This window comes from Taudactylus pleione, unplaced genomic scaffold (genome assembly GCF_031769625.1).
Source record: "Taudactylus pleione unplaced genomic scaffold, aTauple2 ptg000627l, whole genome shotgun sequence".
In the NCBI taxonomy this organism is placed as follows: Eukaryota; Metazoa; Chordata; class Amphibia; order Anura; family Myobatrachidae; genus Taudactylus; species Taudactylus pleione.
In genome coordinates this window covers 4,503,123-4,575,211 of record NW_028285029.1, presented here as the reverse complement: position 1 = coordinate 4,575,211, position 72,089 = coordinate 4,503,123, and positions in this window count along the sequence as shown.

Genomic DNA, 72,089 nt, shown 5'->3' with positions numbered 1-72,089 from the left:
TCCTATCTGGCCTCCCCAAATCCCATCTCTCTCCTCTCCAGTCTATCCTTAATGCTGCTGCTCGGCTCATCTTCCTCTCCAAACATTCTGCATCTGCCTCCCCTCTCCTACAAGCCCTACACTGGCTCCCCTTCCCTTTCAGAGTCCAATTTAAGGTTCTCACGCTCGCTCACAAAGCCCTCACCCAATCTTCTCCAATATACATCTCTGATCTCATCTCCCTTCATGCTCCTTTCTGCCCTCTTCGCTCAACTAATGCATGCCGCCTTTCATGCCAGCTGATTACTTCCTCCCACTCCCGCCTCCAAGATTTTGCCCGCACTGCTCCCCACCTCTGGAACTCTCTCCCACTCCGCATCAGACTCTCCACCTGTTTGCAATCCTTCAAACGGGCTCTCAAGACCCACTACTTCATCAAAGCCTTCCAGCTATCATTCTAACTCCTTGCTACATGCTCCTTCGTCCCCATCTGTGTCAACCCAGTTTGTCTTCCCCCACCTTTTTAGAATGTAAGCTCTCACGAGCAGGGCCATCTACCCTCTTGTGCTTCTCCTTACTATAGTGTAATTTACTTCTTACTTACCACTAGGGCACCTAACACTTGGTTGCTTATGCTCTGTTACTTATCTGGGTGATATGGTCACTAATGTAGCAATATATATTATCCATGTCCAGTATTGTATTGTTCTGTAAGTCACTTCTATACAATTTGTTTTTGTACTTTGTAAGGCGCTGCGGAACACTTGTGGCACCATATAAATAAATGATAATAATAATAATAAATAATAACTGCAAATAGAAAGTATGGTGGTCAATAACATTAGCTTAATGATATTGCCCAGGTGCTTGTAAATGGCGGGGTTTACACTGAACATAGAAAAAAGGGATATTCCCTCCAGCACACTGCAGCAGTATTAGCAAAAATACTTGAATCTTACATGATAATAGAATAGAGCAAATGCAAGATTTAAGATCTAAGGTTTAAGTCATACATTGTGTCTTTTTACTCCCAATAGACACAGATCTGAAGAGATGCGAACAGCTGTTGGTAAGTTCAAGTGGCATGTGATGCAGCGATGGCTTCTTCTTCAGTTTCTCCAGCAAGTGCATCTGCCGAGAAAAAAATGAACTATCCCAAAAGACCCAATGGTGATAAAGATGAGTCAACACAACCAAGTTTTGACATCTGGTCAGGTCTAAAAGAATTCAGAAAAAAGGGATATTCCCTCCAGCACACTGCAGCAATATTAGCAAAAATAGTTGAATACTACATGATAATAGAAATTCAGAGGTATTAGTTGCATACATATGCAAATATTTGATTAACAGCCGGGCCAGCGTCAAGGCTCCTCTATACCGGCATCCCTAACATTAAAGGGTTCACTTCCAAGGGACAGGGCACCCCAAAAGAATCTAGCCAAGGATCATCCCCAGGGCATCACATGAAAAAGGGTAGAAATGTGATAGTGAAGTGTAAAGTATAGATGTGTAAAGATAATCAATGATTGTTAATAAAATGAGAAAGAATTAAAATTACATAAATAATGAACAACAAATACAAAGGTGATGAAAAAATATCTATGTGAATTAAGTGGTGATGCCCTCAAAAAGTCCCAGCCGGAGCAACTCTTGGGGCCCCATGCCCAAATGCTCACCCCAAAATAATTATTGCTACCAAATAGTAGCACCCACTCTGGGTCATATCATTACAATTAATGTATTGCATGATAACAGCACATGTATAAGCTGAGAGCTGACTCACCTAGGAGGTACCCCAGAAACCTCCAAATGGCACTATAAAGACCAGCACATCCTCCCAATGCTGGCTCCCTTAATGCCTCTCAGAACTGTAGGTGTTCCCCAAGGTTCTGTTCTTGCTCCTCTCCTATTCTCCCTCTATACTTCCTCTCTAGGTGAACTCATCAGCTCTTTTGACCTCCATTATCATCTCTATGCTGATGATACTCAAATCTACCTTTCCTCCCCTGATCTCTCCTCCTCTCTTCTGACTCGTATCTCCAACTGTCTCTCTGCTGTCTCTTCCTGGATGTCCCAGCGATTTCTTAAACTTAATATGTCTAAGACAGAGCTAATCATCTTCCCACCCTCCCACATCACCTCACTTCCCACTATTTCTTTATCAATTGATGGAATAACTATCTCATCTAGTCCTAAGGTGCGCTGTCTTGGAGTTATCCTGGACTCATCCCTCTCCTTCAAACCACATATCCAGAACCTTTCACAGTCCAGTCGTTTCCATCTAAAAATATTTCTAAGATCAGACCCTATCTCACCCAGGATGCTACTAAATCCCTCATACACTCACTGGTCATCTCCAGATTGGACTATTGTAACCTCCTCCTATCTGGCCTCCCCAAATCCCATCTCTCTCCTCTCCAGTCTATCCTTAATGCTGCTGCTCGGCTCATCTTCCTCTCCAAACATTCTGCATCTGCCTCCCCTCTCCTACAAGCCCTACACTGGCTCCCCTTCCCTTTCAGAGTCCAATTTAAGGTTCTCACGCTCGCTCACAAAGCCCTCACCCAATCTTCTCCAATATACATCTCTGATCTCATCTCCCTTCATGCTCCTTTCTGCCCTCTTCGCTCAACTAATGCATGCCGCCTTTCATGCCAGCTGATTACTTCCTCCCACTCCCGCCTCCAAGATTTTGCCCGCACTGCTCCCCACCTCTGGAACTCTCTCCCACTCCGCATCAGACTCTCCACCTGTTTGCAATCCTTCAAACGGGCTCTCAAGACCCACTACTTCATCAAAGCCTTCCAGCTATCATTCTAACTCCTTGCTACATGCTCCTTCGTCCCCATCTGTGTCAACCCAGTTTGTCTTCCCCCACCTTTTTAGAATGTAAGCTCTCACGAGCAGGGCCATCTACCCTCTTGTGCTTCTCCTTACTATAGTGTAATTTACTTCTTACTTACCACTAGGGCACCTAACACTTGGTTGCTTATGCTCTGTTACTTATCTGGGTGATATGGTCACTAATGTAGCAATATATATTATCCATGTCCAGTATTGTATTGTTCTGTAAGTCACTTCTATACAATTTGTTTTTGTACTTTGTAAGGCGCTGCGGAACACTTGTGGCACCATATAAATAAATGATAATAATAATAATAAATAATAACTGCAAATAGAAAGTATGGTGGTCAATAACATTAGCTTAATGATATTGCCCAGGTGCTTGTAAATGGCGGGGTTTACACTGAACATAGAAAAAAGGGATATTCCCTCCAGCACACTGCAGCAGTATTAGCAAAAATACTTGAATCTTACATGATAATAGAATAGAGCAAATGCAAGATTTAAGATCTAAGGTTTAAGTCATACATTGTGTCTTTTTACTCCCAATAGACACAGATCTGAAGAGATGCGAACAGCTGTTGGTAAGTTCAAGTGGCATGTGATGCAGCGATGGCTTCTTCTTCAGTTTCTCCAGCAAGTGCATCTGCCGAGAAAAAAATGAACTATCCCAAAAGACCCAATGGTGATAAAGATGAGTCAACACAACCAAGTTTTGACATCTGGTCAGGTCTAAAAGAATTCAGAAAAAAGGGATATTCCCTCCAGCACACTGCAGCAATATTAGCAAAAATAGTTGAATACTACATGATAATAGAAATTCAGAGGTATTAGTTGCATACATATGCAAATATTTGATTAACAGCCGGGCCAGCGTCAAGGCTCCTCTATACCGGCATCCCTAACATTAAAGGGTTCACTTCCAAGGGACAGGGCACCCCAAAAGAATCTAGCCAAGGATCATCCCCAGGGCATCACATGAAAAAGGGTAGAAATGTGATAGTGAAGTGTAAAGTATAGATGTGTAAAGATAATCAATGATTGTTAATAAAATGAGAAAGAATTAAAATTACATAAATAATGAACAACAAATACAAAGGTGATGAAAAAATATCTATGTGAATTAAGTGGTGATGCCCTCAAAAAGTCCCAGCCGGAGCAACTCTTGGGGCCCCATGCCCAAATGCTCACCCCAAAATAATTATTGCTACCAAATAGTAGCACCCACTCTGGGTCATATCATTACAATTAATGTATTGCATGATAACAGCACATGTATAAGCTGAGAGCTGACTCACCTAGGAGGTACCCCAGAAACCTCCAAATGGCACTATAAAGACCAGCACATCCTCCCAATGCTGGCTCCCTTAATGCCTCTCAGAACTGTAGGTGTTCCCCAAGGTTCTGTTCTTGCTCCTCTCCTATTCTCCCTCTATACTTCCTCTCTAGGTGAACTCATCAGCTCTTTTGACCTCCATTATCATCTCTATGCTGATGATACTCAAATCTACCTTTCCTCCCCTGATCTCTCCTCCTCTCTTCTGACTCGTATCTCCAACTGTCTCTCTGCTGTCTCTTCCTGGATGTCCCAGCGATTTCTTAAACTTAATATGTCTAAGACAGAGCTAATCATCTTCCCACCCTCCCACATCACCTCACTTCCCACTATTTCTTTATCAATTGATGGAATAACTATCTCATCTAGTCCTAAGGTGCGCTGTCTTGGAGTTATCCTGGACTCATCCCTCTCCTTCAAACCACATATCCAGAACCTTTCACAGTCCAGTCGTTTCCATCTAAAAATATTTCTAAGATCAGACCCTATCTCACCCAGGATGCTACTAAATCCCTCATACACTCACTGGTCATCTCCAGATTGGACTATTGTAACCTCCTCCTATCTGGCCTCCCCAAATCCCATCTCTCTCCTCTCCAGTCTATCCTTAATGCTGCTGCTCGGCTCATCTTCCTCTCCAAACATTCTGCATCTGCCTCCCCTCTCCTACAAGCCCTACACTGGCTCCCCTTCCCTTTCAGAGTCCAATTTAAGGTTCTCACGCTCGCTCACAAAGCCCTCACCCAATCTTCTCCAATATACATCTCTGATCTCATCTCCCTTCATGCTCCTTTCTGCCCTCTTCGCTCAACTAATGCATGCCGCCTTTCATGCCAGCTGATTACTTCCTCCCACTCCCGCCTCCAAGATTTTGCCCGCACTGCTCCCCACCTCTGGAACTCTCTCCCACTCCGCATCAGACTCTCCACCTGTTTGCAATCCTTCAAACGGGCTCTCAAGACCCACTACTTCATCAAAGCCTTCCAGCTATCATTCTAACTCCTTGCTACATGCTCCTTCGTCCCCATCTGTGTCAACCCAGTTTGTCTTCCCCCACCTTTTTAGAATGTAAGCTCTCACGAGCAGGGCCATCTACCCTCTTGTGCTTCTCCTTACTATAGTGTAATTTACTTCTTACTTACCACTAGGGCACCTAACACTTGGTTGCTTATGCTCTGTTACTTATCTGGGTGATATGGTCACTAATGTAGCAATATATATTATCCATGTCCAGTATTGTATTGTTCTGTAAGTCACTTCTATACAATTTGTTTTTGTACTTTGTAAGGCGCTGCGGAACACTTGTGGCACCATATAAATAAATGATAATAATAATAATAAATAATAACTGCAAATAGAAAGTATGGTGGTCAATAACATTAGCTTAATGATATTGCCCAGGTGCTTGTAAATGGCGGGGTTTACACTGAACATAGAAAAAAGGGATATTCCCTCCAGCACACTGCAGCAGTATTAGCAAAAATACTTGAATCTTACATGATAATAGAATAGAGCAAATGCAAGATTTAAGATCTAAGGTTTAAGTCATACATTGTGTCTTTTTACTCCCAATAGACACAGATCTGAAGAGATGCGAACAGCTGTTGGTAAGTTCAAGTGGCATGTGATGCAGCGATGGCTTCTTCTTCAGTTTCTCCAGCAAGTGCATCTGCCGAGAAAAAAATGAACTATCCCAAAAGACCCAATGGTGATAAAGATGAGTCAACACAACCAAGTTTTGACATCTGGTCAGGTCTAAAAGAATTCAGAAAAAAGGGATATTCCCTCCAGCACACTGCAGCAATATTAGCAAAAATAGTTGAATACTACATGATAATAGAAATTCAGAGGTATTAGTTGCATACATATGCAAATATTTGATTAACAGCCGGGCCAGCGTCAAGGCTCCTCTATACCGGCATCCCTAACATTAAAGAGTTCACTTCCAAGGGACAGGGCACCCCAAAATAATCTAGCCAAGGACCATCCCCAGTGCATCACATGAAAAAGGGTAGAAATGTGATAGTGAAGTGAAAAGTATAGATGTGTAAAGATAATCAATGATTTTTAATAAAATGAGAAAGAATTACAATTACAAAAATAATGAACAAACAAATAGAAAGGTGATGAATAAATATCTATGTGAATTAAGTGGTGATGCCCTCAAAAAGACCCAGCCAGAGCAACTCCGGGGGCCCCATGCCAAAATGCTCACCCCAAAATAATTAATGCTACCAAATAGTACCACCCACTCTGGGTCATATCATTACAATTAATGTACTGCATAATAAAAGCACATGTATAAGCTGAGAGCTGACTCACCTAGGAGGCACCCCAGAAACCTCCAAATGGCACTATACAGATCAGCACATCCTCAAAATGCTGGTTCCCTTAATGCCTCTCAGAACTGCAAATAGAAAGTATGGTGGTCACTCACATTAGCTTAATGATTTTGCCCCGGTGCTTGTAAAGGGTGGGGTTTACACTGAACATAGAAAAAAGGGATATTCCCTCCAGCACACTGCAGCAGTATTAGCAAAAATACTTGAATCTTATATTATAATAGAATAGAGCAAATGCAAGATTTAAGATCTAAGGTTTAAGTCATACATTGTGTCTTTATTCCCAATAGACACAGATCTGAAGAGATGCAAACAGCTGTTGGTAAGTTTAAGTGGCATGTGATGCAGCGATGGCTTCTCCTTCAGTTTCTCCAGCAAGTGCATCTGCCGAGAAAAAAATGAACTATCCCAAAAGACCCAATGGTGATACAGATGAGTCAACACAACCAGGTTTTGACATCTGGTCAGGTCTAAAAGAATTCAGAAAAAAGGGATATTCCCTCCAGCACACTGCAGCAATATTAGCAAAAATAGTTGAACACTACATGATAATAGAAATTTAGAGGTATTAGTTGCATACATTTGCAAATATATGATTAAGCTCCAGGCCAGCATCAAGGCTCCTCTTTACTGGCGTCCCTAACATTAAAGGGTTCACACCCGAGGTGCTGGGCACCCCATAAGAATTCAGCCAAGGATCATCCCCAGGGCATCACACAAAAAAGGGAAGAAAGGTGATAGTGAAGTGTAGAGTATAGATGTGTAAAGATAATCTATTAGTGTTAATATAATGGACTATATTTTTTAATGATAGCATCCAAATAGCCATGTCAGACCATCTGTTTGACTACAGGCAGGAAAAAAAGGCAATTTGGAGGTCCTTGCACACACTGGCTTTGCTTTACTTGAGCTGTTCACCCTCCAGTGTGTACTCAGAAAGCATTTTCAGCACAGTCAGGAACATTGTCAGCGATCAGCATAGAAGGCTACTTCCTCAAAGTGTGGAAAAGTTGATATCCATCAAAATGAACTACAAATTCTATGTAATTACATCCACAGTTACAGAGGCACCTGTAATGTAGGATTCAAGCGAGGGTGAGGAATTGGATGATGATGCCAACAACATATTGCCTCTGTAAAGAGAATCAGTATGATTTACCAACAGCCGCAGTGGAAGCCCGGAAGGGGTGAAGATCCCGAAGCTACAAAAGGTAAATATTAACTAACTTTTTTTTACCCCCTAACCTTCTTTTATGGGTGCCTAACCAAATGTCTAACCCTAACCTCCCTCTAAGTGCCTAAACCTAACCCCCTCTTCCCCGCAGGTTAACACTATATCTCCTAGGGGGTGACTAACCCTAACCTTCCCCAAGGGGGTGACTAACCCTAACCCCCCCTTCCCCTAGCCTAACCTTAAACTCCCAGGGGGGTGTCTAACCCTAAGTCTCCCCCAGGAGTCCCTTACCTAACCCTCCCCTGCACAGCTGTCTGCGCAGGACTTACCTTCAATTGGTAAGCCGGGTGTCGGGCTACCGGCATAGGTCTAATGAGAAGCATTGGGATTTCGATGCCCGTTTCTACCTTGCCAGGATTAGACAGTAGGGAAGCCGGCAGTCAGGATTCTGTCCATCGGTTTCCTGACTGCTTCCCCTGTAAAGCCAGTTTGTGCACATAGAGACCATTGCCATCAATGTCAGCTGCCAAGTGGTAGCTTGTTTTGTGGGGACCCAAACAAACCAATCACTTCATGATTGATATTGTTGATGAAGGTGTTGGTGGTAAAAATGACATATGCTTGGATCTAGCAGAGAGAAGGGAGCTAGGTGACACTGGACTGCTTGTTGGAACTTTTTTAGTCAAAGTTTCTGAATTTTGAAAAATCTCTTTGGATGGATGCGCTGATGCAACAGGGAGGGTATTCCTAGATTGTTAAGGTTCCTAACTCTACTTACTCTGGCTTTACAAAGGGTAGAGATGGCTTGATAATTGTCCAGATTTAGGTAGAAATAATTCCACACATGAGAAGTGTTTTTTTTTGTCTTATGCCCAGACCTGACAATGGAATTTTCCTTATCATGGGCAACAACTGTTTCTTCAACTTTTGCCTGATTTACACAAAAAACATCCTCCTCAACAACATCCTTATTAGCATCAGCAACACAAATAGTCTGCTCATCTTGGTGCACTTCCACAGAAGCTTCCTCAATTTCTATGTCAGCATGTTCACTTGTGCTTACATCATCATAAGTGGAATAAGAATCATTAATAATGGCCAAGTCCTTAGCCTTTCCTTGCCACTTCATTTGGTAAAAGGCATATTGCTAATTTTATGTCATTCTGTCATACTTTCCCTTTGATGTTTTTTTCATTAGCACTGTAAAAGATTGCTTCTTGATTTTAGATGCCCTGACTAAAGCCCTGTATGCCCTATGGCATCAGCTTTAGTAGATGATGAAGATGGACTAGTTTCACTATGAATTGAGGAACTGGCAGCAGCTCCAGCACTAGTATTTGGTTCCAGATCTCCACTCAACTGATCGTTCCCCATATCAACCAACACAACTGAAGTGGGGTACAGCACACACATCAATTTGTACCTATTTTAAATATTTAACTACTGTATCAATGACCTACAGTGTCACACTATTTTGTATGAATAAGAATAGAATAACACACTGCGCTACCACTTACAGTGTCACAAGATTTATTATGAATAAGAAAAGAATAATATATTACGCTAACACAGTGTGACAAGAGTTTTTATGAGTATATAGAAAAGGGGGCCATAGACTGCACACCCTTTTTCTTCTTAAGATTTTTTATGACTCAGAAAAGAATAACACACTGCGCTACCACTTACAGTGTCACAAGATTTTCTATGACTAAGAAAATAACACCCTGCACTACCAATTACAGGGTCACAAGAATTTTTTATGAATATAAAATGAATAAAACACTCTGCTGCCACTTTAATTTATATATAACACATGTTATTTAATAGATTAGATGATGTAGAAGTACTAGTATCATCATGACTGGTTGCACTGACAGCAGCTCCAGCACTAGGATGTGGTTCCTGCTCTTTTCTCAATTGACGCTCTCCCTATCAACAAATACAAATGAAGTGGGGTACAGCACACATGTTAATTTGTACCAATGTCAAATATTACACTGCAGTATCAATGACTTACAGTGTCAAAATATTTTCTAAGAATAAGAATAGAATAACACACTGCACTACCACTTAATGTGTTACAAGATTTTTTATGAGTAAAATACTGCGCTGCAACTTAGATTGTCACAGAATTTTTTTATAAATATGAAAAGAATAACACTCTGCTGTAACTTACAGTGATGTTATTATGTTCTAAATATAATGCGTATTATTTAGCACCTTGTTGTGGTGTTGTAGTCGGCATGTAGACTACTCATTTATTCATGATTGAGAAAAGAAGTGAAAAGTTGAATATTACACTGTGCTACCACATACAGTATCACATGTTTTTAATGAGTTAAACACTGCGCTACCACTTTCAGTGTCACAATATTTTTTATGAATAAGAATAAGACACTGCACTATGACTTGTAGTATACCTATACGTGGACAATAAACTGTGGTCTGGCTAGCAGTGTCATCAAGCAATAACAGCACAGCTAAGTTGCTAATGCACACAAAAATAATATATATCTCTTTTTATTTTTTGTGGATTGATGCAATTTATTTTATTTCACTTTTATTTTTTTTCATACTGGGGAAGAGCACCCCTGAATGAGGCAGCAGTCCCTTGATGAACAACACAGACAGCACCCCTTCTTTATGGCCAACAAAGCCACCATGCTGAGTGTGGACTGACCACCTTCAGAGTCACAAATACGTGGAAAAAAAAACTGAGCTCTGGCCGGCAGTGACACTAAACAATAATAGCGCTGCTAAGTCGCTAACACACACACACAGAAATAAAAAACTTTATTTACACTGAGAAAGAGCACCCCTAATTGACAAAGCACCCCCCTTGAACAACATAGCACCCCTTTATGGACTGAAGTCCTAGTCTCTTCATGGACAGGACAACAACACAGCAGCAGCTCCTTGATTGACAGTACAAGTGAAACAGCAGCTGCAGCACCCTCTGAAGCTCTCCTTTATACACTGCAGCCCCAGCCCTTTATGAACAACACAACAGCAGCCTTCAACCCCCGACAGTACAAGTTGGACAACACACTGACATAGACAGTGACAGCAACATGTCTGTTCAGTTCACCATCCACATTTGGAGTGAAAAAGGCGCCAATCACCGGGACCATTATGGAATCCAAAAAATTGCAAGAATCCAACAGTGGGAGGGTGATGTTTTGCCTTGTTTTGAGATCTGAGTCAGGCGGGGAAAACCTGAGCTGAGCTTGGTTCTCGCCTCGGATCTGGAAGTTTGGATGGGTCTGGTTCTCTGAGAACCGGACCCCCTCATCTTTAGTATTAAGTTAAATGAAACTAAAACATAAGCTATATTTTATTACTTTTTTATATCAGTTTATTTTGGATCCATTATATATCCAATATTAGTTCAAGTCTTTTAGATTTGATTATACTGTACTATAAAAATACATGAACTAACTTATATGTATAGTTGCCCCTTGTGTTGTCTCTATTTCCTTTTTTAGTTATTTCTTACAGTTCTATTTACATTTTTCTATTATTTCTGTTCATGACAAAAGAGTAATTTACACTGCATATAAAGCTCCCACTAACTCCTCATTTACTGTATCTACAGCCTGAATATTCCATAATTCCATAATACTCCTGTGCAGCTGTCAGTGCTGAGCTTGGACACAGAGGACAAACCATTTCACATACACCTGATTTTCTGTAACAATGGGTCCAATCTTATATTTATTTTCTTTTGGATGTTGGTCCTGTGTGTGACACTCTGCAGAACAGTGATACAGAATTCCACACCTGGATGTCACCATGTAACAAAGGAATTTACATTTAAGCATAAATACTCTGAGGAAGAAAATCATTATTGATGAAATATTTACTCTTTATTCGAGAAAATTTTATAGGAGGTATGTACGGAATACATTAATCTGCATAATGTAAGTATAGTAGATGCTACAAAAACTTTATGGTGACATTTAAACACACACAGAGATGGTTTATCACTATTTTGGGTATTTCTCAATGTAATACCTGGCAATATTGCTCTGTCATCTTACTACAAAGTCATTGTTTCTCTTTTGTGGTTTCTCACTTGCACAGGGTCCAGATATTTCAGATAAATATTTGCAATGAAAGATGCATATTCCTAATTTACAGTGATTCTCACAATCATTAATACTGTGATCTACCCTCATATTTATTAATACTGTTAACTATTATCATATTTATTAAAGCTGAAATCTTTTCCTTACCAGAAAATCTGTTGTTACAAGAACTATTTTACATTATATAATTTTATGCAGATCAGAATAATATCAAAGCTTTATTTTTATTGAAGCAAACATCAGATATATAATATTTTCAGAATAAACAAAACTAATAAGTAAATAAGCAAATGCTAAAAAGTGACCTTTACATTTATTGGGTACCAGTAATGTGATATTTTTCCATTCCTTACTAAATAGTTGCACAGTGATTAGTGTTGCTGACTCTTAGTGCTGGGTAACCCTGATGACAACTGATCAGTCCACAATATGTGTGTAATATAATCCCCCCTGACTCTTTGTTTATTTCTTTCTGGTTCCAAATACATATTATTAGGTTACATGACTCCTGACAAAATGTGCTGTATTGTGATCATGTGCCTCTGGTTTTGAAATTATTTTTGTAGCTAGAGAAATTTTATAAAAGTAAATGCACCAAATATATCCAATAATCTGAGTGCTCAACAGTCTCCTTGCTAAACATGTGATCAAGGATAAAAAAGACCCCTTATCCTTAATAAAAAATATTTATATGGGGTAACCGGGTGATATTAGGTATATATATACTAAGTGGTTTGTAAATAAACATATACTAAAAAGCTGCAATCCAATAAATAGCTCTAATATTACTATTTGGCCGTCAACAGATAATATATGAGGTGAATCCTAGAATAATTCACCTCAGGTATGCTCATACGAACATCAGAAACATTATAATACATTAATATTTTTTTATTTCAAATTAAATGAATTAAAAAACATATAAGAAATGTTGTTAGTATATCAGCAAGATTGGTATATAGGACAATTGGCTCATATGCAACAAAATTTATATCCTTAGTATTATATATAAGCAATCAAATGCACAAGTCAAATCTGTATGGAGCCTTTTCAATCCAGTTAAGAATTGGGGATTTTTAACCCTTGTTGGGACTAGAGACTCTTTTTTTTGTTTCCCCTGGATAAATGTATCATTAGAAGGAGATAATTTAACCATCTGCACAAATGAAAATTTTGATTGCTTATATATAATACTAAGGAAATAAATTGTGTTGCATATGAGCCAATTGTCCTATATACTAATCTTGCTGATATACTAACAACATTTCTTATATGTTTTTTAATGCATTTAATTTTATTTTAAATAAAAAAATATTAATGTATTATATTGTTTCTGATGTTCGTATGAGCGCACCCTGAGGTGAATTATTCTAGGATTCACCTCATATATCATCTTAATAAAAATAAGATGTTTAAATGATTGTGTGTGTTATGATTTCTTATAACTACTTACTATTATGTTCAGTTTAATTTCCTTCTGAGTCATATGTTCCTCTGTAGGAAACTGCCTTGAACACCACCTTTTTACTTAATAATTTTTCACAATAATCGTTCCTAGAGGAAATGAAGTGATATAGCGCTTTTCTAAACAGGAATCACACTAACAACATTTTCAGATAACCTGTTATTTTGTTTTAGGGCTTGGTTCAGAGGTGCACAGAAACTGCACACAATTCTGATGTCAACACAGTTGAGCAATTATTTGCTATCATTCAATACCCTTAGTGTATGCACAAAGGTGCTGCTAGGTTAGCCCCATGTGAGACCAGTACTGGAGCAACAAAGTGGTGGGTGTTCCTGGGTGGTGACTGGCAGGTGGCTTGAAGTGAACATTAAAAAGTTCCATCTTACGGGCGTGTTATTGGAGGTGTTATTGTAGGTGTTTTAGTGAACACGGCTGCATTCACAAACACATAGGGGAGAATTTATGAAGCAGTGGCTTCTGTAAGCCACTGTTTCCCGGCAGGTTGCAAGTGAGTATTTTAAATGGCACCCAGAGTCAGTGTTAAGCATGCCGGGCTTCACACTGACTGTGGGTGCCATTTTAAATATAGACCCGTAACCCGTGAGAAATCAGCAGCTAACAAAAGCCACTGCTTTGTAAATTCTCCATATCCCATAGCCTCTTCCACATAGTGCATGGGCACTGAGAGTGGACGTCTTATGGCTTGAACATTCAGGTGCATGCTAGTACACATAATATTGCACCAAAGACTTTGGCAACTGACACTTTACCAGATGAAGCATTGTATGACCCATGAAAAGCAGCATGAAATAGCATGTGAGGTTGTTGTATCTCCTGCTAAAACATGAGAATAGGATCAGTTTGCTTCTGTCAGTAACAATAACAGCGAATCCCATCATCTCATGCATTAAATAAAATTTATATTGCATTTTTCTATGTTGTTTATGTCTCTGGTTCTATTGCTGGGTACACACTTAATGATGTGTACTGACCACAATGTCATCCACAGAGGGTCCATGTACACACTAAGCACTTGCTGATGCTGGCGTTGTTGGAACAACAGCAGGGGCCATGCTGTATTGGGCAGCCAAACAAATTTGAAATGTTTTAGAGCAATAACCAATAAAAATGTTTGTCTATGCAAAAAAGTCCATCACCAATGCCCCCAAACAGTCCATAATGAAAAAAATCAGTCCAAGATGGAATTGTCTATGGGCCCTCCAACCACACTTATGTTGTATATTAAAAAGGACACGCACAGTTTTACAAACCAATCAGTTCAAAGACAGGGGCTGCCACTTTTGTGGATGGTGTGCTTGGTTTGTTTGGGTTCCAACAAAACAAGCTACTAAGGGGCTTAAGGAGGCTCAACAGCATTGTTAAACATATCTACACTGGGATGATGTTATTATCATCCTTATACTCCTCACCCTCATCAGAGTTAACTTCACCATCACACAATATTAGCACATCCCAACTGAAATACACCATTATAGAAGTCTCTGTCCTTTGGTGCAATTGGCAGCAGTGGCATAGCTACCACTGGTGTAGGGGTGTAACAGTTATGTGGCCCAACTGCATCACCGGGGTATCTCTCCTACAATAAAGTGCTACATTTCTATCACAAAGCATTGTTTTCTGGATGCTTAAAAGGACTGTCACCTCACACTCCCAGAAGCCCTGTACCTGGCTAGCACCCACCCACATTCAGTGAAACCACTACTGAAAGTTATCCTAACATACTAGGAGGGATGCTGACATCATGCCACCACCCAGTATCTCTGCGCCAAGCCATTTCTACCTGCATTAAGTGGCAAGCACAATGAGTGAAAGTTATGCAAAACTCCTGGGAGGAGTGATAATTTCACACCTCCTGTCAGCATTCCCACACACATCTGTCTCTCCATGCATCCAGTGCCACCTGCACATTGTTCTTTTACCATACTGAGAGGGGTGATGATGTCATGCATTCTTTTAAGCCTGACTAAATTTCTAAATGTTTTTTCACTTTGGTCTACTAAGTTGATTTATCATCCACACCAACACTCATCATTTACTCTCCAAATAAGTATATAGAAAAAGGTCATTGTTCTCCTGGCAGCAACAGTTTAGGAGAAACTACAGCAGGAGACAATTTAATTTCATGTGTCGTTTGAGCTTACAACTTGCTGGCAAGAAACTCTTTGCATCTCTTAGGGCTGCATTGGTAATGCAGATCGTAGTGTGATATTACCGACTGAACTCGCATTGTGAATTCAGGCAATATCACAGGGTTATACTACAAATCCCTTGCAAGCCAGAGCTTGAGAGAAAGCTCTGTCCCTGTGAATCCCCTCTGCACACTAGTCACAGTATTTTCGCAAAAAAATACCGTGACCAGTGCCCCGCGCATGCTCCGACCCGCCATCGCTGCTATCACCCCGGCACTAAGCCCTGTCCCTGTCATTAAACCCAGCCCCCCCATGATTGGGCCCCCCCGTGATCCCCCCTCTCCCTTAATTACACTTACCTGCATGATCCGGGCTCCGTTGATGTCTTCAATGTCCTCCGGTCAGGTGATATCCCGTACTGCACTGGGACCCGATCACCTGATGACTGGGCCACAGTGCACCATGGGAGACTAGCTGACAAGAGGAAGAACATCACCCTGAGCCCCGACCACTGGTCCATGGAGTCAATTAAGTAATTTTTTTTTTCTTTTTTTTCTTTTCTTTACAGTGAATCAGCATGTGGTCTGTTTAGACCACACAGCTGATTAATGGGGCTGACTCCCAGCTCTGCTCTCCCCATTAGAGCAGGGCAGGAGTCTTGTAACTGGGGGAGACCCTGGATAATGCCACCTCCAGGTAGCGTTATTATCACAGGGCTTTCCCCTATATTTTTTTACAATTTATTTTTAGTAACTCTGGTCAGATCACATTTCTCATTACTAAAAATAAGTGATACTTGTGGGTTGGAGTAAAATTTTACAAATTCTACTCCAATTGCCCAACATTAATTATAGGTGATACTAAAATAATGTGAAAAGGATGGAAAAACAACCCTTTTTCACTTTATTTTAGTAAAAATAATGTTAATAAATAGAGCCCTTAGGATCTGTATCAGTTGGAAAGAAAGTTGACTTAAACTTAGGATCAAGCATGGTTGCCACAATAGGATTTGGTACACGATTCTGGTGCACACAAAGTTGGCAGTCAGAATGTTAGTGCCAGAATCCTAATGGTAGAAATCCTGATACATGCAGGTAAGTAATTTAACCCTAACTCACCTTTCCAGCAGTCTAACCCTAACCCTCCCCTCCCGCAACTTAACCATAATAACTAACCCTAACCCTAACTCCTGGTGAAGCACATAAAGAATTTAATATACAAGTCCTACATACTTAGCAGAATCACTTTTATTTATCTCATCCTTCAGTTTCTCCAGCTGCTTTTTTAGTAGTTTTATTAAGGGAATTAACTGACTGAAGCTGGAAGTATCTGAACTTACTTGCTACTTCAAATAGTTTCAGTAGCTTGCATAAAACACAGAGTATTCTCTACTGTGCTGGATTAAGGTACATACCCCCCTCTCTTTACAGTATGTCATGGCTTGTTGTGTAGGTTTGGATGGCTTGTTGCTGAAAATCCATTCGCTAAAGCACATACAGGGTAGAATTCCACCTGCTCACTACATCTTGCTTTAGTTAATGACATGGCAAATTGAACTGTTTATACAATTCATGTGATTTCTGAATGCTAAAATGTCCAGAAATTATTTTGGCCACAGAAAAATTCTCTTGCCCGCCCCTTTAATTTTTTATACATTTTTTGAACCACCAAGTTTATTGTATGGTCAAAATAAAATGTTCTCAAATTCACCCAGTTGTAATGTTCTCAAAATGTTACAAGCATTATGGAAAATTACAAATCATGAGGAGAGTTCTACCGGGGTTAGCCATTTTGCTATGAAATCTCTGGGTTTTCCTCTCTTAATGAAGCTGGTAAGACAGAGAGTAGACTGCCTGTGAAAGAAGCAGGCGTGGGTTGGATTCTGCTGCTGCTAAAGGTTTCTGCTGGTGCTAAAGGTGATACACCCACCCAGTGGGCTGCCAGTCATATAATCTTTAGTTTGATCAGTTCTGCTTGTCCACATGTTTGTGAGTGATAGTGAGTATAATGGCATTTTCTAGGCCAATAACTAGTTTCTTTTTAATGTCTTGCTAACATCTCGGTATAGGTGAGGAATTGCTGTTCTTGTAAAATGTAATTGAGATGGAATTCAGACACAGAACCTCACTTAACTGTCTAAAACCACATGCATTGATGGTGGATATTGTATGCAGATCAAACACAAGCATAGCTATCATAGGCAACTACATGGCTTCTTTCATACTTGCTTCCTCTTGCAAAGTATAATTTCACACTCAATTGTTATTTGAAATTAATCTTCTAGGTCCACTTCTGGGATGAAAATTCACCCCCGGTAGCAAGAGCAGCCTTAGGGTCTGATTCAGACTTGGGAATAGAGTGAGATATCTCTCTCAACTGTGAACCTGAACAAACCATATTGCAATGCAAGGGGTGTAAATACATACATTTTTTACATGTGGGGTAAATACTGGCTGCTTTTGCATGTAGCCCACAAATACTGCACAACTTAATTATTACCCTACAATTTAGATGTCAGTTTGGAAACACTCCTCCCAAAATCTGCCCCACCTGCAGTGCAGCATGGTTTCACTAAGATGATCAGTTGAGAGAGATAACTCTCTCTTTTCCCAAGTCTGAATCAGGCCCTTAGTGTGCAAGGATTCTTCTGGGAAATCCTGTATAGGAGACGAGTCAATTAGCTTTTGCAATTTGAATGCATGAGGACTACCTCCAAATTTAATTAGTAGATTGATGATGAAGGTGTTTGCAGTAGAGATTGCATGTGCTAGGATCAAGCTGAAACATGGGAACAAGCTGATGCCGAACTTGTTGCTATTATTTTACCAGATTATTTAGTTTTTACCATAAACTTTGCATAAACCCACTGAAAATGACGTATCAAGGAGGAGATATCTAAATTGTTGATATCCCTACCACAATGATGCCCATAGGTATGAAGGTCCCATAGCAAAACTTCCTTGGGGCACTCATAGGTCTATCTATACAGTGCCCTTGTAGTTGTGCTCATTATGCAATACCACTTGTAGTTGCGACCCTTATACGGTGACCATTATACAATGTCCCCTGTAGTTGTGCCCATTATGCTTTGCCCCTGTACTAGAGCCCCTAATGCAATTCCCCTGTATTAAAGCACTTTAAGCAGCTCCCCCAGTAGTGCACATTATGTAGTGCTCCCAGTAATGCCTCTAGTAGTGACCCTTATGCTATGCCCTTAGTAATGCCCCAAGTATTGCCCCTTATGCTACGGCCCACTCCCCTGTGCAGTACTTCACTCTCATGCTGGTCACTGGGCAATGCTCCAGTCTACACCAACCGCTGTCATCCTACATAGATGCTGCCACTTACTGGTTCTAACTAGATCCAGCAGCAGGCAAAGGCTCCTCTCTTTGCGGGTGCACGGGTGATGTAATGATGTCACCTGTGCACTGCATTACTGGGAATGCTGGCCTCTGAAGTGATCAGAGGTGTATTTAGTCTCTGTTTGCTTCAGAGACCATCATTACCAGTTGCACCAGCAACTTGGCCGGCCATGCTACTGAGGGTGCATGGGGGATGCTTGCTGGCCCCCTTAACTGCCAGCCCCCATAGCAGCTGCACCCCCTGCACCCTCTATAGTTATGCTACTACTACAGAGTGCCTACATATGCACCTTTGAGCACAAAGGAGTTTCTAGTGGACAATTCTAAAAACTTTGATGACACAGAGAGTGAATTGAACTAGGCAAAACACGCTAAGGATTGCATCTGGGACATTAATTCCAAATAACACCTGGGACAACATGATTACTGATAGTACCTATACTGAGTGGCCCTGGAGTGGTGAGTGTCTGTGCGGGACACTGCCAATATGACGTAATACCCAGAGTCGTAACTAGACTTTTTGGTGCCCTGTGCCAGAAAGAGCATTGGCGCTCCCCTCATTTTTCAAAGGGACATAATGCACCCAAAAAAGGGCCATGGCTTCATGGGAAAGGGCCAGAGAAGGGATAGGGGAGTCCAGGAGATTGTGGGAATAAAATAAGAGGAAGCAAGAATCATAATAAACAGAAATTAGACAGGCCCAAACAGTGCCCCCTGACCTGTGATGCCCTGTGCAATGTCACCAGCCGCACTACCCTAGCTATGGCCCTGGTAATACCCACCCCCCTTCTGACCTTCACTGATGGCTACACAGCAGTTTCCCTGGGGGACGTATAATAGATGCCGAGAGCACAAATTATATGGAGGGCTATCCCTGAAGGAGAAGCTGACACCCCACAGTGAATTACCACACACAACTTTCTTATGTCCTCCTACCATCTATACTCACTGATGGCTGCACAGCAGTATCCCTGGAGAACATATAGTTGTTGCCAAGAGCACAAACCATACAGAGTGTTATCCCTGAAGGATAAAGTTACCCCCTGCCTTGAACAGGGGAATAAGGAGAGTATTAAATTCATCATACTTAACTGGCAACAGGTGTCCAAAGGCCATCTGACCATTTTTATGTATAAATAAAAGTGCATATTTCTTTTACAGTACACTTAGCCTGAGAATATTATTTCTGACTATACAGTATAAAACTCAATCAGTTGAGCGCACTTTTCTCTCTTTAATTATTTACAAACAACAGAGGTGGACCCTCTTTTTTAAGTGCCACAACAGAATGTGGAATTAGTTTAGATCTTCAGAGTGCAGTATATCTAAATATCATTATAGTTATGCCACTGCCAACCTCTACTTACTTTGACTTCACAAATGTTGTCAGTATTTGGGTAAAAATAATTCCACACAAAAGAGAAGGCTTTTTTTGGTCTTTTGCCCAAGGATTACAATGGCATTATTTTTATCATGGGCAATAACTACTACCACTGATAACTGACTTACTTTGACAAAAATAACATCCTCATCAGCATCAGCTACACAAATATCACCCTTAGCCTGTTGCACCTCCACAGTAGAATTCTTAATTTCTATGTCACCATCTTTTCTTGTGATGCTCATCCCCACATTTGCATAGGGTGCAAACATTTTGTTAGGAGACTTTTCTAAGAGTATAGTGTCAAAAATGCAAGACTTACACATATAATTATAACCTGAAGTCTCCTTAGAACTCAACCAACCATACCAAGTAGTCATAAAAGCTGAGGAGGGTGATTTCAAATAAGTGGTTATATCTTCCATATATATATATATATATATATATATGTATATATATATATATATATATATATATTGGACTACTCTCTTGAAAGACTGAGAGATAAGAATGCAGGTTGTGGACCTCCAGGATTATGGCACAGATGCCCTCGCAGCTTTTATCAGGTATCAAAGCAAGAACTTTTTTATAAGCCAAAATGAAATTGCCCATTAAATTGAGCAGCCAAAACTTAGGCATATTAGGTAAGGGGAGACAATGTTCTGCCCCATTAACCACCAAACTGTCTTCCAGAAGTCAGCCAGCACTGGACAGTGCCACAAAAAATGGAGAGAAAAACCCAAAACATGGCCACATCTTCAGCATAAAGTAGGTACATTTGGGAACATCTGACATTTGTGTATAGGATACCTGTACCACCTAGCTGGAATCTTATATTGAGGGGTAAATTTAAAAATAATCAAGTTTGGTCGAGATTGCATTCTTAGTTGTTTTTGCCCATTATTTAATAATTGGAAATTTACTAAAGGGAAACATAGATGTGAAATCATGATTATCTCTGCAAAACATGGTTGAAAATACTAATAAAAATAAATACACCATCAACTCTATAAAAAAAGTGATAATGCCAATGTATAGGTAATTGGTATAGGCTCATCTAGAATACTGTGTTCAGTTCTGGAGACCTTATCTCCAGAATGATATAAATACATTAGAGATGGTACAATGAAGGGCAGCTAAAATAGTGCATGGCTACAGTACATAACATACACAGAAAGACTAAAAGATCTTAATATGTATAGTTTGGAAAGGGGGGACATTATAGAAACTTTGAAATACATCAAGTTTTTTAAAAAGGTACAGAAGGGAAGCATTTTTCAAAAGAAGATAAGTGCAAGAACACAAAAACATACACTGAAACTGGAGGGAGGTAGGCTCAGTGGAAATTTGACTAAAAACTACACAGAAAGGGTATCTAAAAAAAAGTTTAATCGCCTCCCATCAGAGGTGGTTGAAGCTATGACAGTTGAAAAATGTAAACATGCTTGGGATAGGCAAAAGAATATCATTAAGAGTGACCTAAGGAGCAAATGTGGTTGTAGTTGCCAAAAGGATAATATGAAAAGGGGAAGTCTAGATGGACCAAGTGGTATCCTGACAGTCAGAATCCTGATACACATACTGTAGGTAAGTATGCTAGCACTATCCCTGACCCCTCCATCCTGGTTGCCTAAACCTAACCGCCACCCTAGTGTCTAAGCCTAACCTCCCCTTCCCCTCACCATACCTTAAAACTATCCCTCCTTCCCTGTTGCCCAACCCTACCCTCCCCCTAATGCCTAACTCTAACCCCACACCCTAACCCTCCCCTAACTCATGATACTTTCCTTCGGTATGCCGGCGGTCAGGATACTGGTGCCGGGATACCAATGCTGTTAGAATTTCAGCCCCACTATTTAGACCATCGGCATTCCACACACCAGGATGCAGACTACATCCTTTTATTCCACGTGCAAAAAAATAATAAATGTATGTGCAACCCTTCCATTGCAACATGGTTTGCCCAGGTACACAGGTACATGCTTTTTCTTATTCTTTTTCTATATACCCCTGCTTAGTACATTGGAGATTAACATTTATAGAAGCTATATTATCCAGTGTAAAGCATGCCGGCTTTACACTCAATGTTAGCACTGCTTTAAATATTCAGCTTCAACCTGCTAAGAAGTTGCAGCTTAAAAACATTGTTTTGTAAAATATAGCCCAAGATCTAATTGGCCAATGTGGTGGAAAACAGAGACAATTAATATATGGGTCTAAAGTTTGTGAAGACAAGAAAGAACACAGATTTAGCTCACTCCACTCCTCCTTTCCTTCCTTTATTTCTCCTCTCTTCTCTGCTGCACTCAATTTCCATAATTTACTCTCCCCGCCAACTGGAGAGCAGATCAACTTTTTTAATAAATGTTTTTGGTGGGAATTGTTTATACAAGTGCAAGTGTAGGTGATAAAATGGGGTTTGTGGGGTATTATATGATATGTTGGTGTATTAATATTATGTTGGGTTGGTGAGGAGAATTAGTGTAATGTGGGGTTGGAGAGTTTTATTTGTACAATTTTGGTTCTCCATGGGACTATTAACTTAATGTGATGGCCCGTTGTGTGAATTTTTACATTTATAAGCATGATATTTGTAGTTATGTGAAATTTGCCTATTAATGAAATAGTAATGCTTTTCATTTAATGTTTGGGTTACAGCTGGAGATATGCCTGTTAATTAAATGGTATTATTTTAATGTCAGGACATGTAAAGGGAAAAAGGTCTAACTATAACATGATAATGCAATTGCCTGGAAGTAATAGATACTTTTAACTAGATATGTGTGGTTCAGTTCTACAGTAATCCGAATCCACCCAAATTTCATAAATCCAGACAGATTTGAGTCGCAGTTCTGATCTTCCTGCCAATCGGAATTCGTATTTTAAATCTGAAATTCAGGTTTTAGATAATTTAGCTTGTTTTAAAAACTTTTGTTTAAAAACCCAGACCCAAAACCGAAAAAGAGGATTGTTTTGAAAAACCAAAACATGAAGATGAATTCAGGTCCAAAATCAAAACTAAAGCAAAACAAATTTTATCTCAATATTTGCACTTGTGCATCATCAAGGGTATTTTATGTAGGAAAAATTAATTGTTCTACAACAGTAAATGAGATCATAATGTGTTTTTTACAAATGTTTATCTCTCTTTACTTTTCCTGTGTATTAAATATATTATTAGGACTATGATTCTGTCAGTGAGGAGATATGAAGAAGAGCAGAAATTCAATAATTGTTTTCGATCTTTTGAAAATGTATTTAATATTTTCCACCAAATAATGTGGCTGTGCATTCTGAGCATTGCACTCTGTAGATCGGAAACACAGAAACCGGAGCCTGGATGTCGTTTAACTCAAAATCCTCAATATATATTTGAATATTAATATTCCCAAGAAGGAGATTTTATTATAGGTGGAATATTCACAGTTAATGAATTTGTCATACCACATAAATATACATTTGGAATACAAAGACTGCTTTGTGGAAGGTAAGTAACATGCTGAAAATGTACATTCTATTTCTCAGTCACAGATTGCGAGTATAATCATTGGCCATTACAAGAAGGCTGACAGAAGGATATTTGTCATAACATGGGTTAAACATTGAGATAATGAGGTCTATTTAAGAATAAAACAGATGTATTGCCAAAAATTAGATGTTCCTGTTTTTAAAGAATAAGGTCCAAAGTGAGATAAGCAGTTTATTCAAATCTGCCTGAAAAATGTTTCACAATAGTCAAACATTAAGTGCTACAATTGTATGATAATGATGTAAGCATTGGATATTTGTCTACAGTAAGTTAGGTATAAAATTAAAAGCAATGACTATTTTGTTTAGACCAAGTTCTACCTGTATGTTAGTGGCCAAATTCTTTATCTAATTTCAATTGCTCCTGTATTTTACTCACAGTAATGGATGCTCTTAAACATAATTATAAAATACTAGCAATGCCTATCCTCCCCAGGTACTCCTGATTGCTCCCCATGTGTCCGCTACTCTTTGCACTGTCTGATGTTCTGAGCAAAAATTCACAGGTAAGTTTTGGATACAGAAGTCACCCTGGAGTTGCTGGGCAAGTAGATCCCAGAGTGGGTCATGTGCCCGGTGCTCAGAGCGGCTCACCCCTCCAAACAACAGATGGGGAATCAGCAGGAGTGGTGACCAAAGGGACTCATGGTCAGAAGAAGGGAACAACAGTGCATATGTGTGGGGGCTGGGCAAAAACAGCAGTGGTCTGTAAACATCCAGAGGGAAGAGGCTGCATGGCTGGTGCCAGGAAACAAACAGGCATAAGAGACACAATAAAAGTGCTGAGCTTCTGGCAGCCCCTCCTCTGTCTTCCAGGCACAGAACATCAGAGCCAGGCAGTGCAAACCCATTGTGGAAACTTCTCCCAGCACATAATGCATCCAGCACCATATGCTTGGTGCTAGGTGTGACAGTGCTTGCACTCCAGGTCTTGGCAGAGACTGTCAGTTGGAAGCAGCTGAGTGAGATCCTCCACTCATGGGACACACATATGTCTCAGTTTGCCCTTGTCTCTCCACAACTGGTTACATTAATATGCAGTTTTACACACTTCCAGCTAACCATGGCCTGGCCTTGCCCCAGATGTACTAGGCAATGTGTGTTACAGCCAATTGCCAAACCACTGTACCAATGTGGTGCCATGATGTTGGTAGATAAGCCAGTTGTCACGTTTCTCTTGTTGTTCTAGGGGAAGCATTATACCCAGGCTGCATGGTGCTACAGCCAGCCAATGAAGTGGGATGGGTGTTGCCATCTGGCAACAGAGAAGGAATAGCAGGAGACAAAGCAATAGCTGCCTGGCTGCTGTCATTCAAAGTAATGTGGGTCCAAGAGGCTTCACCCCCCAGTTTTCATGAGGAGCTGCTGCTGGAAGAAGCCCAGTAAGTTTTCTCTGTAAAAGCTTCCTGATGCGAAGAAAGGATTGGTGTGATTGAGTGTGTGTATAATTCTAAAGATCTCAAAGAACATTTCAGTGAAAACCAAATCAATATCGGGTAGTTTTTGAGTTCATTATGGCCGTATATGAGGCTCTTCCTGGCTCATCGAAGATTTTTCTAAAAGTTCTAATGAACTTGGAGTAATTGGAGAGCAACATATTGGATCTCTCCCACAAAGATGACACTCAATCCAGGGCCAAACCAGAAAAAAGGGAGACAACATATGCCACTTGGGTCTTATCACTCGGAAAGCTGGTAGGTTGGAGTGCAAAATGGATGTCCTACTGATTTAGAAAAACCCTACACAACTTTGGGGAACCATCAAATTTATTTGGAGAAGAGAGCTGCACATGAGTAGTTGGCATAGCCATAGAAGGAAGCACTGGAGAAGGATTCACTTGTTCCTGATGAGGAGGTCATGCAGAAGAAGAAAGTGAAGCTTGAAACATATTTTGATAATGCAACATATCTTGGAAACATTGAGCCAGCTGTCTCTGTTAGGTTTCCAAATTTTCCAGGCAATTAGGGATACCCAAAAGGATATATGCACTGATATCTAGACTCATTGCCAAATCCATCAAGCCAGAGCCAACTGTCATGGACTTGGGTTTATGTGAATCCACACTTGGGTCTTGACATGACAAGGAGTCTGTTGATGATGAAGTGAAGGTTGTTGGCCAAATATAATTCCTGCTCATATGTGAGATAGGAGTACTAAAACTAGCATTGAGTGTTGATGGAGACCCAGACCAGGGGCACAGTATAACCTGCCAGCGGTTTTCACCAGGGACCCTCCACAAGGACCTTTGGATATCTTGGCATCTGACAAGTGGGTCAAGGCCCCCTGGATAGGTCTCTCAGTATTAGAACTGGAAAAAAGACAGGAACTGGAGGACTGTGATTATTGGTAGGATCCAATGGGCTGTGATTTTCAGCTTGAACCAATGGTCTATGGTTATTGGCTGGAACCAAAGATCTGTGGTGAAAACTGATGGACTGTAATTGTCATCTGGAACTGATGGTCTGTGGTTTTTGCCTGAAACTGTTGTAGCCAAATGTGCAAGATGAAACAGCACATAAATCACACTGAGGACATAAAACAGAAGCACTCTCTCATCATGCAGCAAGGGCTGTGAATACAGACTTCCTATACTGCACTTTTTATCCCCCCAAATAAGTGGGCATTGACTGCAGAAACCAGCTGTCTCAGTGTCAGCTCTGGATTGACAGTGATCCAGTCAGCTCAACCTAGGCAAGATGGCAGTGCCCTGTCTCCAGAGCACATGGTGAATGCCGAACACTGTCACCTAAGGGAAGACTTTGCTCCCTTTGACAATGCTGCACACTAAACCCCTGATGAGACTGCAGCTTCTGGGAGACTTCAGACCCACTGAATAGAGAGACATGGTGCATTGAGTGGTGAGTAGCGGAGTCACCACTTAGCCCACCTGCTGCTTGTGACAACTGTCAACCTCTTAGAAAAACTCAGGGAAGTCATTGCAAAATGGATTAACCCACTTAGACTTTCCTTAGGATTTGTCATTTCTGACAATGCCACCAATATTGTGAGAGCATTATAGCTTGGGGAATTCCAACATGTCCCATGTTTTGCTTACACAATAAACTTGATGGTGCTACATTTTTAAAAACATAACAGGGCTGTGCAGGAAATCCCATTTTTGCAATTCACCAGGTGCATGTAGAAGATTGCAGCACCTGCAAGTACTGTTGAATTTGCCCTGCCACTGGCTGAAGCAAGAGGTAGTAACAAGGTGGAACCCCACCTCTTATATGCTTCAGTGGATGGAGGAACAGCAGAAAACAATCCAAAGCCATCCTATGACATAGGGAGCGGAGGGGGAATGTACTTTTCAAGCACAGTAAATAATACTTTTCATGTTTTGCAAGGTGCGAAAACCTTTTGAAGTAGTCACCTGTGAAGTGAGTTCAGACACTGCCAGCTTGAGTCAGGTAATTTACCTAATTAGACTGTTGGAAAAGCAGCTCAAGAAACTGAAGGTGGAGCTGAAATGAAGCAATTTTACTAAGTATGTTGGATTCCTATATTAAGTCCTTTATTTGCTTTGCCAGGACTAAATGGTTATCAGGATCTTCATATCGGATCAATACATTTGGGCGACCATGCTCAAACTAGGTTTAAGTCATATGTCTTGTGTCTCTTCCCAATGGACACAGATCTGAAGAGATACAAAGAGCTGTTGGCAAACCAATTGTTAGCTCAAGCAGCATGGGATACAGTGATGGCTCCTCCTTCAGTTTCTCCAGCAAGTGCAGCTGCCATGAAAAAAAAACTAAACTGTCCCAATAGACCCACTGGTGATGCAGATGCATCAACACAAACTTTTGACATCTGGTCAGGTCTAAAAGAAATGCCTACAATTAATGATACCACTACTGTGACTCCATCTGATATGGTCACCATTCAAAAAATGTTTGAGGATTATTTTAATAATAGAATTTAAGACAGTCCTTTTCAGTACTGGAAGGAAAAAAAGGCAATTTAAAGGCCCTTGTACAAACTGGCTTTACTATTCTGAGCAGCTCACCCTTGTGTACTCATAAAGAATTTTCAGCACAGCTGGGAACTTTGTCAGCGATCGGCATAGGAGGCTACTTCCTCAAAATGTGGAAAAGATGATATTCATCAAAATAAACTGGAAATCCTATAAGGAAGATCTTTACCACCAATTTCATAAAAATAGAGATATATCTGTAATGGTGGATTCCAGTGTGGTTGAATTATTATTGTGTGAGGTAGATATACATGCTGATGAGGGTGAGGAATCAGATAATGATGGAGAGAACATTCTGCCTATGTAGAGCCAGTTTGTGTATGTAGAGATCATTGCCAGCAATGTCAGCTGCCCATTGGTAACTTGTTTTGTGGAGTCCCAAACAAAAAAATCACTTCAGCCACAAGTGGCACTCCCTGTCACTGAATGATTGGCTAGTTAAACTGTGCATGTTCTGTTTAATATATACAACAGAAGGTGAGTGGGAGGGCCCAAGGACAATTCCATCTTCCACCTCTTTTCTTTCCATTATGCTCTGTTGGGGCATTGCTGACTGACAATTTTAAAATTTTATTAAATTGCTATTCTGCCTGCCACTTCTGTGTGGCAGATATGTCATATATAGATGTCCTACATTTTTTTTAAACTGCAGTGCCTTTGTGCCACTGCTCTGTTGCTTTAATTTGTTGTTTCATACTGTATTTATTTCAATTAAAATCACAAAAAGGTATACTTGCAAAATAATCTAATTATATTTTCAAACTTGATTTGTACAGTAGATACCAACCTGGTGAGCTTGGCTTTCCTTGATTATAAGAGCCATGTTTTGTCACATGCAACTCAAGCACCAAAATTAGAGACTCTTTTCTGATGGTATCTGAAGATGTTCTCCTTTCTTCCATCCTAGCCTTCCCATACTGTACATAACCCCAGAAGCACATTGATAAGAGATGTTTGCTACCAGACTTTAATAATCCACCTTCCTGTTTAGAGTTTCTATTTTGTGTACTGCCACATTAATAGTTCTTCCATCTGTTGAAGAATCAACACTATGGCATTACTCAAGGAGGGCCCAAGGACAATTCAACCATGCACCTCTTTTCTTTGCCTTATGCACTGTTTAGGGCATTGCTGACTGTCTATTTTGTAGATGCCAGACATTCTTTGTTTATTAAACTGCCATCCTGTGTGCCATTGCAGTGCCATTCTCTTTCCTAGATTTGCCATGTTGGTAATCAAACTATCACAGCCGCTAAAATATTCTACATGCGGTTGGTGAATGCTGAAAATATCCTGAAATGTTTATGGCCAGCATCTTCTGCATGCCCTTTTCATTAAAAAAAATTTTCCAAACCACCAAGTTGATTTTGTGTTTAAAACATGGGACATGATGTACACTCATGCTCTACCCTCTTCTCCCTCATAAATTTGCTACAGAATGAAAAAATTAAACTAAATTTACTACAAATCAACTGTTCCTTTCGCTGCCTTCAATTACATACATACTTCATCTCCCTAAGGCCTCTTGAATGATGAAAATATTTGTTTCCTTATGTGCAATGTTGGAAGTTGGACTGCACATGTTTGTGCCACCCACTCTGCTGCTGCTTAGTTTAGTCAGCCAGCTACAGTAGCTTGGTACAGCCTTTTGTCCTAAACTGGATAAAAACATTACCGTACTTTCTGCACTATAAGGCGCACCGGATTATAAGGCGCAGTCTCAATTATGGTGTCTATTTCTGTACTCGACCCATACATAAGGCGCACCGTATTATAAGACGCATGCTAAAATGGTAAAAAAAGGTAACGGAAGCAAAACATCGAATTTGGTGGAACTTTATTCTACTAGGTATTTAACAATACACTCAAATTATTTTTTAATCAATCTTCTCCCACAAATCCATCAAACTCCTCATCTTCTGTGTCTGAATTGAAAAGCTGGGCAATTTCTCGTAAGCATGTCTCTTCACTGGTGCCATTTTCTGGGGTCATCGCAGTGTAAGTAATACGTAGTGTACGTATTACGTCCCAGTGTCAGCAGGAAATGGTCCGACAGTCAATCAAGCGAAGCGCTTACCAAAGTCGCACAACAACATTCTTACAGATTTTGGAACTCAGTGCACACATAAGGCGCACCGGATAATAAGGCGCATGGCCTATTTTTGCGAAAATTTAAGGCTATTAGGTGCGCCTTATAGTCCGAAAAATACGGTACTTCAAAAAAGGAGAGAAGGGAAGATTCCCTATATATGAGTGCACTATTACTTATAATAAAAAAAAATAACCTTTATTGTAATTCTTAAAATACACCCTTGGGTGAAAAAACACAGCAAAATATAAAACTTACAATATTACATATAACAGAACATATTAATATATGTGTGCTCAGTCATATATATTTGTCACATATGCACTTGATAGTGTCCCTTTGTGTACCTATTAAATTTATAATGCTTATTTCTCTGTTTGTAATTGTGTTTCCACAACACAATGCTGAAACACAAAAACACACAGAGAAATGGTCTATAAGGTGTTACATCATAATATAACACCCTAGTAAGGGGATTAATTTGGTTGATATATTAGATTTGTAAGCACACATGATTATAACTGGATCTTCTCAAATGAGACATACACACGTGGGTTAAACTAATTGCTGATACTATCTATTAAGCAGCCAATAATTTGAGAACATCTCAAACTGTCATTGAATTTAGGAGCATTATAAATTTAATAGGTACACAAAGGGACACTATCAAGTTTATATGTGACAAATATATAGGACTGAGCACACATATTTTAATATGTTCTGTTATATGTAATATTGTATGTTTTGTATTTTGCTGTGTTTGTTCACCCAAGGGTGTATTTTAAGAATTATAATAAAGGTTATATTTAATTATATTAATTTTTTTATTATAAGTAATAGTGCACTCATATAGGGATTCTTCCTTTCTCTCCTTTTTTGAAATAATGTATAATGTCCCTGAGTAGCACCCCTTACCTGATCATTAATTTATAATAGCAATAGGAATTTAAAGGTTATTTGAGAATTTGTGATGTTTGAATATCAGTCCTTGGTGTGACCTTTCTTCCATTCCCCCGTAACCTTATTTGTGGATAAAACATTATTGTGAGCTGTGCGGCTGTCAAAATTGACTGGAAATTAGTGGAAATTTATGTTATTGAGATTAATAATACTATAGGAACAAAGAAAAAGCCCAAATTACCTGATTTTAGCAGTTTTTATCAATTTAAAAAAAAATACAGAACCAAAACCTGTAAAGGTGGTTTTGCAAAACCAAATCCAAAACACTAAATATAATCCAGAACTAAAACCAAAACACAGGGGTCGACGCACATTTGAGAGTAAATTTACTAAGAATCGTGTTTGGTCGAGATTGCAATCTCAGATGAGTTTGACCTTTCTCACCAACTCGGAAATTTACTAAAGGCAAACTCAGGAGAGATTTATCAATCGAGTAGCAAAATCTCAGGTGAGAATGGTTAACATCGATTCAATACACCATCGGCAAAACAAGAAAGTGGAATAAATACAACTCGGAAATTTACCTAGATTTGAGTTTAAAAAACTTGCTCGAGAACAAACCAAACTCAGATGTGAAATCTCAAAAAACAGATAGACCTGCCAGACAGCTACGTGTTCTGAATTAGCTATTATAAACTCGGGCGTTATAGTAAATTCTCTCAAATTACAATCATGTTCACAATGAGTTTGCATATGTTTGAAGTTAAGGATAATTAGAGCAATCTCAGGAGGCCTATAAAAGGGCATAATTCACCTGCAGTATGTTGTGTGAGCAATAATGGCAGACTTTGTGAGCACTGCTGTGACATGCATATAGCTGGAAAACCAGAGGCTCTAACACCAGACTGGAAGGACCCAGGAGCAAGAAACTGAGAAGACTCAAGAGGTTATGCATGTAACTCAGATGCTGCATAGGCCAAATTTTTAAGGGGGTTTGAACCTGAATGCATTGGTCAATGGTGAGGTCATACATATGTTCCGGCTCAATTGTTCCAACATATTCCATCTGTATGACCCTTTGAGTCAGTTGCATTTTTTTGCCACTGGAAACTTCAAGTCTGTAACTGGCAGAGTTGTCAGGATATTCCAGTCAACCTTTGCAAGATACCTGACTCAGGTTATGGCAGCATTTGAGCCTCTGTTAAACACCTCAATCTGATTCCCTTTCCAGGAGTCACAATGGCAGTGCTGCCATCAGAAATCTTGGGGCCCAGGACTGACAAAATAGGCAGGGCTCCCCAACCCACCTAACTCTTGTTTCTCTTCCAACCAGCAACCCCTTCTGTCTCCCAAGTCAGCACCCGCTTTTGTCTCCCCAGCCAGCATCCCTTTTATGTCACCAGCCAGTCTGCTTCTGTATCTCCAGTCAGCCCCCATTTTATGTCATTAGCCTGCCCCCTCCTGTGTCTCCAGTCTGCCCCCTGCTGATCACCGCATTAGAAAAAAATTAATTGCATTGTAAATGCCCCTGATATATGCCTGACATGAGGAAGCCAGGGGCTGTGGGCCTTGCAAGCCATGGATTGGAGCTCTTGGAACTAGCCCAAGCTCCTGGTGGCCCTGGGTGGTATGGAGCCCCCTTTCTGTCTGGGCCCAGGATACCAATCCCAGCAGTTCCCCCCTTGATGGTGACCCTGCACACTGGCATGCAGACAAGATAGCTTTTTATGGCATTGCAGGCATGCCAAATGTCCTTGGTGCTATAGAATGCACAAACATTGGACTGAGACCACCTAGGGCAAGGGTGCATGTTTATTTAAATCTGCATCATGCCCATTCCACAAATGTGCAGGTGGTATGTGATGCAAAACACAAAATCATGAGTGTTGTAGTCAGTTACCATGGAACATGTCACAATGCCTTTGACCTCAGCCAGCCATCCCTCCATGACAAATTTGAGGCCAGACAAATGCCGGAGGGTTTGTTGTTAATCCCTATGTGTTATTGTTTATTCTTTTTCTAACCTATAGGTGACTCTGGGTATGGGTGTTGCTCATGGTTACTGACTCAACTATCACTTTCAAATACTCCAGCTGAGCGCATGTATAATGATACACATAAGTCCACTAGATCTGTGATAGAATGTGCATTAGAGCTATTGTTGTATTCGCCAAATTTCAAATATTGTTCTCAGCTGCTGTCTTTTGCATAAAATGTGTTTGCAGCAGCCTTTAAACACTGATTATGCCCTAGACCAGCAGTGGCCAACCCATGGCTCTCAAGCTGCATGAGGCTCTTCTGAGCTTCTAATGTGGCTCACGGTTCAGCAAACCCCCATTGTTACTGGGAACGCTGGTCTCAAAAGCCATCAGAGGCTAAAGAAGCCTCTGATCACTTCAGAGTCCAGCATTCCCAGTAATGCAGTGCGCAGGGGGCATTGCAGAAGGGGCACATCTACAGGGGGCATTGCAGAAGGGGCACAACTACTGGGGGCATTGCAGAAGGGGCACATTTACAGGGGGCATTGCAGAAGGGGCACAACTACTGGGGTATTGCATAATGGGCACAGCTACAGGGGGCATTGCATAAGGACCACAACTACTGGGTGCATTGATTAATGGGCACAACTACATGGGGCATTGCAGAAGGGGCACAACTACTGGGGGCCTTGCATACTGGGGACAGTTACAGGGGGCATTGCATAAGGGACACAACTACTGGGGGTATTGATTAATTGGCACAACTACAGGGGGCATTGCAGAAGGGGCATAACTACTGGGGGCATTGCATAATGGGCACAGCTACAGGGGGCATTGCATAAGGGTCACAACTACTGGGGCATTGATTAATGGGCACAACTACAGAGGGCATTACATTATGGGCACAGCTACAGTGGTCATTGCATAAGGGCCACAACTACTGGGGGCATTGCATATGGGGCACAACTACAGGGGGCACAGCATAATGGGCACTGACATTCTCAATGTATTTTATGTGGTTCTAGATTTCAATATGTACTTTATGTGAACGTCGCTATTTTAATGGTTTCTATGTTGCTCTAGCTTTTTCTTTCACTTCAACAGTGAAAATTGTATATTGCAAAGATTATATAAAATGTTTATATTTAATGTCCTGTGCTCACCCCCAGCGTTACTAAAAAAAGAGGGTGTGACACAAGGTCATGCTCCAGCCAATGTCATACCAAAGGTGTGCGCACATAAATGGGGTGTGGCATTGTGACAGATAGACCGTGGCATTGTGACAGAGAGGCCCCGCCCCTTTTTTGCCCGCTATCAGCTCTTTCAATTGACTACATATATTTTTGGGCTCTTTGCCTCCGACTGGTTGGCCACCCCTTCCCTAGAGAGTGAGCTAGCTGGAGATTATTGGCATCAGGCGACAGTTGGATGACAGAAAGTGGAAGACAGGTGAGGCATCAGTTTATCAAAGAGCATTTCTCTGGTAAGTATCATTAATAACATTTCTAATGGAGAGTATTTTTCACCTATGTACTAATTTTTAGACATCATTTTGTGCAAATTAGGAGCCTGTCCTTTAGCTCTGAATCTTTTTAATTAAGGGAAATTGCCAAATTGCTTCTAAGTGGCATGGAAATATGTGTTGCATCATTTGTCATTAAGGAATAGAGAAAGAGTAGAGCTTGTTGTTTGGGAACTCTTAGCAGAGATTCATATAGACTCTAGAATAAAATATAACTTTTATTATATATGATTAAAATTAGGTGACACCAAAATTACACATAAATATCAAACAAGTTAAATGATTACATTAAAATATTAAAGTTCCAGGTGTAAAATAATATGCTATTATTCTTATTTATTGACTGCTTGAGAACAGATTATACCAATTCTGTGTTGTGTAACACACTGTCCCAAATTTTTCCCACGTGTTTAGACATACAGCACCTGGTGTTACCAGGTGGTTTCGAATCCAAGTACTAACCAGGCCCAATACTGCATAGCTTCCAAGATCAGACGAGATTGGGGGTATCCAGTATCGTATGGCTGTAGAAATATGTTAGGGAGGTATAATGGTCCAGGTGCACAGACAGAGCAATGATAATTGTAGGACTGTCTCATCTGAGTAGTCCAATTTATGAAATAAAACACAATTCACAAAAAGTAATGCATAAGCATACTTTATTTCTTACACTTATGAATCGTCACCGCATTAATCAAGCCATAAATATCAGATTTTTAATTGCTGGTATATGGCATATCAAAGAATTATACATGGTATTTTAATATATAGCAGAGCTAACTTCTAACATTTGACACCCTAATGGTGACAGCATAGAAAACATAATTTCACACACTGATGGTGACAGCATAAATATGGTAATTTGAAAGCAGAATTCAAATGGCCTTAGATAAATGTGACACAATGGTAAAGAATATCATACTGTACAAAATGCATTTGCCTCTGCTAATCATTGATCACACTGGATAAGCAGGTACTTCACACTTAAGTTCATGTTTAACTGTTGTAATGAACAAAACTTTTCCATATATAACATACTGATGGAAAATAAGTAGATACAATGCAGTATTACCTATGCAATCAGTGATCAGATGGCACTAGGATGTTATATATTAGAGATGAGCAGGTTCAGTTCCCTGAGAACCGAACCCACCCGAACTTAGCAGATATGAGGCAAATGCGAGTCAGCTCGGGGTTTCCTGCCTGACTTGGATCTCAAAACGAGGCAAAACACCGCCATTTTTCATTCCGGCTGTGGAGAGTGAAGAGGGTGGGAGCTGGGAGCTGTGCTGTGCTGTTGTACATAATTGTGCATAATTATGATATGTGAGTTTGTGCTGGGAGCTATGCTGCAATGCTGTTGTGCATAATAGGTTTTTCTATCCAGGGATGAAACTAGGATATCTGTCACCCAGTGCAAGGCAGTTATTTTGCACCCCCTCCCATCCCGTACCTGTTTTTTATCCATGCTCATCCATAAGACAGTGCACTAGTCAGACGTCCCTGGTATAGTGACTTACATTATTCCACAAACCGTAATGCCCATTACACATTATGCAACACACTGTAATGCCTATTACAAAAGTGCAACTTACATATTTGCCCCTGACACCTTTTTAAGCCCCACAGTAAGGCTTCTAATTATTTTAAAATTACCTGCTCATTGTCAGAGGTTTTATGCTCATTACCAGGGGTTCCATTCTTGTTTTCGGGGATTTCATGCTCATTGCCATGGGGATTTATGCTCGTCGCCAAGGGGTTTCATGCTCATTGCCAAGGGGTTTTATGCTCGTTGACAAGGGGTTTCATGCTCATTGCCAAGGGGTTTCATGCTCGTTGCCAAGGGGTTTCATGCTCGTTGCCAGGGGGTTTCATGCTCATAGCCAGGGGGTTTCATGCTCATAGCCAGGGGGCTTCATGTTCATTGCCAGGGGGTTTCAAGCTCATTGCCAGGGATTTCATTCTCGTTGCCAAGGGGTTTCATGCTCATTGAAAGGGGGTTTCATGCTCATTGCCAGGGGGTTTCATGCTCATTGCCAGGGGTTTCATGCTCATTGCCAGAAGGTTTCATGCTCGTTGCCAGGGGGTTTATGCTCATTGCCAGGGGGTTTCACAGGAGAATATGCAGCTTTCTGCATTTTCACCCAGCAGTGCCAGCGTTCCCGCCACTTCCGGGAATGCTTTGGCACAATATAGAAGTTTTTTTGTAAAATATAACCTTTATTTCACAATTCAGAATTGTGTAGCATCCCAGTGAAATATTAAAGCAATAATTCATATTAAAGATAACATGAAATAAAAAATGTGCAAATTGTGAAATAAACAGATATTCATTTCTGGCGTCATTTCAGTCTCAATTTTATTTGCTATAATATTGTAGGTAAATGATTCAGAAAAAAGTTTAGAAAAGACATGTGCCTAATAGTGAACAGGTATTTAGTATTTAGTGGTAAATTTAAAGCGGTCTATTGAATTGTGTGTACCAAAAGTAAAATATTTAGGGCTTAACTGAATTCCAATGAGGAGATTCCCATATAATTGTAGTAGGTTCTGGATTCCGTCATCTGGAAACCTTAAAGAGGGGGCTCATATACAAGTAGGACCATGAGAATAAAATAATACATAGTGTAGTATGCAAAGTGTGGAATTAATAATCAAAATGTGTTTACCAGATAGCACTTAAACAGTAGCATGTAATCATATATTCCTGGTACTTACTTCAGGATCATCTAATAATCTCCATAGTGTATGTAGGTGGGTGGGTATATGTGATTCAAATCAAATAGAAATAATCCCCCATCAGAAATAATTGTTACAGGGTTTACATGGGGAACAATATTAGGGAGAAGAGGAACATAGGAAAATTAACAAGTTTAAAAAAAGTTAAAGTGCTTATATTAAAGGCAGCCAAAGTCCTTATTATAGAGTCCGCACTTTGGAGAGCCTGTGTAAACTGGTCAAACGCATTTTGTCCTGTTGTACTTCCTAAGGGTATAGCAAGAAATAATTAATATTAAGGATAACATGAAGTAATAAAATTTGCAAAGTTGTGAAATAAACAGATATTAATTTCTGGTGTCGCCATGCTTTCAATTTTTTATGCTTTAATACTGTAGGTAAATATTGCCTTATATTATGAGATAAGGGTGTTCCCTCTTATTGATGAAGGCACTTTCACACACTAAAAGGATGTGTCAATTACTTGTTACCAGAATCATATCTCAATTAAGAAACCACTTATATTATTATCAGTATACTGCACAAATTATCAGGTTGCCATATGAATATGATATTGAGAATGAAGTAACTGACCCTCTTTATTATGGACCAAGGCAATTGGCACTCACTTATATCATTTAGATTATTCTGGTTTATTATTCAACCTTATTCTTAAATAATGTTCCTTTAGATAATAAGATTCTAATCTAAATTATTAAAACCATTAACTGCCTTACAGTGTTATGCAGAGATTGGCATTATCATTGGTATTATTAATATATCATAGTGTATTGCAGAACTCTGAGGCAGGCACAACCATACAGCACATTACACAAGTTAGTGCTCACATCTGACAAGTGTTTGTTAGGATGAAGTTAGGGGATTCCATGTGGTTTATATCAATGAAATACAGCCAATATATCCAGACTGGCAAAAAGTGTTTTATTAAATATCATCTGCATGTGCTGATCCAGACAGAGTGACTAATTCATTATGGATCGCAACTGCGATTACGCATGCAATTGGATGATTGTTACATACTGTGCATGGTGGACTTTCATGAACTATCCACTGCAATCGGGACTACGATTGCAGAGACTATGCAGACCTATCACAGAGTGATTGACAGGAAGTGCCGCATGTGGATATGATGGGGTGGATGGCAAAACGCAGGCGTGCCAGTGCGTTTGAATGCCATTGCAGGGGCATGCATAAATTATCCACTGCAATGCCATACGAGCCTGAGTACACAGTGTATGCGATGAAGTTAGCAATTTCTGAGTAAGGTCTGACCTTGTGCAAGTGTGCGTGAGGCTGCGATGGTATTCAATGTTTCCAATGGTTTTACATTCTTGCTAAACAATACAGAGGTGTGTAAGGTAAATTGGGTATCCGTAAGTAGTGCTGCGATGGCATAGCGATCGCAATGGATTAGCATATCATCGCAGCCAGACTGCGATTGTAACCGCAGCAGCGATCGCACTTGTGATCCATGATGAAGCAGGCCCAGAGATCTTTCTGACCCCATATGATATTACACAAGAGTGTGAGAAGGTTGGTATTGCTGAGCCTTCTAGTCCAGATACTAATTAATGTTTTGATTGATTTAAATGTAAATGTTCAGTTGGAAAAAAGTGTTACATTTTTATTAAGTCATTTTAACTGGAGGAAATAATACTGAATGTTGAAAAATATTACTATTTACAAAAAATTGTTTTTATTTTAAACAGTGTACATCGCAGAGAATACAGACATATCAGAGCTTTTATCTTTGCAATTAATCAGATTAACCAGAACCCGGACATTCTGCCCAATATTACTCTGGGTTATCATCTCTATGATTTTTGTGGAAGTGAGAACAAAGCTGTGGAAGATGTATTACAGATATTGTCTGGACCCAAAAAGATGGTGCCCAATTATATGTGTGCGGAACATGGTAAAGTAGTAGGGTTTATTGGAGACCTCAACTCTCACACCACCCTTACAATGGCATGGTTGCTGAATGTATATGGGTATTCACAGGTAAGTACTATCACATCTGCTTAAAATTAATATAGAAATTGTGATGACTTTAATGTTTATATGAATGTGGCTGGTTCAAGGAACCACATTTTTTGGACCAGACTGAGAATTAAATTTACCAACATGAATGAAATAATTACAATATATATATATATATATATATATATATATATATATATATATATATAATGTAAACACTCTCAAGAGCACTCCAGTACAGTACTTGGCATTCAGTACTTATATGTCTTGAAAAGATGCAGAACACTCTTTAAATGTGTACAGTATAGCCTTGGGGGTAAAGTTACTGAGAATCATGTCTGGCTGAGTTTCAACATGCTCAGCATCACATGGACATGGGAGAGTTTTGTCTCATATTTACCAATATAGTAATGTTTTGCTGAATACCATGCATAACCAGCACTGCACTTTTCAAGCTGGCCCTGGTTCAGAAAATACAATGGTAAAAAAGTGTTGGGGTGCCAGTATTTCAATGAACAGCCACTGGGCTCCTGAGCCAGTCCTGGTTGAGGAAAGGCAAGGAAAAAATGCATAGGGTTCCCCTGTATTGCCATCAAACAGCACAAGGATCTTGCTAGCAAGGTTGAAATGCCACAGTCGGGGAACATGCTTCATGGGGACCCCCTGCACAAAGCATTCATCACACCACTCTAGTCAACCCAGGCTGAGGATCACTGGGGAATTGGTGACCCCCCAATAAAGGGTACGTCAGGCCGGGGCTGATGACTGGGCTACCCCCATCCCTGGCTTGTGGAAGCGAGATTGACAATGTTATAAAAGAGGAAACAACAAATATTGACTTTTTCATAGGTACTATACACAAGTACCAGCATGTGTAGCATTAAAGGTCAAATGGTAGCTCTAGTCCCTCTGCAAAAGAAATATGAAAATAATGATGTGACACACACACAGTAGGTTATTTTATTACACATACACTCAACCGCACCAACACTAAATACTTACCTTGTCCTTTGTGCTGGTCTGTCCCCATGTCTAGTAGCATCCCCGATTGCTGTAAAAAAAATCCATACTCACACACCCCTATGTTCAGGTCTTCTTTGGTCCATGTAGCCTTCAAAAGATGGAAACTGAGGGGTTATTCAAAACTTGTCTTGGCATCCCCATACTCTAGTACTTAGACCTAAATTCATCAAGCTCTGAAAATATGATGTTTTTGGAGCTTGACTGAAGGAGCATTCACCATCTTCAAATGGTGTTTGCTTCCGCACCCCAGCAGTGAAAGGGATTGAGGAGATTGTCTCTGCACCATAGCAATGTTGAATTACTCCAGTGAATATGTTTACACTGCTCCTACTTGCAGAGAGTTGAATACTTTATTATCTGGGGCCGTACATCCCCAGAAAATTAAAATGATGAATGGACCCCATAGTGAGCAAAGAAAAAAGGATGAAAACCAAGTATCAAGAACTGTCCTAACCCTTGGGGTTGTGCTGCTCTGTCTAGGTGGGGGTCCCAGCCTGGCGGCTCTCGGAGTGCACTGTGATGGGTTCCCAGCATGTTGGAGTTCTCTAGGGCCAGGAGCTCTGGTGGCATTCCCTTTAGCTCCAGACATTGGGCACTGCCATAGTGGTCCTGGCCAGCCAAGTGCATTGCTGAGAGGCTCCCTGCATGGTCCTGGTCTTATGGGGCTAAGAGCTCCAGTGGCATTTCAGCCTGCTCTGGACACTGGGTGCCACCATATTCATCCCAGTAAGCTGACCGATAATCTCCATTGGCAGCCGGGCTGGTTCCTGACTAACTGCATCAGTCAATTCCTGTGGGACCCAAGTTTTAAATTCCATTCCGTGACAGCAATCAGTGCCTAAGCTTTGTAGCTGATAAATGTGCTAAGCTCTAGTTCCCTGGCTTGTTATGATAGACTCATTGATGATTCCCACTCCAACTCCAGTGTGAGTTCAAAGTCCGGTCCCACTCCGGCTCCAGTCTGTGCTCCAGTTCCAGAACCACTATATCCTCAGTGTCACGGCCAGGATATTTCAGCATGGCACTAGGCGAGTTTTACCTGTGAGGTCATTGTGGTGCAGGCTGTCTGGTGGCAGAGCTGGTGTCTGGCGGGGGGGCTTTGGCTGCACGCATTGTTGTGCAGGCCTGTTGTCACTCTGCGCTGGTAAGGCCTGGCGGCGTCTCCATTCCGTTTGGCATGGACGCCACCATCTTGCCTTCTGGCCATGTGATGCGGCTGGCCAATCCTGGTGAGTCACATGTTCCCTCTGGCCAGTAACAGTACGGCATTGGCAATTTAGGAAGGGTCAGTGCCTTCCTTCTTTGCCAGTGCAATGTGTATCTCAGCCTAGCTGATAGGGAGTTCTCTGTGCTTTCCTGTTCCTGTGAATTTGGTGTCTGCCTGTCAGCTCCTAGCTCCCACTGGACTACCCCGCTTCCTCCATTACCCTTGCCCATACCTGAGTGCCTGAGCCTGCTGACATCCTGCACTTCAGTTCACTACCTGTATACCTGGTTTGATTATTTTCAGTTCACTACCTGCATACCTGGTTTGATTATTTTCAGTTTCACTACCTGCACACCTGGACAGCTCTAATTGTCTCTATTTGGATATTAACCCTTTTACTCCCACCACAGAACTCTTGTGCACATTTATATATTCCTGGACTTTTATTTACTGCCATTATATGTCTACTCAAGCACTTATTAAAAATCCTAGTTTTACTTTCAAATCTGCTTCTGTGATCACTCCTGCTACCACCCCGGGTCCACAAACAACCCAGAACATCACAGTTTGCAAGGGCCCCATGGAGCCGGCCATGGATCAGGAGTCATGAGTGGATTTGTTCCGGTGCATTTCTGGTCGTTTAGAAAATCTGGAAAACATGCAGCATCAGATGGCTCAATTTCTGCAAGAGATGTCCAAGCGACAGGATAGTTTGCAAACTGCATTTTCTACCCCTGAAGTACCAGCATCTACATCCGCATCAGTGTCTGGGAATACAGGAGGCAGATCATCTCCCCGCTTACATCTTCCTTTACCAAATAAATTTGACGGCAATCCTAAACTCTGCCGAGGATTCCTAAATCAGTGTGACATACATTTTACCCTGCAGCCTTACAACTTTCTAACTGCAAGAACTAAAGTGGCTTATATAGTCTCTCTGTTATCCGGCCAGGCCTTAGAATGGGCTTCCCCACTCTGGGAGCGCTCAGATCCACTGCTGGATAATTATGCAGGCTTTGTGTAATCCTTCAGGAGGATTTTCAATGAACCCGGGCGTACTGTATCAGCATCATCAAACATCATGACACTGAGACAAGGGGTCCGTCCTGTCAGTCAATATGCTGTGCAATTTCAAAGTTTAGCATCAGAGCTCAAATGGAATGAGGAAGCCCTCACCTAGACCTTCTGGCATGGGTTGTAAGACTGACTAAAGGATGATCTAGTCACTCGAGAGCTTCCTACCAATCTGAATGACATGATTTTGTTGTGTATCAAAGTTGACCTACGCTTCAGGGAACGTCAGGCTGAAAAAAACAGAACTGACCGGCAAAGGTCATTTACCCCCTCCATTTCTACCTGTCCCATTCCTTCTCCTACTGAAGAGGAGCCTATGCAGGTGAATCATACACATCTATCCAAAGAAGAACGTCAGAAAAGAATGCAAAAGAACCTCTGTCTGTACTGCGGAGAGTCCGGTCACCTGCTGATCTGCTGCCCCCGTAAACCGTGAAATGCCAAATCCTAACTGACCCTGGAGACATCAAGTTAGGAGTTATGAACCCGTCTCCAAAAATTCAAGATTTCACGATAACCCTAGCCTTGGATCTTAAACCCAAACGTGTCTTGCTACTGCTCTACTCGACTCGGGAGCAGCCTGAAATTTCATAACGTCTAGTTTCATAGATAAATTTCAGATTCCTTGTTTGTCTCTCAACCATGCCATCTCTCTGACCTCTATAGACGGACACCCTCTAACTAACGGGATAGTCACCAAAGAGACTCAACCAGTATTGGTCCGAATTGAGGCACTTCATTCTGAGTCCTTAAAATTCCTGGTGATATCAGAGGCCTCTCAAGAAATTGTTCTTGGTCTACCCTGGTTACGTCAACATAATCCCAGGATTGATTGGAGTCCTATGCAGATTCTGTCATGGGGTATGGACTGTCAGAAATCCTGTCTTCCAAAAATTCGACCTGTGAGAAAGACAGTTCCATTAGTTTCTTCTGCCATTCCCAAGGAATATCAGATGTTTGCCGACATTTTCTCTGAACAACAAGCAAATATCTTACCCCCTCATAGGGAATGGGACTGTCCAATTGAATTGATACCTGATAAGATACCACCTCATGGTCGTACCTATCCGCTGTCCTTGCCTGAGACTCAAGCCATGACCGGGTACATCCAGGACAACCTGGCAAAGGGGTTCATTCGCCCCTCTACTTCACCTGCCGGAGCTGGGTTTTTCTTCGTTGGCAAGAAGGACAGTGGTCTAAGACCATGGATCGATTATCGAGGCCTTAATGACATTATTGTAAAAAATCGATACCCTCTTCCCCTGATTACTGAGTTGTTTGATAGGGTCAAGGGCTCTGTAATTTTTTCTAAATTAGATCTAAGAGGGGCTTACAACCTCATTCGTATCCGAGCTGGCGATGAATGGAAGACCGCTTTTAATACCAGAGATGGACATTTCGAGTATTTAGTAATGCCTTTTGGATTGTGTAACGGCCCTGCTGTCTTTCAAAGTTTCGTTAATGAGATTTTCCGGGATCTGTTATATGTTTCAGTTGTTGTCTATCTGGAAGACATACTGATTTTTTCACCCTCTGTGGCTAAACATCAAGAACATGTTAAAGAAGTTCTGACCCATTTGAGAGAAAACTACCTTTACTGCAAACTGGAGAAGTGCATCTTTGGAGTGCCCAGTGTACCTTTTCTCAGCTATGTAATATCTGGCTCCAGTTTAGAAATGGACCCCAAGAAGGTACAAGCAATTCTGGATTGGACCCGACCTCAGACACTGAAGGCCATCCAGAGATTGTTGGGCTTCACCAATTATTATAGACGCTTCATTAAGGGATTTTCTACACTGCTGGCTCCCATTACAGCCTTGACCCGCAAAGGTGCTAATCCTGCCCAATGGTCACCTGAGGCAGAGTCTGCCTTTCATCTTCTAAAAACGGCCATTATCTCAGCACCAGTTCTTTGACAACCCGATCTGGACAGGCCTATTTTGTTGGAAGTAGATGCATCATCTGAAGCTGTGGGAGCAGTCTTGCCTCAACGTTATGAGGACAACCGAGTCCATCCGTGTGGGTTCTTTTCTAAAAAATTCTCACCTGCTGAAAGAAACTACGCCATTGGTGAGCAAGAACTACTAGCTGTAAAGTTGGCATTGAAGGAATGGAGATATTTGCTAGAAGGTGCCAAGTTTCCATTTACTGTTTTTACGGACCATAGAAATCTCCTATTTCGCAGAAACCTCCAATGTGTGAGTCCTCGTTTGGCCCACTGGGCAGTATTCTTTGCCAGGTTTCTGTTCACCCTGACCTTCTGGTCTGGAGCACTTAATCAGAAGGCTGATGCCCTATCGAGATCTCTCCTCTGTGATGATCCATCTGAAAATCAAAGCAATACCCCTGTCTTGGAATCAAGAGTTTTCACCGCATTACAACTTCAGCCTCCTATGGGAAAATCATTTGTGGCCCCGGAATAAAGGAAGCAGCTTCTCACTTGGGCACATTCCTCTCGCTTCGCAGGGCACTCAGGCACTCAGAAGACCTTGGAGTTCCTGAAAAGACACTATTGGTGGCCTTCTATGAAGGCAGATATAATGGAGTTTATCTCTTCCTGCTCCTCCTGTGCCCAGCATAAATCATCACGACAAGCTCCAGCTGGGGAATTGCTTCCATTACCTACTCCATCATGTCCATGGACGCATCTCTCCATGGATTTGGTCACAGACCTGCCAGTCTCTCAAGGTTTCAACACTATCTTGGTTGTAATAGACCAATTTTCTAAGATGGTCCACTATATACCGTTGAAGAAGTTACCTTCTGCCCTTGACCTGGCACAGTTGATTGTCCAACACATATTTCGTCTACATGGCCTTCCTGCTGAAATTGTCTCTGACCGTGGTGTGCAGTTTACTGCAAAATTCTGGAGGGCTTTGTGTTCTGTTCTTCAAGTGAAGTTAAACTTTTCCACGGCCTACCATCCGCAAAGCAATGGCTCCACCAAGAGAGTTAATCAAGATCTTGAGACTTTCTTAAGAATTTTTATGTCCATCTTCCCAGGACAATTGGGCTGCCTTGCTGCCGTGGGCTGAGTTTGCACATAGTGCTTCCTACCACTCATCAACTAACCAAATGCCATTTCAGGTTGTATATGGCCTTCATCCTCGTGTTCCCGAATTCCGAAGCCTGCCTGTTTTCGATGTTCAGGCCATGGAGGACACGGTGCAGAATTTTGCTGCCATCTGGACTTAAGTACAGTCTGATTTGTTGAAGGCATCCTCTCGCTATAAGACCCAGGCCGATAAGAAGCGTAGAATAGTTCCACGCATGCAAGTTGGAAGCCATGTCTGGTTATCCACCCGGAATCTTCATCTGAGGGTTCCTTCTATGAAATTTGCACCACGCTTCATCGGTCCCTTCTCCATAACAGAAGTCATTAATCCAGTGTGTCTATCGTCTACAGTTACCCCCATACCTAAAAATCCCTAATTCCTTCCATATTTCCTTATTGAAGCCCCTGGTCCTGAATAAATTCCATAGTGCTCTACCTGCTTCTCCTCAAGTCCAGACGGAGAGAGGAGTTGAGTTTGAGGTCGCCCAGATCTTGGACTCTCATCTACGCAGAGGTCATCTACAGTATTTGCTGGACTGGAAAGGTTACGGTCCAGAGGAACATTGCTGGACTGATGCTCGTGATGTCCACGCTCCCATGCTCATCAGGAGATTCCATTCTGCCCCATACAGAGAAGCCTGGTGAGTGTCCTGAGGCCACCCCAAAAGGGGGGGTACTGTCATGGCCAGGGTATTTCAGCATGGCGCTAGGCAAGTGTTACCTGTGACGTCATTGTGGTGCGGGCTGTCTGGTGGCGGAGGTGGTGTCTGGCGGGGTGCTTTGGCTGCGCGCGTTGTTGTGCGAGCCTGTTGTCACTCTGCGCTGGTAAGGCCTGGCGGCATCTCCATTCCGTTTGGCATGGGCGCCGCCATCTTGCCTTCTGGCCATGTGATGCGGCTGGCCATTCCTGGTGAGTCACATGTTCCCTCCGGCCAGTAACAACACGGCATGGGGTATTTAGGAAGGGTCAGTGCCTTCCTTCTTTGCCAGTGCAATGTGTATCTCAGCCTAGCTGAGAGGGAGTTCTCTGTTCTTTTCTTTCCTTTGAATTCACTGTCTGCCAGTCTGCCTGTCAGCTCCTAGCTCCCACTGGACTACTCTGCTTCCTCCATCACCCTTGCCCATACCTGAGTGCCTGAGCCTGCTGACATCCTGTGCTTCAGTTCACTACCTGTATACCTGGCTTGTTATTTTCAGTTCACTACCTGCATACCTGGTTTGATTATTTTCAGTTTCACTACCTGCACACCTGGACAGCTCTAATTGTTTCTATTTGGACATGAACCCTTTTACTCCCACCACAGAACTCTTGTGCACATTTATATATTCCTGGACTTTTATTTACTGCCATTATATGTCTACTCAAGCACTTATTAAAAATCCTAGTTTTATTTTCAAATCTGCTTCTGTGATCGCTCCTGCTACCACCCCAGGTCCACAAACAACCCAGAACATCACACTCAGTGTCTGTTTTAGTCTGGTCCTGATCTGGTTCTAGTGTCTGTTCTAATCTGGTCCCAGTCTGACTCCAGTATTTACTCAGTCCTAGTCCCAGTATCTGCTCTTAGTGCACCTTGTTTCCATTACTGTCCTGCTGCATAAGCATAGATCATATTACCTCTATGAGGAGATGTTACATCCTTTTTTTTATTGTTTTTACTGAAGCATTGTACATACAATCATAAATTGTAAATAATACACAAAAGCACAAATGTTTCAGAGAATAATAATCTCAACAGAAATACAAAAAGGAATTGACTGAACAATACAATGCATTATACAGTACCTAAAAGACTTCCTGAAAAATAGTATAATGCAGACTTTGTCGTTCCAAATTTGAAAAATGAGTTACATCCATTTGTACTTTACACCTCCCAAACCACCGTGAGATGGTATCTTATGGTGTGTACACACGGTACGATCAGTCAGCAATAACGATATCACTGAACAATCTCCTTGCACCTTCCAAGTGTGCTGGATGATCAATATCTATCATCCAGCATACCATCAACCTACCAACAATAAGCCAGTGACCCACGATCCCTATGTAACCTGGACAATATCGACTAGGTTGGCCTGCTTGCATGGCAATTGGTCAATATCATTATAGTTCATATGTGCCCGCGCATCGCTGGTTGTTTGAGGGTTGGAAGGCACAAAAAATGAAAAAAATCTGAACAATTATGATATGAATGATAAAATTATCGTTCATATTGTACACTTTTATCATACCATGTGTACGCACCATATGTCTCCCCTGGGCAATCTAGAGTCCCCTTTCCTGACACCTAGAATTTTGTGCCAAAATCTCTTTTAAAGTAAAAAAGTTTAAAATACATTTATACATAAAGTGTATAAATCTGGCATATAAATTTGGCATTATAAACATGTACCCATCTCTGCAAAAACCATGTGTTTGCATTATGCTGGGAATATATAGCTCCTATGTAAAGTATGTATATGATATTCCTGTAAGTAAGATGAATGTATACATCTTAGAGTAGTATTGTAATGGTTGACTAAATCAGATAGTGATTTTAAGATGGGGATATCTGACTGCCAATTCTTAAATAAAGTATCTGATTGGGATCTAAAATAGTCATCTGTTAAACATAGATATACTGTAAATGTCTAGTCCTGTAATGGTTATTGTCATCAAATCTCAACAAGTTTCTATTGGAAAGTGAATTGCTACATAATTCCAGAGACTTGACACTAACAATTTAAATTTTCTTTGCTTGCTAAAATCGTTACATAGTAGTGTAAGCTGTGTTAGAAGGATTTATCACATGACCTTGAAATACTATAAGGAGCTTTCTCTGTGCATTTTTACATTTCTGGCGGGATTACTGTTTAGTGAATGTGAAACATGTGATTTTATGTGAATTAAAATATTGGTATATGCAATTTTAACATGTATTAATTGACAGCACCTTGAATACTTGCTGTTGTTTTATTCTGTTGATTGAGTGGGGTATATAATTCCCACATTTGTTTCCAAGGCTGCAGTCATAATATAATCTTAGTATATAATATCACATATCTGGTATTTTAAGCACCAGTCTTTTTTCCATTTTTTAGGATGGCTCCTATATTTATTTCCTAGGAGAAATTAGTGTCACAGAAAATAATATAGTTGAGAAAATCCACCAGAATATCACCGGATTTAGGGATATAGGGCCTGATTCAGAGCCGCTCGTTAGCGGCTGCTCGTTCGCTCCAAGCGATGTTTGCACAACTGCGCATGTGTACGGATTGTAATACGCATGCACGAACCAGTCTGTGCGGCGGAAAATTGTTTGTTCGCTAGATAGCGAGTGACTGCTATTTTGAGTGACAGAATGAGGCGTATGTGGGTGGTAACAGGGGAAGGTGCTTGAAAACGGGGAGTGGAGATCCGAACGCAGGCATGCTTAAAGGTCAAAATGGTTGTTTTATGGGTGTGCATAATTAAAATAGCAGCGTCATTGACCACGTCACTGGGTTATTTTATAGCCAGAACTGCTCGCAAGATTGTGGTAGGAAAAACCAACCACAAGAATAGCGAGCAGTTCATATGCTGGTCGATGTACTCGATTAATCTAATAAATAGCGGACATGACGTAGGATGCGAGCAGCCAGGGGGCGTATTTTTCAAAATTACAACCGCAAGTTTTGCTCGCTCGTTCAGACTTAGAGGCGTGAACAGACCGCAATTAGCGAACGGTTCATTTGAATAGCCACCCCTTGTTTTAGAACGAATGACCGCAAATAGCGAGCGGCTCTGAATGAGGGCCATAGGCCCTGATTCAGAGCCGTTCGTTAGAGGCAGTACGCTCGTTGCGTTCCGATGTTGAGTAACCACGCATGCGTCGGTGTTACACTGCGCATGTGCGTACGGCAGATTGCGAGTATTTGTCGTCTCGTTCGTCAAATAGCATACAGGAAGTGACATGTCAAATGTGATTGACAGAACAGGCCGTTTTTGGGCGTTGACAGGGGTGGAGATGGAAAAACGTAGGCGTGGCGAGGCGTTTTTGGGGCGTACATACATTAACAAATGCAAACGTCAAATGTGTTCGTACAAACTCATACGTCACTGGATGATCCTCTTTCCCTTCAAAATGCTCGCACAGCTTAGGGGCTGGATAACTCGACCACAGTGGCGATGGCCTTCTCCTCCGTCCCGGGACTCCACGATGTTGCATCGATTAATCACGGCTTGTCAGAAACTCAATTAGTGTTGGATTGAAAACCGGCTTGGTATGTGTTTGGAAAGCAGTTTTTTTGGATAGCACAAAACCGAACGCAGGTGGAAATCATAGCTGCTAATGTCAGGATTACACAATCAATTAGCGTACATTTGTGGGGGTGTATTTTGGCCGCAATGTGTTCGTTTTTGGACTATTGTAACAATAATGTCATCATGTTTAGGTTTGGTCCCTCATTTTGCGTTTGCAAGGTGTTTTTTACTCCTTAGGTAATGTTTAAAACGTTCCTTAACGAGCACTTTTTTTACAATGTGTAATTTGTGTTTTTGAACATTGTTGGCTTGTGGGCCCGGATTAAAAGTAACCCATTTTGTCAAGAATGTCATAATACAAAGTCGTACATTTCTGGAAAATTTATTTGTATCCACCCATAACAAAAAAACATATTGAACTACAACATTTTGGGCAGTGTTACACAATTTTTATTAATTGTGCAAACAATAATTTTTGACTAAACGTAAATGTAAAAATTAAAAACAATTCACAAGAAAGGAGAGGGAAGTTTTGGCCAGAAAGGAATATGAGGGAAGCACAGAAGGAGAGTGGGAAAAGAAGCCAATGGTGTCACCGTTTTTTTGCCCATTTGGCTGGGGGAGGGAGGGCGCCAGACCGGGTCCGGGATGTCATCGGGCTGGCCTGTCCAGAGGCAGATGTTGTGGCCTCTGGACTAGGCACAGGGCTAGGCACATTTGGAGGATTGGCTGATGTTGTGCCAGAGGTGGAGGATCCTGATGTTCCTGCAGGAAGGGAGGTCGGCTCCACCATGTGCTGGCGAATGAGCTGCAACAGGGCAGTGGCGATGCGGATGTTGGCCCTGGTATTTTCCGCCAGGGCCTGACCAATGGTCACGTTGGCCGCAGCATTTTGCTCCAGGGCCTCAGCCACCCGTACCAGACTGGCATCCATCCTCTGCAGAATCTCCGTATGGAAATCTGATTTTAAATTGAGTTCTGTGAGGAGGGACACTGCCTGCGAGGGGGATTGCCCTGGACTGGCTTCTGCAGGGTCCTCAGCCGGGTGTACTGGTTCCTCCCCTGCAGAGCCAGCAGAAATTCTGCGGCCAAGGCTCCCCTCTGGAGCAGACTCATCCGCCTGTGTCTCTGTTGGAAAAATGAGAAAAGACTCACATTAGAATCTACATATTGGCACAATAACATTTCACAGTTGGTGACATCACAACATTTACCTGGGACAACATGAGGAGCCGCAAAGTCTGGCATGTCCGTTTCCATGTTGGACACGCCAAACACCTCCACCGGCTGCACACACCCCTGTGCCAGCTCTTCTAAATCAGTAAACTCCAATGACACAGGGGTGGGACCTCCACCTGTCCCCCTTGCATGCCTAGCCCTGTGTGCCATTTTTTGTTTCAGCCGATATTTGAAGTCTTGCCATCTGTGGGTTAAATTGGAACCATTACTTTTTATTTGATTTGGTTGTTGGTTTTAGGGTGGTCAAGTGTTTACTTACCGCCGTTTGACATCCCGGGCTAGACGGACATAATCCCCCACCCTATTGACATCCACGGCTACCTCTTCCCACATTCTCCACTTCTGGCTTGCACTCATATTCCTGTCTGCCTGTGGCAGGATGTCCACACACTTCTGAATCAAAACCTCCATCTCCTTTCTTGTGAATTGTGGCTGCCTTTTCTTTTTGGCTGCTTTGGCCGGATTACTGGGCCCAGCAGCCTCTTCCATGTCATCCTCCTCACCTATTTGGGAGTCAAAATGCATGAAATACTTACCGCGGGACTGTTGTCCATTGTTTTCCAGGTCTGTATCCATGTGTGTTGTTCCAACTAGAAATACACCAGAATTGTGTTTTTGTCTCGTGACGTATTTATACATGCGTCCTTATTTTGCGGCCGCATCATTGATTGTGCGTTCCTCTGATCCTTCCTTAATTTGGGCGGGAAACTAAACACTATTTTTGGGTTGTGGCGTTTCGACTCGAGGTTGCGTTTATTGAATGTTGGAGGTTACGTTGGTTGGAGTTGATTGTTGGCTGGTTTAGGAGATTGCGTTTATTGTGGTTTTTTCTTGGGTTAGCGGTTTTTCTTGGTTTTCCGTTCCTTTTTTTTCACTTTTGTTTTTTTGGCTCGTTTCCAGTTTTGGTAAGTTTGGGGAAGTATAACTTCGGGGCAATTTGTCTCTCATTGTGGTGTTGATTTTTCTAATATGTTTTTTCCGTCATTTCATCTCTCTTAGGTTTTTTTTTGGCTCTGCCCCAAAGACATTTTGGTCCGGTTTCTTAGATATTAGCTCTTGGTAAGTTCATGTGTTAAATTTTTTAGGGAATGTTCTTGTTTGTCTGTACGCAACTTTGGTTGGCCTTCCACATGTTACGTTGTTTTTTGCCAAATCGAACTCTGTTTTTTTTGTTATTTTTTTTTGCGGCGTTATTGTGCCCTGTATTTGCGAACTAATTAGCGCATTTTTACTACTTGCTATTGTGCCCTGTATTTGCGAACTAATTAGCGCATTTTTACTACTTGCTATTGTGCCCTGTATTTGCGAACCAATTAGCGCATTGTGAAATGTGTATTCATCCCTTAATAATGTTTTTTGTCGCCTGGAGCATTGGTTGATTACATTTGGCCTCTATTTGACGTAGTGTGCGTAACGTCAATTTGCTTTTGGGCCAAATGTGTGTGTGTCCCCTTTTATGTTTTGCGTTGCTTAAATTTGTGATAATGACATGGCCAGCATAAAATTATGTATATTTTTGATGTTATTATTTGCAGTTACAACATATCATGACAATACCCCGGCATGTAAGCATCAATGGATGGTATTTGAAAGCAAAGTTACATGTATTTTTATTGGGTGTTGTAAAAAGGCTGACCTTCCAATGTTGTCATTTCAGGTTGATTTGGGTCGGATTGTTCTGGCCCTGCTCCCGGAAGCCGACCAACCTCAATCTCGTCCCAGGCGTAGGCATCGTAGGCGTGCAAGGCCCCAGATATTTCAAACATGTGTCACCCTTTTTGGAATGCCAGATGATGAGGTTTTAAGATGATACCGTCTTCCTCCAAAAATCATCATAGACACTCTCTCATTAATAAAGAGTGATCTTGAGCGGCAAATTGACAGTCCTACAGCAATTCCACCACTTACGCAATTAATGGCGGTGTTACATTTCTGTGCCTCAGGATCGTTCCAAACAAAGGTGGGAATTGTGGCGGGCATCTCACAATCCTCCTTTTCCCGGATCCTGAGGGCAGTGATGGAGGCACTTTTCAAGCACCTCCATCATTTTATTCAAATGCCTTTGGATATGGGTGCCCTTAGTGTGGCCAAGGCCAATTTTTAACAAATAGCAGGCTTCCCACACATCATAGGGGTTGTGGATGGTACTCACATACCACTTCAGCCTCCAGCATGGCTGGAGGCAATATTTAGAAACCGTAAACACTATCACTCCCTCAATGTAATGGTGGTATGTGATGCCTCTCTCCAGATCCTGTCCCTGAATGCAAAATTACCAGGAAGTGCACATGACTCCTTCGTCATCTGGCAATCAGGGATATGGCACAAATTAACCAACCTACAAGCTGGTGATGCGTGGCTTCTGGGTAAGTGGAGACCTTTAGTACATAACAATGTTAAGCTACATTTAGAGTGAGCCTGATGTTGTCTTTTCATTTTCACAGGAGACAGTGGCTACCCTTGCACGCCCTGGCTGCTCACTCCTTATTTGGCTCCCACACCAGGGCCACAAAGTGAGTATAATCCCGCACTTACTGCCACCAGGCAAGTGGTGGAGCGCTGTATCGGCCTTTTAAAAGGTCGATTCAGATGCCTCCACCGCTCTGGTGGCGATCTCATGTATTTGCCGGATATGGTTTCGAAAATTGTGGTCCTGTGTGGGATATTTCACAACATCGCCATAAGGAGTGGTGTCCCAATGCAGCCAGAGGATGCCTTACCTGAGGATGGCCCCCCCGAGGTTGGTCGGAGGTCAGTATGTGGGGGGGCCATACGCGATGATGTGGTGGCCAGATTTTTTAGGTAATTTTTTGCTAAAAACCTTTGTTGATACCTAATGTGGTTGGGTTTGTTTGAGAGCATCTAATTTTTGGCTAATTGGTTTCTCCCTCTTCTGTTTTTTGACATAATCTTTGGCACTCCAACGATGACTACTTCCTGCTACCCTTACCAAACATGTATGTGGATATTTTGTGGCTATATTCTTGAACACTTATTGCCACGCCATATATGTGGAATCATGTTGGCATGGTCCTTCGTCAACCAGTTCTTGATTGGGTTTTTTTTATGTTTGTTTTTTGGTATGTGTTGTATTTGAGATTATCACTGTGTGTTTTGTTTGTGAGTGACCACTTTGAATTTTCTGTTATGTTGGTAATAAATGTTTTTAGAGTGAAATGTTGTCCCTTTTTTGTAACGTTACCACCAGGTGTAACCAGGTTCACACACGTAACATTTGACTAAGGGGTAATCCAGTACTGACGCCATTTGAGCAAAAATGATTCCTTTATTCAGGGTCCAAACCAACACCAAAAGGAAGCCTGTACAATCCTTTTGCTTCGTAATATTGCCCTTAGCTGCTTGCACACCAACTAGGAACCTGGAAAATGTTGAAATATCTAATTGTGACTACACCAAAAAAGGGAAATCAGATTTGTACTGTTAGGTGTTTCTTGTGGCTGTTTGACCCAAAAATACAACACACACTCTTTTTGGCCCAAATGTGAAATCCTTGCAGGAACACTCTACTTATGTCAGGGTAAACAATATGTGGTTGGGACAAAACGAATGAGCCAGAACGTAACTTCAAACAAAACAATTTATTTACAGAATGGTAAAAAAAATAAAAATACTCCCTAAGGAGGACCGACATACGGTCAAGGACCACCAGCACCCCGATGATTTGGCTGTGCATCTGGGCCACACATCCGGCTAAATTTGCCCGAAGCCTCTGTTCCTCTGTGGGTGAGAAAAAATTGGGGATTAATACAACAATAGTGAAACCACATAAAAAATCAATTAAAAAAAATAAAAACACAAAAAACAGTTTAACAAAACTGCATTAAAAATCATCACACTAAAATGGTGTAGGGCAAAAATACAAGGCCTATGTCCAAATTCAGACAGGTGTGCTATGTGTATGTTGAAAACAGCAGTAACAGGTTACGGCAATCGACCAAAACCACTTATTTTTGGGTTAAAAACACAAAAAAAAAAAAATTATAAACAAAAAACAAACAGTTTGTGTTGATAAAAAACAGCAAAAAAAAACATACCGGAAGACCCAACGCCAGCTACAGAAGGCCCTCCATCATCCTCCTCGGAGGTGGGTCCATTCCCCAAAGATCGGGGCGGTGTAATGACCAACTCCGGGGAGTGGGTCATTCGAAGAGGGGTGGTTGGAGGAGAGGGGGAATTGGGACGGAGGGGAAGGAGTCCAGAAAAATCTGGCTGAGGGTGTAGGAAGGCTGGGGAGGAGGGGGGAATAGGGGAAGGAGTGGAGTTGGAGTGTTGGCTGGGGATGGGGGAGAGTGGCCGTGCTCGCCGTCTGGCAGGACGCTGATGGCGTAGTCTTCGCTGGGCCCCTAAAAGATGGAAAACAAATTGTGGTTAGTTCCAACACAAATCCGCAAACAAAATCAATTTCAAATGCACCCCCAAACCCCCCCCCAAAAAAAAAAGAGTAGAATGAATACTTCTGAAAGACAGGGAAAACATGGCCATGCAGATATGAGGAGAATGAATACATCTGAAAGACAGGGAAAACATGGCCATGCAGATATGAGGAGAATTAATAAATATGAAAGACAGGGAAAACATGGCCATGCAGATATGAGGAGAATGAATAAATATGAAAGACACGGAAAACATGGCCATGCAGATATGAGGAGAATGAATAAATATGAAAGACACGGAAAACATGGCCATGCAGATATGAGGAGAATGAATAAATATGAAAGACACGGAAAACATGGCCATGCAGATATGAGGAGAATGAATAAATATGAAAGACAGGGAAAACATGGCCATGCAGATATGAGGAGAATGAATAAATATGAAAGACAGGGAAAACATGGCCATGCAGATATGAGGAGAATGAATAAATATGAAAGACAGGGAAAACATGGCCATGCAGATATGAGGAGAATGAATAAATATGAAAGACAGGGAAAACATGGCCATGCAGATATGAGGAGAATGAATAAACATGAAATGCACGGAAAACATGGCCATGCAGTTAGGGCCACAAAGACAAACATGAAAACCACAATCCATTAAACTTACTCGCAGCGATCTGCATGCGAAAGCATGCCAGCAAGCGGGGCGTCCGCCGTTGCAGGTCCGACAACCTGCGCTCCAGCTGCCCGATATGCCGAAGGAGCGCAGGCGGGCCCGAACCTCCGCATATGCGGATCGCTTCTCCTGGTTGGTGATGGGTGGAGGCTGGCTGGTTATCTGCCGATCCATCACCACCGTAAGCACCAGCAGCTCGCGCCTGGTGAATGCGGAGGCTCTCATGATGGCAATGGAGTTTTTCTAAAAAATCATTTTTGATAAAGTGCTCAAAAATTTTATGATTGGCTAATGTATTTAGGATATTAACAGGAGCAATTCTATTGGTTAGTGTAAGAGTCATGTGTTCGACAGGGCCAGAAATCTGAGGAGACTTATGATAGGCTTAATGCAGTGACATCCGTAAGCAAATTTACATAAAAAAATGAACTCCATGAAATATGCGGGGCTAAAAACAAATAGACCAATTATTTAATAGGGTTTAACATGTATTTTGACAAATAAAAGCGAATGTTTAAGCTGTACGTATTCTGCGGGTAAACACAAACACGGACATAAATAAAGTTTATTGCATTGTGTAAAAAAAAAAAAACAATTAAGCTAATTGATATATTGATTGGCATGTTACGATTGAGGGAGGTAGGCAGAATAAACGAGCAGTTAATTGAAATGTCTCAGGCCAACTTCCGGGTAGTACTAGTGCGTGCGTTCCCTTCAAACCACTTCGGGGATGTACGCTCGCTATTTGGCTCGTTCGTTAGTTAGAGGAGGGGTCGCCTCAGTTTGGGGAGGATGTTTTGATGCGGACGAAAATACGAGCGTGTGCCTGAATTTAAATATTTCTTTACATTCGCCCAACGTACGAACGGCCACTTGCGTCCGGGTCTGAATGAGGGCCATAATCACTAAAGTGCTGGTTTTTAGAAGTGTAGATGTGGCCCATAGCAACCAATCAGATTCTAGCTTTTATATTCTATAAGGTGCTTGATAAATGATAAGTAGAATTTGATTGGTTGCTATGGGCAAAATCTCTACTTCAGAAAAATCATACTTTATTAAATATACTGCTTAGTATCCAAGAAGGAACTAAGGACCTCATTCAGAGTTGGTCGTATGCAGCCGCTCGGTCGTACCCAGCGATGTTTGCTAAACTGCACATGCGTAAGTTTCGCAATTCGCATGCGCAAACTAGCTGTTATGATCGGAAATTTTTCTCTCCTTGAACTCGGCCAGGTCGTTAGTTTGAGTGACATGATGAGGAGTTTGTGGGTTGTAACAGGGGAAGGTGCTTGTGAACGGGGGAGTGGAGATCTGAATGCAGGCGTGCCTGACTATGCAAATAGTGTTTTTTGGGAGTGGATAATTATCAAAGTAGTGTCATGGCACACGTGACATGGGAGGTTTTTACACTGACTAGATTGTAGTGCTTAAGAGAGGGTATGGTCAACCTTAAGCTCTACGAGCAGCTCTGATGGTTCCCGATGGTCTCGATTAATCCTTATATGCCCGGAGATTACGTGTTTTGCGATCAAGAAGTGGGCGTGTTTTTAGTCTTACGGCGTCATCCTCCCCTCGCTCATCCAGCTAACAATCCCATCTTAACGATGCAACTTGCGAGCGCATCATTTGCATATCCGGCCCCTTTTCCCTTATGACTGAGTGGCCGCAACGACCGACTCTGAATGAGGTCCTAATTGAGTATGGTGCAAATAATGCAAAATCTAAGACATAGTCAGTGTAGGCAGGGCCATAGAGATCCTGGCCAATACCAGGTATAGGGGGGCATGGCCTAATCACAGGAGGTATGGCCAAATCCCCTTGAGAAAAAAAAATCACTTCACAATGTGGAGAGGTGGCACTGTAAGCCCCTCAGCCCAGTGCTGTTATCCCCTCACAGCCATAGGAGACAAGTCTTGCACTGCAGCCCAGCACATGCTGTGTGCTGAGCTGCTGTGAGGGGGGGGTGCCAGATGCAGGCCCCACCGGGCCCCTCTAGCAAGACCAGGCCTGGGTAAATAGTACCCGCTCCTCCCCTCTCAGCACCCCTGAGTGTAGGTATTTCCCTCCAGTAGCCAGTGTCTGATATACCTACAAAAATCGAGTCACATTGCCAACTGAGATTCCCCTAATGAGAGGAGAAGCATGTAAAGACACAGCAGTGGTTCATAGCTATGGCAAAAAGAAGTAGTGAAAGAAGACAACTCTGCCTGATCCCTCTTTGGACACTGAATGGTGATGATAAATACAGTATTAATTACAAGAGACTTGTGGCTGAGGATTTGTATATAGGGTTTTAAGAATGTCAACAAATGGATGAGGGAACCCAAATTTATGTATGTATTGTGTCCAAAAAAGATGTTGGCAAGATAGAAGGTTGAAATCCTTTTTTGTATCTAAAGCTGTCATGACTTTCAAATACAAACTGTTAGAAGACTGTAAGTGCTGAATAGAAGATAGACCTCTGCAGACATTGACAACATAGTATCTTCCTCATAAACCCCATCTGGTCAGTGTATATTATGTGTGGCAAGATAGCAAGATACGTTTTTGTCTCTGTAAAGAAATTTTAGTTAGTAATTTTTATTATCAAGATTAAGCAAAGATATATGTCTGTATGATCTCTTGGAGAGACGGGTCTCTACCTTTATCACAGCCAAATTAAAATAAAGAGGAATTTTCCTATTTGGTAATATTAAAATTAAAAAGGACACTATAGTATCTCCAATTCTGGGTGATTAGACTTTAAAAAATTACTAGACAGACTAGCAAGACCAAGGGCTTTAGTGGGCTTTATTAGCTGGATAATGCTGGCAACTTCATATAGAGTGATTAGAGCAGTGTGAGAATGTGCTAAGTCTGCCAGGACTTGTGGTTAGTGTAAGTCTTTCTACATGTCAAAAGTGGATGAGATACCCACGCCATGGGATCAAAAGACAAAGGGGTCTATTTACTAAGCAGTGTTAGGCGACAGAGTGAAAAGTGATTAGGTACCAGCCAATCAGCTTCCAACTGTCATCTCACAGGCTGTGTTTGAAAAATGACAATTGGGAGCTGATTGGCTGGTACCTTATCACTTTTCTCTCTGTCTCCTAACACTGCTTAGTAAATAGACCCCAAAGCATTCAAAGGTGCAGCCATAGAAAATAGAGAAGAGTAGGCTATGGGGGGCACTTCTATATTGAAATATACTGTAGGGAATCATAGAAGGTCTTCATGATATCTGTTATCTGGCTACTTGAGAACCATTAGGTGTTGTAAGCAGATGCACTACTATCAGTGATTGAGAACCATGTAATAAATTGTTTAGTAATTTCCCTGTTTTATTTCCAAATTTAGGAAATTAATAATTGAAGTGTGTTTTAGCAGTTTGGTATACGTGTTTGGAGGTGTGAGTTAATGAGATTTAAAAAAACACTCTATATTAGAGGCAGACTATGTTTTGGTATAGGATGACACATGAAATGGCCCCATGGAGAATGGATTTAGCAGAGGAGGGTTTGTCTCTGCGTGGGAAAGTTTATTTAGTTTGTATCCTTCCCAGGCAGTTTAAAGCCTATTATAGAATAGGAGAGAGTGAGCTAGAGGCATAAACCTCCAGAGATAATATGGACCTTTATCTGTTAAGTTTTAATGATGGTGCATACAAGAGCATGATTGGAAAGGCAGATTGGTAATGCTGTATGTGGTTTTCAGAAACTTTCGGAAAAAGGGAGTGAGCTGAGGTAATGTAATCAATTCAAGGGGGTGTTATAGATGTGGCACAATACAGTACATCTATCCTCCGTGTGTCTTTTTGTGCAACTTTTTCCCTTAAAATGCATTTTGATTCACAAACTGGTGCCAATTTTTTGTATAAGCAGCTTCTGCTGATTAAAATAGAGTGGAGCATGACTACAGTGTTTTCTGTGAATGACTGTGGTTATCCAAGCATGATAAATGCTATGTTAAAGTGTCAGAGGCTTTAAAATTGTAACATAGCATTTATAACACAGCATTTATAACATAGCATTTTGCATACGGATACAGCCGCAGTCGCACACCAAATATAGGCATGCTGCATATCATTTAAATCAGTAGAAGCTGCTTGTGTGTCTCTTTTGCATCACTTTATGAATAAGATGCATTTTAAGGGAATCATTTGAACAAAAAAAGATTGTTGCTACTTGTAAGAATACCAAATCAATAAATATTTTGCTTAAGCACATTAGAATATTATGGGGGGTATTCAATTAGGCTGTGAAAAGTCGAAATTGGTAATAAATTATCGCAGATGATGTCATTTTCGCATGTTTCAATTATCCCCGTATACAATTTCAAACCCTTTTCGCAGGTTTGAAAACTCTTTGAAAAAAAATGAGGATAAGTTTTCACCATGTTTTACATGGCGAAAAAAAGAGCAGAATTGGGGTTTAGGGGTACAGGTGAAAAAAATTGCCTGCACCCCTGGGAATGTCATTTCAAAATAAACTGTGTCAAAAAAAGTTTTAAAAAAAAAATAGGGACACCCAAAAAAAATTAATTACAAATTTAGGTGAAAAAAAAAAGTGGAATCAGTGTTTAAAAATAGGGAAATAGGTTCAGGGCTATTCTGCAAATATGCGGCAGGTGTTTTCTAGAATAGGCTTTTAGCGGCAGGTGCATTTTTGCAGATTTTTTTAAAAATGACTTTAGGGACTTAAATATATGCTAGTACCCATTTTCATGCACCCCAAATTTGATGGGTCCACTAAAAAAACCGAAAAAAAACCCCTAAGTGCTCTTCTGCATCACTTCTTCAATGTCGGGAAAAAACACCTGCTGCAGCTATTTAAAACTCCGACTTTCTTTTGCAGGCAAAAACAGGGGTACCCATAGTTATCCCCCATACCTGGACATCTTTAGGGGGTCCTACAATAATTCCCAAAAATTCCCGTTTTTTTTATGTAGCTCCCAATTTGCCGGGTCCCGTTTTCGCTGATTTAAAATTTTATCGGGCATGCACCCGATTCTTTATCCCAGGAAAATCTCTGATGTGGAGCGAAAAGTCCAGCATGGACTTTTCGCTCCCATATTGAATACGGCTGTATGTCTCTTGGCAGGGGAGTTTATTCCTCCTACATTCCATGTTCTAAGTGTAGGAGCAGCTAAGTCACAGCGGGAACTAAAGTATAATGCATTACCTGTATTACAAAGTGTTGCAAAGGCGAGGGGAAGGGTGGTGGGAGAGGAAACAACAAAAGGAGAGATACATCAACCTAAAAGGGGAGGGGGAAGGCACCCTAACAGAATACACCTATAGTAGGTGCACATAAAATGGTAAAGAACAACATCAGATCAATATTGATTATGCATGTAACTGTTAATAATGACATGTCTGTCAGGACAGTGCTCTCAACTGTGTCCCTGCTAATCAAAGGACTTGGAACCCAGCACATTTTTATAAGCAATAAAAGTTGGAGATCATGGCTTACAATTGCAGAGAAATAAGGGATCAAGTGGTTAACACAGAATTAAGTATAACTAATAAAGCTAGCACTCATCAGAGCAGACAATAATATATTATATTGTATTGGAAATTTATGAAAACAAAGAGATATCCAATAGACAATGTCCCATAGCAAGCCATATTCATGGATGGGATGCAGCAGAGTCTGAGATTTCACAATTTGAAGCACCACATTCCTCACCAGGATAAGCAGACACCTCAGCTTGATTTGTAAATTTTTTGAAGATCCCTCAAACAAGTAAAGCCTAGCATGAAAAATGAATGCAAATGTTTGCTTATCCTGGATCTAAAGAGTGCAGATTGGAGAGAAGGCTTTTCATTTTCTGGTTACTTCAATGCAGTAGTCCTGAAAAATATATATTTTTTATCACACAATATGGATTGCATCTTCTGGGAGGCAGCCCAATATTGGGGCAATGGAATAAGGTCACTCTCATCGGGTATCAGATGTGTGGGGGGCTTGCCCCACTCTGTGAACCCTTTCTATTATCAAGTAATGGCATTTTAATGCAGTTCCGAGAAAAGTTGGTAATGTGTTATGCACAAAATAAGCTAAGGCTGGACCTTTAACAGATACAAGAATTCCAGCCAGCCTGATTTTGTGCTGATGAGACCTGACACACAAATAAATGGGTAAATAATTACAATAATAATTTGCCATGTGATCAAAGGGTATCATAAATGCATAAGATGATTTTAAGATGATGTTAAGATTGTTAAATGAAAATAGAATATGATCAAAGAAAACAAGTAAAATAAACACAATATAAACAGTGATTAGTATAGTACATATAGGTGAATATATAGGTGTTCTACAAACTGACCAGTATTATTCATCTAAAATTGTAACAATAATGATATGGATTATTAGGAAACTGCAGGAACACAGATAGCAATGGTACAAACGTTATTTTTACCTGTTTATTTGAGTGAATGGGGTCAAGGCTTACTCCTGAGGTTCTTTAATCAATTATTCTGTGGGAAGTATATGTAGATAGTTAAATTAAACATAGTGAATAAAATACATTGGACATTACCTACTTATTAGTTGTTTTTACTGTAAGGTTTCAAATAAATTCATGTTGTAATTAACAAACTGAACATAATGAAATATCAGTAAAGCAAGCAATGCTAACATTAACAGTGAATGTACTGCAGATACTCTAAGAATATTTGAAATGGTATCAGTTGTTGCTTGGTCTACTGTATGTACAGAGTCATTTGCTCCACCTAGTATCCCCAGCATGTATATAGCAAAGGTCTGTCACATGGCTTATTTAGAACTTTTGATATTGCTCTAGCAAGAACTAGAAGGTTCAGAGACAGGTAAAAGAGGAGGCAAATTAAAGTCTATTATAACATAATATGAAACAGATTTATTGAACAATAACATTTTACAAAAAATAAGTTTATGAAAGCTTTCCAATAGCAAATAGGTAGCCCAACATTTTATAACTGGCAAAGTCCTTCAGTTTACTAAACCCATTGAATTATCACCAAACATTCTGACCCTCCACAGATGCTATGCTCAGAGAGTGACACTAAATACCACTTACCTAAATATTGTTGCAGAACAAGTACATGCCTTCATGACAAAAGTATTTCCTGATGGAAGGCCTCTTTTTGCTGGACAATGTGCCTGACCTCACTGCAAACATTGTTTAAGAATGGTTTAAGGAACATAGCAAAGAGTTCAAGTTGTTGACTTGGCCTCCAAATTCTCCAGATCTCAATCCAATTGAGCATCTGTGGGATATGATGTAAAAACATGTCTGAGCTGTGGATGCCACACCTTGCAACTTACATGACTTAAAGGATCTGATGCTAACATTTTGGTGTCAGATATCTCAGGGCATCTTCAGAGGTCTTCTGGAGTCCCTGCTTCAAAGGGTCAGAACTGTTTTGGTGGAATGAGGGGGACTTACACAATATTAGGCAGGTGATAGATAGATAGATATATATACTTTAGATAGATAGATAGACTATAAATAGATAGATAGATATGATATACTATAGATAGATAGATAGATATGATATACTTAAGATAGATAGATAGTGTGATAACTTGGGGTAATTAGCTCGGCAGAGGCTGGATTGGTGCAGTGTTTAATGAGGGTCCACAGACAGCTTTCAAGTAAATAAATGATGCTTTACTTTCCAGCATGGAAAGTCAGGAAACAAACAGAAAATAATAAACAACCTAGCCCCTATTTAGGGTGTCTAACTCACTTCTTGAACCCTCTCTATAAGTGTGCAGCTAATCTGCCTATAAAGTCTCAGCCTGCTTCTCTGCAGGTCTATCGCTGGCTCCAGCCTGGCTTGGCTTGGCTGCCACAGCTATGCAAACACAGTCAGTCTCTATGCCTTTCATGTATCCTACAGGTATACAGTAAGCCCTGGCTTCCTCAGCCTGCAGCCCAGCTGCTTCAATGTCACACAGTCTGAGAGTTTTGTGGACCCCCCTGCCTCCTGCAGGTACAGACCCAGGCTTCCTGGCCCCCAAAGGCTTACTTAGCTTCACTGGGCTCTCTGGCTGCCACAGTCCCACATAGACTGTCTCCAACAGCAGCCTGACTGGTCTGCCTCCTCATCAGCCCACACCTGAGCTCTCTCCACAGGGCAGCCCTTAGGCATCTTCCCACAATGCTTTTCTACTCTGTGTGGGCGGATCTGTCCTGCCCCACACAGAATCTGCTGCTCACCAGCACCACCTTTGGTGATACTGCCACAATAGATAGATAGATAGATAGATAGATAGATAGATATCAGGAAAAGGGCAGCACCAAGGTCTCTCAAAATAATACAAGAAGGTAGTGAAAACAATCTAACATTTCAATGAATTTACTTCACATTACCATCCTTCATAACACTGTAAAACAATTATATTGAAACATTGCATTGTTTTTGGTGCCTGCTTGTACTAATTTGAGAGACCTGAGTGCTGTGCTTTCATTGCTGCATTTGATCCTCCATCTGGAACAGGACTCTCAAGAAGATGCCAGGCAAATTACTGACCCACGGGGTTAATCGTGAGTGACATCCACCTGTATCTGTGTTTGTGCATATATACTGTATATATAATTATATATACATACATACTGTATTTTTTTACTTATATACCATGCTTTAATTGCAGAGCACATTGCAGTTTAGTATACAACATTTTACCAACTGTCCCTAAATGTTTGGTAGAGTCCTTAATTTTGAGGCTTTTCCAAACTCCTGAAAGAGTTGGCCAGGTTCCTGCAGCCATGCACATTATGAGAGCAGAGGGCAGCCTGCCAGTTGGATGATGCAATTTACACTGAATCACATCAATGTGGCTCCACCCCACTATAGATTTTTAATGAATGGGATACGGCCATAAGGTAACAATTACAGAGACATGCCCATCAGATGATTTTCTTACTGTTAGTTCTAACTAAAGGATAATTTGGTAGCATTCCATTATTCATGAAAAATAGACTTAGCTTCTGTATAACAGTGTTCTGCCAAACCAAAAGCAAAGCTGTGCTCAGTAGCCCAATGGGAAACAGCTCTTATATGTAGCTTATATTGGAACATACGTGTAATTTGATAATTGATGATTAAAACATAATACTGTAGATTAGCACCACTGTCAGAAAATAAATCATATGGTTAAAAAGGACATTGATTTGATGTGTTTACACTTAGTATTATAAATATATTTATAATCTACAGTACTCCAAGTAATGTGTGACTGTGCCCTTCACGGCGCCTTACTGACAAAAGGAAAACAAATCAGGTGCTTAATGGATGTATCTTTATATACTCATATATGAGGAGCATGATGGGAAAGGGGAATGGGATTAAGACCTGGTATGAAACCTTTTAATTAGTAAAATAAATGTACAGAAATAGTAATGGTAGATATGCTACCATGATTAAAAAAACCAGATATTTAGTTCAAACTTAGGGCCTGATTCAGACCCACTCACTAGATGTGATTGCTTGCTTCCAGCTTTTGAAAATCTGGCACATACCCAGCAAGGCAAGTGATCGCAAGGCAAGACATAAGCACGCCCACTATGTCTTGGCGTGTGTTCACTTTGTGTATGTAGATGCCCACTATCCATTCTTAAAACACCCACTTGCGAACATCATCTTCTGGAAGTGCCTAAAAAATAGGGGTGTGCACCAGCCACTTTTCGTGTTTTGTGTTTTGGTTTTGGATCGGAATCTTTCTTCGTGTTTTGGATCTGGATTGGTTTTGCCAAAACCACCCTTCCGTTTTGTGGGTTCTGGGTTCTGTGTTTTGGATCTGTATTTTTTTGAAAAAAAAGCATAAAAACAGCTAAAATCACAGAATTTGTGGGGTTTTCTGCTCCTTTGCTATTATTAACATCAATAACCTTAATTTCCACTCATTTCCAGTCTTTTCTGAACACCTCACACCTCACAATAGTGTTTTTATGTCCAAAAGGTTGCACCGAGGTAGCTGGATGACTATGCTAAGCGACACGAGTGGGCGGCACAAACATGTGGCCCATCTAGGAGTGACACTGCAGTGGCAGACAGGATGGCAGTTTGAAAAACTAGACTGCAAACAGTACATAATGCAAAGAAAAAAAAGAGGTGCAAGATGGAATTGTCCTTGGGCCCTTCCACCCACCCTTATGTTGTATAAACAGGACATGCACACTTTAACAAACCAATCATTTAAGTGCCAGGGTCTGCCACATGACTGTGGCTGAAATGATTGGTTCATTTGGGCCCCCACAAAACAAGCTGGCAATTAATCTGTCCCTGCACAAACTGGCTCTACGGAGGCAAGATGTTGTCCTCATACTCCTCATCCACGGATTCCTCATCCTCTTCAGTGTTGTGTACATCCTCATCCTCACAGAGTATTAATTCATCCCCGCTGGAATCCACCACCACAGGTCCCTCTGTACATTCTGGAGGCTGGTCTCCCTGGAACAGTTGATAATTCATTTTTATGAACATCATCTTCTCCACATTTTGTGGAATCAACCTCCTACGCCTTCCGCTGACAATGTTCCCGGCTGCACTAAACACTCTTTCGGAGTACACACTGGAGGGGGGGCAACTCAAGTAAAATAGAGCCAGTTTGTACTGGGTGCATCCAAATTGCCTCTTTTTCCGGCCAGTACAGGTACGGACTGTCTGACATGAATACTTGGATTCTTTCACCAATGTAATCCTCCACCATTCTGTCAATGGTGACAGTATCATATGCAGTGACAGTAGACATGTCAGAAATTGTTGCCAGGTTCTTCAGTCCAGACCAGATGTCCAAACTTGGTCCTGCCTGCCCTGCGTCACTGCCAGCAGGTTGCTTAGGATACCTAAGTTTTTTCCTGGCTGCCCCAGTTGCAGGGGGGAAAATGAAGAAGGAGCTGTTGACGTGTCACATTCTGCATCAGCTGACAGTGTTTTCACCAGTAGGTCTTTACACCTCTGCAGGCTTGTGTTGGCCGGAAAGAGAGACACCACATAGGCTTTAAACCTAGGATCGAGCACGGTGGCCAAAATGTAGTGGTCTGATTTCAACAGATTGACCACCCTGGAATCCTGGCAAAGCGAATGAAGGGCTTCATCCACACGTCCCACATGCTGAGCGGAATCGCTCCATCTTAGCTTCTCCTTCACTTTCTCCAGCTGCTTCTGCAGAAGCCTGATGAGGGGAATGACCTGACTCAAGCTGGCAGTGTCTGAACTGACTTCACGTGTGGCAAGTTCGAAGGGCTGGAGAACCTTGCACAACACAGAAATCATTCTCCACTGCACTTGAGTCCCCTCCTTTGTCTATGTCATAGGTGCATGTACAGGCTTGAATGGCCTTTTGCTGCTCCTCCATCCTCTGAAGCATATAGAGGGTTGAGTTCCACCGTGTCACAACCTCTTGCCTCAGGTGATGGTGAGGCAGGTTCAAGAGTGTTTTCTGGCACTTCGGTCTTCGGCAAGCAGTCACTGAATGGCGAAAGTGGCCTGAAATTTTTTGGGCCAGCCAAAGCGTCTCCTGCATGCCCCTGTCGCTTTTCAGAAAATTCTGCACCACCAAGTTTATTGTGTGAGCAAAACATGGGACGTGCTGGAATTTCCCCATTTGTAGAGCCCGCACAATATTGGTGGCATTGTCTGATATCACAAATCCTCAGGAGAGTCTAAGTGGGGTTTCCCACTGGGTGATGATTTCCCTCAGTTTCTCTAAGAGGTTGTCAGCGTTGTGCCTCTTACTGAAACCGGTGATACACAGCGTAGCCTGCCTTGGAACAAGCTGGTGTTTCTGAGATTCTGATACTGGTGACGCTACTGTTGTTGCTGCGTAAGGTGATACATCTACCCAGTGGGCTGTCACAGTCATATAGTCCTTAGTCTGCCCTGTTCCACTTGTCCACATGTCCGTGGTTAAGTGGAAATTGGGTACAACTGCATTTTTCAGGACACTGAGGACACTTTTTCTGACGTTTCTGTACAGTCTCGGTATCGCCTGCCTAGTGAAGTGGAATCTAGATGGGATTTGGAACCGGGGACACACTACATCCTTCAATTGTCTAAACCACACTGCACTAATGGTGGATACCGGACACACGTCTAACACCAACATAGCAGTCCAGGCCTCAGTTATACGTTTTGCTTCAGGATGACTGCTGTCGTACTTCATCCTCCTCGCTAAGGACTGTTGGAGGGTGAATTGTTTAGTAAAAGTAGTGGTGTTCCTACTTCCACTCTGGGGTGATGAACAACTCCCAGCAGCAACAGCAGCCGTGGCAGCAGGAGGCATGGCAATGCAGGATCCTCCGGAGGAATCCCGGATAGGTGAGTCAGTCATGCCAGTGACATGGCCTGCAGGACTATTTCCGATCCTCACTAAGGAGGAAATTGACGAGGAGGGAGTTGACAGTGTGGTTTGCAGGTGCTTGGATATAACAGGATGAAGGGATTTAGGTGTCCCTTGACTGCTTACGGTCTTAGCCAAAGTTTCAGAACTTGACAGTAACTTTTTATGAATGCGCTGCAGGTGACGTATAATGGAGGATGTTCCTAGGTGGTTAACGTACCTACCCCTACTTATTTCACCTTTACATATGGTACATATGGCAATACAGTTGTTGTCCGGATTTGGATAGAAAAATTGCAAGACCAAAGAGGTGGAATGTTTCGTCTTCTGCCCAGGCATGACCGTGATGGGCTTTTTCATCCCACGGACAACAAATGTCTCCCCCGGAGCCTGATTTAAACAAACCACATCACCATAAGAATCCTCCTCGCCAACTTCCTCCTCAGCGCCAGCTACACCAGTATCCTCATCCTGTTGTACTTCAACAGTGACATCTTCAATTTGCATATCAGCAAGTGGACTGTGGGTGCTCCTTTCAGCACTTTCAGAGGGCGTGCAAATGGTGGAAAGAGCCACCTCTTCCCGTGCAGTGCTGGGAAGGTCAGGCATCGCAACCGCCACCACACTTGGACTCTCCTTGGGGATTTGTGATATCTTCTTAGAACACACAGTTCTTCGCTGTGCTTTTGCCAGATTAACTCGCTTGATTTTTTTAGCAGGATGAGGGCTTCCATTGTCATGTGAAGCTGAACCACTAGTCATGAACATAGGGATAGACCTTAGCCGTTCCTTGCCACTCCGTGTCGTAAATGGCATATTGGCAAGTTTACGTTTCTCCTCAGATGATTTAATTGTTTTTTTAAGGTAATTTTCCTGAACTTTGTCATTTGGGATTGTATATGCCCTCTATTATGACATTGGGCATCGGCCTTGGCAGACGATGTTGATGGCATTTTATCGTCTATGTCATGACTAGTGGCAGCAGCTTCAGCACTAAGAGGAAGTGGTTCTTGATCTTTCCCTATTTTATTTTTATCAGAGAAAGTTTGGTCCTCCATTTATGTTATATTGATATATACGTGCGGCTAAGGCGCACAAAAACACAGAAAATTATTTTTTATTATTGTTGGAGACTAGTGCACTTTGTGGGTTACACCACTCTTTAAGAAATGAGCCAGCTGGCTCTTTACTTATGGCGCTGCTCCTTTGTTGATGCATACAATTCACAAAGACAGAAAAAATTTTTTTTTATTTTCTGTGGAGCGCACTTTGAGAGGCACACAACCCTTTAACAGACAGACACACGATTGGCGCTGCTGCTTTGAGGATGCACATACAGTGCAGACAATTCACAAACACAGAAGAAAATATTTTATTTTTGTTGGAGTGCACTTTGGGGATTACACCACCCTTTAACAGACAGATGCACGCTTGGCGCTACTTTGTTGATAACCGTGCGGCCACAGTGCACACAATTTGCAAACAAAGAAAATATTTTTTTATTTTGTTTGGAGTGCACTTTGGGGGTTACAGCACCCTTTAATTGTCAAGCCAGCCGGCCCTTTACTTATGACACAGGCGCATGATTGGCGCTACTTTGTTGATAACTGTGCAGCCACAGTGCACACAATTCACAAACACAGAAAATTATTTTTTATTTTGTTTGGAGTGCACTTTGGGGGTTACAGAACCCTTTAATGGTAAAGCTAGCCAGACCTTTACTTATGACACAGGCGCAGGCTTGGCGCTACTTTGTTAATGCGTGTGCGGCTGCTGTGCACACAATTCACAAACACAGAAAATAATATATATTTTTTTGCACTTGGGGGAGGACCCCTTATGGACAGAGCACCCCCTGTACAACACTACAGCACCCCTTTAGAACTGGGACACTGCACAGGACTTTGGAGTGGACACAGCCCCTATGGACAACTGACTGCACAACACAGTCCAGCCAGCCCCTATGGACTTTGGAGGAGTGGACACAGGGCCTGATTCAGAGCCGGTCGCTATTTGCGGACGGTAGTTCTGAAAAAGGGGCTGGATATTTAAATTAAGCGCTCGCTCTTTGCGGTCTGTTGACGCCTCTATGTCTGAACGAGCGAAAGAAACATGCGCTTGCTATTTTGAAAAAACGCCCCCTGGCCCCTTGCATCATACATCATCTCCGCTATTTATTAGATTAATCGAGTACATCGAAAGGCGTATGAACTGCTCGCTATTCTTGTGGTAGCATTTTCATACCGCAATCATGCGAGCAGTTCAGGCTAAAAGACAACCAAGTGACGTGGTCGATGACGCTGCTTTGTTAATTATGCACAGCCTTAAAATGGCCGTTTTGACTGTTTGGCACGCCTGCGTTCAGATCTCCACTCCCCGTTTTCAAGCACCTTCCCCTGTTACCACCCACAAATGCCTCATCCTGTCACTCAAATTAGCAGGCATTCGCTATTTTGTGGGCACACGATTTCCGACCGCACTGACTGGTTGGCACATGTGCATTACAAGCCATATGCATGCACAGAATCTGAATCAGGCCCATAGCCCCTATGGAAAACAGCAGCACAGCACAACACAGCCAGCCCCTATGGACTTTGGAGGAGTGGACATAGCCCCTATGGACAACAGCAGCACAGCTCAACACAGCCAGCCCCTATGGTCTTTGGAGGAGTGGACACAGCCCCTATGGACAACAGCAACACAGCACCACACAGCACAGCACAACACTACACTGCAATACACTACACTGCACAGCCCAGCCAGCCCTAACTCCCACCCTCCCTCTTCATTGTCCACAGCCGAGTGAGAAAATGGTGCCGACGCTGGTACCTTATATAGAATCCAAAACCCGCGTGAACCGGAAGGCTGGATGATGACGTTTTGCCTCGATTTCAGATCCAAGTCAGGCGGGAAAAGTCGAGCCTGACTTGGATCGGCCTCGGAACAGGGGGGCTCGGGGGGTTCGGGTTTCAGAAATCCGAACCTGCTCATCCCTACTAATAACATGGGTACATCGAACACCATCGAATGCGATCACAGTGCTTAAGGTTGACTATACCCTACCGCAAGCACTGTGATCACTTCAGTGTGAAATTCCACCAAGTGACATGAACTATGATGCTGCCTTTTAATTAATTATATTATCTATTATAGCTGTATTGTTTCCCTAGTATTAATAACACCTAACACTACTGACTTTAAGAAACAAGGAATTATATGCATACACTAACAAATTATAATATATATTTATTAAATCTCATTATATGTACAGTATATGATGGAAACATTGAGAATCAAGGGGTGATAACTTCTTATAATATACAATAGACAAAAAACACAGTGGCTGCAGGTTTTTATTTTAAATTTAGGTTTTTTAAAATTATGGTTTTTTTTATCACCTGATTTCAACTCTTTTGCACATTCTTTGTTTTATATTTCACCATGATATATTTCAAATTTAAAATATTATTTTTATATATATAAAGACTAGTGTATAAAACGCCAAATAACATAAGGTCTCAGAGTGCACCAGATCAACAACCCCTCTTTTTTCTTGCTGTTGATTGTGAAATCCACAGAACACAGACACTGTAATTTGGATAAAAGAAAGAAAAATCCTTTAGTTGAAGTAAGCAATGCTGCAACTTTTCTTATATATTTTGGAAAAAAAATATGTTTTAATTCTATATTTTCTGATCTAATCATAAATTAACATCAATTATAGATCAGTTACGGTGCAGGTGACCCTATGCTCAGTGATAGAATGCTATATCCACATTTCTTTCGTACAATTCAGAATGACCAGATGCAATATTTGGCAACTGTAAAGTTATTGAAACATTTTGGATGGAACTGGGTTGGGCTCATTTCACCAGGTGGTGAAAATGGAGAGCGGGAGCTCCAACAACTGAGCAGGGAGTTAACATCTCATGGAATTTGTATTGATTTCAAAATAAAATATATGTATGAAGATAAAATTTCATATTATGATAATCTTATAAAGAATTCTACTGTGGAGATTATAATAATATGTGGGACAGACACTTTATACTCT